The sequence below is a fragment of the Phyllostomus discolor genome, chromosome 3 (genome assembly GCF_004126475.2).
Source record: "Phyllostomus discolor isolate MPI-MPIP mPhyDis1 chromosome 3, mPhyDis1.pri.v3, whole genome shotgun sequence".
NCBI classification, from domain to species: domain Eukaryota; kingdom Metazoa; phylum Chordata; class Mammalia; order Chiroptera; family Phyllostomidae; genus Phyllostomus; species Phyllostomus discolor.
Window position 1 is genome coordinate 127,098,870 of NC_040905.2, and position 72,089 is coordinate 127,170,958.

General features: G+C 38.7%; 2 protein-coding genes across 3 annotated transcripts; one reads left to right on the forward strand and one right to left on the reverse strand.

The window, feature by feature from the left end:
- Positions 1-20,906: 20,906 nt before the first annotated feature.
- On the forward strand, positions 20,907-46,231 carry LOC114507062 (acyl-coenzyme A synthetase ACSM4, mitochondrial). 2 transcript variants are annotated; one of them, XM_028525062.2, is made up of 14 exons: positions 20,918-21,121; positions 26,067-26,318; positions 28,250-28,460; positions 30,581-30,788; positions 36,054-36,197; positions 36,968-37,124; positions 38,865-38,944; positions 40,374-40,497; positions 41,167-41,247; positions 41,377-41,478; positions 42,181-42,308; positions 42,401-42,500; positions 44,564-44,683; positions 45,827-46,231. In XM_028525062.2, the coding sequence occupies exons 2-14, from the start codon at positions 26,118-26,120 to the stop codon at positions 45,911-45,913; spliced, it is 1,743 nt and encodes a 580-aa protein (XP_028380863.1). In that variant the 5' UTR covers positions 20,918-21,121; positions 26,067-26,117; the 3' UTR covers positions 45,914-46,231. The 2 variants fall into 2 exon arrangements, with proteins under 2 accessions (XP_035877307.1, XP_028380863.1); XM_036021414.1 differs by lacking the exons at positions 42,181-42,308; positions 42,401-42,500; positions 44,564-44,683 and having other exon boundaries at positions 20,907-21,121.
- Positions 46,232-47,277: 1,046 nt separating this feature from the next.
- Positions 47,278-57,053, reverse strand: THUMPD1 (THUMP domain containing 1). Its single transcript, XM_028527485.2, has 4 exons — positions 56,740-57,053; positions 55,086-55,260; positions 53,924-54,172; positions 47,278-50,693 (listed from the first exon to the last, which is right to left on the reverse strand). The coding sequence occupies exons 1-4, from the start codon at positions 56,971-56,973 to the stop codon at positions 50,272-50,274; spliced, it is 1,080 nt and encodes a 359-aa protein (XP_028383286.1). The 5' UTR covers positions 56,974-57,053; the 3' UTR covers positions 47,278-50,271.
- Between the last annotated feature and the right edge of the window lie 15,036 nt (positions 57,054-72,089).

Genomic DNA, 72,089 nt, shown 5'->3' on the forward strand with positions numbered 1-72,089 from the left:
GGGGACATGGAAGCAGGGGAGGGAGGTGGGGATGGCTGGGGTGTGGGGAGTGGTGGGAGGTAAATGAAGACAACTATATTTGAACTACAATAAAAGAAAAGAAAAAAGAAATTGAAAAAAAAAAAAACCCAGCTTCTCACTAGTAAAAAAAGGTGTCGCTCTTAATAGCAAATCATCTTAATCATATAGCTACAACCTATATATCTATCTAACAATAGTAGAGGATACATTAGTTTTAGGCACATATAATACACTTATAAAATTAACCCTATTTATTTTGGCCATAAGGCAAACTTAATGTGCTTTGTTTCTCTGGTCCTCTCTGAGCTTCCTAGACTTTCAGGAAGGCTATTTCCTTCGTCACATTGGGGAAGTTCTCCTTCATTATTTTTTAAATAAATTTTCAATTTCTTGCTCTTGTTCTTCTCTTTCTGGAACCCTTATGATTTGGATGTTGGAACATTTACAGTTGTCCTGGAGGTTCCTAAGCCTCTCATTTTTCTGAATTCTTGTTTCTTCATTCTGTTCTGGTTGAACATTTCTTTCTTCCTTCTGGTCCACAACATTGACTTGAGACCCAGTTTCCTTCCCTTCACTTTTGTGTCTCTGTACATTTTCTTTTATTTCACTTTTCATAGCCTTCACTTTTTCCTCTATTTTGTGACCATACTCAACCGTTTCTGTGAGCATCCTGATTACCAGTGTTTTGAACTCTGCATCTGATAGGCTGGCTAGGTCTTAGTCAGTTAGTTTCTTTTTTTTTTTCTGGATCTTTGATCTGGTCTTTCATTTAGGCTATATTTTTTGTCTCATGTGCCTATTAAATAGTAAGGGATGGCGCCTCAGGTGTTCACCAGGGTAGGGTAATCCATATACCTGCAGTTGTGGTGCTCTACATGGGGCGGGGGGGGGGGTCTGCAAGGGAACAATGCCTCTTGCTCACCTCTGGACTGGCTTTCAGTCACTTCTTACACTACCCACAAACAAATTGGGCCCTTCTGGTGCTGATTCCAGGTGGGTGATTTTGTATACATTCTGGGACTCTGTGGGTCTCTCCAATAAACTTTCCTGTGAGGCTGGGAGCTTCTCCTGCCTCCTCAACCCTCACAGATTTTTTTTTCAGTCAGAAGTTTTGAGGCTTTATTTCTCCACGCTGGAACCCTGGGTTATGTGGTCCTTCTCATTCCCCAGTTGTTACCCCTGGTTTTATCTGCATGCAAATGTGGGACTGCCCATTCCATCAGCTGCTGCCTCACCTGGGCCTTGTCTTGAGCTGAGCTTCCTAGAGGTGCATTTCTGCATGACTGACACTGTGTGTCCCCAACTCCTTCAAGCTTGTAGAAGATTAACATTGTTGCTTTAAATCTTAATGCTTGTTATTATTACAGGAATATAGCAAACAGGAAATATTTCATCACTGTTATAGTGGAACATCAGTCTTTAACATTAATAAAAAGAAACCATAAAAAAACAGCAAAACAAAAGCAGGAATAGCAAAAAAGCAAACAAACAAAAAAACCCGCTTAGATGCTGTTGCCTACCTAAAGAACCCCAGAGCTGGGCTGTGCCGGTTATGAAAGGAGAGACAGGTAAAGAATGGGTAGAAGTTAGACTAGCCCAAAAGTGAATGGGAGAAAGACTATCAAGCACTGTGGACTTCCTTGAAGGGTGCCAGAGTACCCCTGACTACAGCTTGAGCAGGGATGAGGGAGACAATGTAGAAGGCAGAGAATATCTGCACTTGATTGATGGGGGCTCTCCTAGAACTTCATCTATAAAAGCAGTGATGTTAGTTTACCAGAATCATAACCATTATCTGTTCAGGTAATCTGTCACAAAAGGCCCCATTCATTTCTAAGCTGCAATCATGTACTATAAACTATGAGAAAGCAGGCATGAAACTTCAAGAGAATTCAAGAAACAGACAGAGGGGTTTGGGAATGGCAGGTAAAAGGAGTACCAGGTTCCCAAGTGGGGCAGAAATTCAATGAACATGGCTGCCCCACACTGATGCTTGGCTGGTGTATGTTTATGGCCAATACAGGGAAGGATGGAGTCAGAGAAACTGTGAAGGAGGTTCATCTCCCAGCCTTATGCATTGTCAAGAGGGACAAAGAAATAGCAAATTCATGTGGCATTTTAATGGTAGGTTCTTTTACTTGCTGAATTTCCATGAAACACAAGGTCAGTTGACCTATAGTTTCTGACTTTATTTTTACAACTCTTTTTTGAGATGGAATTATTAGGATACTCCCTTCATTAATGAGGAAACTGAGGCTTAGAGGTTAAATGGTTTGCTCTTGTAAATAGTTGGGCCAGAACTGAAAAACAAACATTTGACGTCAAGTCTCACACACTTTCTTCTTATTAATGGGCACTAGAGAGAGGAGTTTAAGGAAAAGAAATCTCAGTGTTTTTTTTTTACATTTTTAAATTTTATTGTTGTTCAAGTACAGTTATCTGCATTTTCCCCCTACCACTATGCCCCACCCCAGACATCCCTACCACCCTCCCCTGAGCCTACCCCCCTTGATTTTGTCCATATGTCTTTTATACATGTTCCTGACAACCCTTCTCCTCTCCCCCCCTTTATCCTCCCCCACCTACCCTCTGGTTACTGTCAGATTGTTCTTAATTTCAATGTCTCTGGTTGTATTTTGCTTGCTTATTTGTTTTGTTGATTAGGTTTCACTTATAGGTGAGATCATATAGTATTTGTCTTTCACCACCTGGCTTATTTCACTTAGCATAATGTTCTCTAGTTCTATCCATGCTGTCACAAAATGTAGGAGCTCCTTTCTTTCTGCTGTATAGTATTCCATCGTGCCATAGTTTTTTAATCTCTTCATTTACTGATGGGCACTTAAGTTGCTTCCAGCACTTAGCTATTGTAAATTGTGCTGCTATGAACAATGGGGTGCATAGGTTCTTATGGACTGGTGAGAAATCTCAATGTTTTCAAACCCAAGTAACCATCAGAATGATAGTAAGCAGCAAGAGATAAGAAGATAGTAATTATTCATAATGTGTCCTCTTCTTTTCTCTTACAAAAAATAAACAATATAAACTGTGTAAAGGTGTATGAGAAAATAGAAAGTACAAGGCTCACTTCTAAGAAAGTGATTATTTATTGAATATATCATAAGAATTGATTGTTAAAATGCTGTTATATAGTCATACCAGTGAATGGAAAACAACAATTTCTTCAACAAATGTTTATTAAGTACTCATTATGTGCTAGATAGTGTTATAATACTGAGTATACAATAGTGAACAAATCAGAGCTCATTTTATAGTGGGGAGTTAGGCAGTAAATAAACAAATCACTCAGATAATAGTTCAAATAGCAGTGAGTGTAAGAAAGGAAAGAAAACAGGATAAGTGGTGTTACTTTAGAATGGGACGATTAATTGAAATTTAGAACTGACATTTGAGTTGAGACCTGATGAACAATAATCAATTGTATGAAAATTTGAAGTAATGCACCCCAGACTGGGGGAACAAAAGACAGCTGGAGCATGGTGAACACAGGACAGAAGAGTGGTGGCAGATGAGGCTGGGGAGGTGGGCAAACCATGGAAGAAGCTTTTTAAAAACCCACATGACTGGATTCCCTGTCCCAGAGAAACTGGTTTGAGGTGAGACTCAGATGCAGGTGTTTTGAAGAGCTCCCTGGAGATTCTTAGAGATATCCAAGTTTCAGACTCTATCATATTGAGGCTTCCAGAGAGTCTGGAGTAAGGAGAATATGTGTGAAAGACTGTGTGTAGACACAGAAAATTGATGAAAGCTAAACCCAATAAGCTGAATAATAATTTTAAAAGATTGCACTTTCAAGAACATTCCCCTACAGAGAAATTTGAACAGCATTAATATCCAGACCTCCTGAGGACATAAAAGCATTGCCTGCCAAGAACACTTAGCCAAAGAGGCACACAGTAGTAAAGGGTCAAGACTTTCCATTTTTCAAGCTAGCTGACATTATATTTGTATGGTGTGCCACACTGTGTGCTCAGCACTTTCCTATAGGTACTTGTTTTACCTTCACAGCAATTTCATCCTATCTATGCAGTAGACTGATTTTAAAGACGAAAATACTAATCTTGGAGAAACGAAGTGTCTTACATAATGCCACATAACTATTAAGCAGGACTAACTTGAATTCAGGTCTGTCTGATTGAAAAATGTATGATTTTTACCACTGTGCCGTATGTAAGATCTAGTTTCCTGGGGTCACAAAATGGCCAGGCCAATGTTTCTAAATTTAAAGTACTGCTCCTCTAGGAAAGTTCTCTTGGGTTCTGTTATAAAAGGCTTCCAGACATACAGGAATCTAAGCCATTCTAGTAAATGATAACTGTAGTAGTCATTATCCAGTTCTCCCCAACCCCTCAGTAGTGCTAGTATATGCACTGTGGCCAAGAGACAAGTCTGCCCAGTGAATGGGAATGAGTGGGAATTATGCTCATCTTTTTTACACTAGATAACATAGTTGCTCCCTCTTCCACACAGACTGCCAACCCCTCATGCAATGATTTTTTTGTTGTTGTTTTTTTGTTTGTTAGCCAGGTCACAGAAGACCCACGAGGGACAAGTAGTGAGAGCAAAATATGAGCAAACTCCTGTTGTTTCATACATCACAGACACTGGGGGCGGGGATTGTTATACAGCCTGACAGAGCTTATCATTTATCCTGATATAAACTGGGTCTTTCTGTTCTAAGTTTTCCTAGGGATGACAAATGACCAGTTCTATTTATGCAAAATATATGCCAAAATTGTGTGTGTGTGTGTGTGTGTGTGTGTTTTATTTTGTTGCTAGTAAGTCGATTAAACAGTTAAAACTCTACATTTATAAGTGGAAAAAAATTCTCAAGGTATTTTTTCAGCATAAAGGGTCTGACAAGACAGTTGATGAATGGAAGCCTGAAGAATACTTGCATTCATACTGCAAATACCTCCTCAAGAGGAAGATGCATATGTGAGGCAAGCAGTGGTAAAAGAAAGTTCCCCAAAGAAAAGCCTACACATGTTAATGTTACCATGGAAGCAATATGTAATTCATTAGCAAATATTGAGAAAACTACCATGTTCCAGGCATTACCCAAAGTTCTAAAGACAGAACAGTGAACAGAACAGACAAAAATTCATTTTCTTGTAAGCTTATATTCCAATGGAATGAGAGAAAATAATGACATAGCTCCAAAAGCATTTAACTGTACCAGTATACACTCTCTTCATGATCTTAGCATCTGGCTGAATAAATGAGAAATGTAGAAAGCCAACACCTCCTTTCTGCCTCAATAATTAGTGTAAGGTCTGAAGCAATATGTGTGGTAACCTAACTTACATCATCCAGGTCCTGCAATCCAGGTCAGTAATTTGGCTTAAACTCTTAAACACTAGTTTTTTATTTCCTTTCATAGGAAACAACAGCTCTTTCTTCTGGCTGCACCTGTGATCCTTCTCACTGGCCTAGAGAAAGAAGTGGGGTCATGTTTTGATACGCCTGGTATCTAAGGTTTCCTTATTCTCTTGGGAAACCCTAAAGCTATGACTCTCCCCAGGGTAATTACCCAATCAGGCCAGAAGGCTCAGAGGGTAGAGTCTGAAGTTATTGGTAACACCATCGTTGACTCTAACTTGAATATTCACATAGAAAATACTGCAAGTCTTGGTCAGTTCTCAGCTATTATGCCATCAATTCTAAGAGATACAAAGACAGTGATAGCCCCACCCCATTTGTCTTATCCCCAGTGTCTTACACTGAGCTTCAGTGTATCTATACCTCATGTGTCTCCAAAACATGCACAGCATTTGGTACAATGTATGTTAATTAGTAAATATATGAGGAGTAAATGTACCCTAAGTAATCACAATCTTCACCCAAATACAGACAGATACAGACTCATAATGCTAATTACCAAAAGCAGGAGGTCAGTTAAACTCATTGACTTGCCTTGTGATATGATAAAATGTACTGTTTGAAATAAAACACTATTTTGAACATTAATGTTAGCAGAATGCAACAGCAAGTGATGGTTGATTAACTGGTCATCAAATACCATGTCTCACTAAAAGAAACTACAACTCCTTGGAGAAAAGGCATATTTAAGACACTGGGGAAGAAAAAAAATGTACAAGATGGCTTATTGTGCCAGAAAGCAAACACATTTTCAAAAAACAAGAGGGTCATGTCAAAAGGACACAAGCCAACATGTCCCTTCTAGGAAAAGGTAGCCCACAAAAGAGGCTCCCATGGGTCATTTTGTGACAAACTGAGTGATAAATAAAATGACCTGATTACATACAAACACTGTGTGTGAATACATAAAATTTCTAGGACAGAATCAAGCGTTAAAATGAGACTTGGTGGGAAGATGGTGGCAAGGGAGGTAGGAGTGGTGCCCAATTCTCCTTGTGCCCAGCTAGGACACCTAGCCGATCTTCTGAGGAACAGAGTGAACAGCCAGTGGAAGTCCAGCTTATATGAAGTTTGGAGGCCACAAAATGTAGAGAACATTGAGAAACAGACAGTGAAGAGATTGTGCTGGGACAGTAAGGTCCCTGGGATCTGCTCAGGGACCTAGGCCACTGTGGCCTCTGGCCCAGTGCTTGCTGCAGGATATGGGGAGGAGAGTCAGATCACCAATTCTCTCCCCTATCAGAGCAGGAAAGGCAGCACTGCACCAGGAGGGGCCTGGATGCTGGAAGTCACTGGGGGAAATAGAGACAGAGTGAGAGACACACAGAGGTGGTATATATAAGCTGGTACTGTGGACACTGGCGCCATAGAAATTGGGGTGCCAGGTGACACCTGGAGAAGGGAGGAGTTGGACCATATTGGACACTGACTTGGATAGTCTCCAGACTGGTTGGAAATTTGGGCTGTGTGAAAAGAGATCCCAACTGTCTTTAGGTGCTTATTAAGAATGGCAGGGAGCTGCTTTGTAAGGAATCCTCAAGCAGCAGCTGGCTCTTCCTGAGGGTGATTTGAGCTGCACATGCCCAGAGACTGGGTAGCAAAGTGGAACTGCATGCCCAGAGACTGAGTGGTTGATTTGAGCCTGGCAGCTCACAGAGGACCCAGGCTGGAGGCTGGGCACCTGTGAATATTGCAGCCCAAACCTTGTCCTTATCCTCTCAAAATCATAGGAAGTGAGAAAAGTGAAGCCCAGCATCACCCCTTCTGTGGATCCAGGAAGACCAGCAAAACTCCCTGAACAGTATCAAATGAAGCAGGAGGCTTATTTCTTTTATTTCCTCTCTTTTTTCCTTTTTTCTTTTCCTCCAAGTGAAACAATAAGACATGAAGTTATGAAGGACCCAGAGACAGATCCAAAGGGGGAGCACAAGGCTAACCCCCAAAACTGAGACACTCAGACAAATATCACCTTGCTATCCCATTAAACTAACATTGTATTGTTTACGTGTATTATTTTTTCATTATTTTTATCACTTTTTATTTTTAGTATTTTTTATTCACTTCCACATGTTTAGTTTTCCTCATTTTATTTCTCTGTTTAATTGCATTATTTGACTGGTTTTCCTTATTCTCTCTTTATTGTATTTTAATTTTCCTTCTTTCACTTCACTCGTGTTCCAGTAATACACTGCTCTTGATCGTGAACTTTCTATTCTGGTTATCTAAATCATATATTTCTAGTCATGTTATTGTTGTTCCAGTACTATTGTAAATAATAGTTATTCGATACAACTGTACATACTACACAGAAACCCTCTCTAATCCTAGCCCACTTCACTTTATTCCTGAGTATTATTATTGTTGTGGTTAACTCTCTTCTCTCACACACTATGCCCACTTTCTCTCCTTTACTCTCACTATATCTCATCATTTAACCTTGCACAGGTGTTCTGTTTACTTCATTCATCTCACAACTATCCTCCCCTCTACAAGAGCCTTATCTCTCTTTCACCTTGTATAAAAAGTGGCTAGTTGGGTGAAATATCACAGTTAATGCTATACTTATCCAAAGAATCTCCAATCTCTTCTCTACTTGCTAGTCCTTTAAAACCTGTAAAATATTCTCCTGCTGTTTTAAACCATTCTGACTACACTCTGCGACTGATCACATACAAGGATGTGGGAGCTATGAACATCAGTATACCTGCAGGAGTAGAGAAACCACCAAAAAAGAAACCACCAAAAAAGGAACCACTGAAAGGTAAAAACCCAAGTACAACAAGACAGTCCACACAAACAGAAGAAAGGGCAAACCTAGAGGACCCAGACAAGGAGATCAAAGAGACCACACCAATGGGCCCCACAGAATTCCCACCATAGAAGTTCACCCTAAAAGACAGCTAGCAAAGTGAAACAACAGGAAGTATAGAAACAAAGCAAAAGAGTCACCTTAAATGGGTAAACAAAAAAAAACAACATGCAATCAAAAGGAATGGAAAGCTCCCCACTAGAAGAGCTAAATGAAATAGAGGTAAGCAAACTATCAGATATATAATTCAAAATCATGTTTAGAAATATGCTCAAGGAAATCAGAGACAACTACAATGAACTAAGTGAAAACTGCAACAGTATGAAAAAGGAAATAGAAAACATAAACAAAAACCAGGAAGAAATGAACAATAAAATCTCGGAAATAAGAAACACACTAGAAGGAATTACAAGTAGGCTGGATGAAGCAGAGGATCAATTCAATGAGCTGGAGGATAATGTAGAAAACAACACTCAGAAAGAGCAAGAAAAGGAAAAGAGATTCAGGAAGAATAAAAAGGTGGAAAGAGAACAGCAAGACAATATGAAACATAATAATATCCATATACTAGGGATAGAAGAAGAGGAAGGAGAAGAGGAAGGAAAAGGAGGAGGAAAAGAAGAAGGAGGAGGAAGAGAAAAAGAAGAAGAAGAAGGAGGAGGGGGAGCCCTAGCTGGAGTAGCTCAGTGGATTGAGTGTGAGGTGTGAACCAAAGCATCACAGGTTTGATTCCCAGTCAGGGCACATGCCTGGGTTGCAGGCCAGGTCCCCAGTGGGGGCCATGTGAGAGGCAACCACACATTGATTCTCTCTCTCTCTTTCTCCCTCCCATCCCCTCTCTAAAAATAAATAAAATCTTTTTTAAAAAAAAAGAAGGAGGAGGAGGGAAGAAGAGGAAGAAGGAGGAGGAGGAGGAGGAGGAGAAGGAGAAGAAGAAGAAGAAGAACAAGAACAAGAACAAGAACAAGAATAAGAACAAGAAGAACAAGACGAAGGAGGAGGGGGGAGGAGGGGGAGGAGGGGGAGGAGAAGAAGAAGTAGAACAAGAACAAGAACAAGAACAAGAAGAACAAGACGAAGGGGGAGGGGGGGAGGAGGAGGAGGAGGGGGAGAAGAAGAAGAAGACCACCTGATTAAAAAAGTAAGGGTGGAAAAATTCCCTAATTTGATGAGAGAAAAAGTCCCACAAATCCAGGAAACAAAGAGAGTCCCAATCAAGAGGAACCCAAAGGGGCCCACTTCAAAACATATAATTCAAGTGACAAAATTCCAAGACAAAGAGAATGTCAAATGCAGCAAGGGAGAAACAGGAAGGAACATACAAGGAAGCCCCCATAAGACTTGCAACTGCCTTATCAATGGAGACACTCCATGCCAGAAGACAATGGCAAGAAATATTTGAAGTAATGAAAACCAAAAGCCTGCAAGCAAGACTACTTCATCCAGCAAGGCTCTCAATTAAAATGGAAGGCCAAATAAGGAGTTCCTCAGACAAAACAAGTCCAAAAGAATACACCTCCAAAAAACCAGCTCTGTAAGAGAGGCTAAAGGGACTGCTTTAAGAAAAGGAAGGGGTAGGGGAAACACAGGTATGGAAAAATGGCAATGGATAAGTATCTACCAGTAATAAACTTAAATGTAAATAGATTAAATGTTCCAATAAAAAAGACATGCAATAGCTGAATGGATAAGAAATCAGGACCCGCACATATGCTGCCTACAAGAGACCTACCTCAGGACAAAAGATCTACACAGACTAAAAATGAAAGGCTGGAAACAAATATTCTAAGCAAATGGACATGAATAAAAAAAAAAATCCAGGGTAGCAACACTCATATCAGACAAAATAGACCTCACAAAATGGGCCATAAAGAGATCCAGAAGGTCACTTCATAATACTCAAAAAAAAAAAATCCATCAAGAAGGTATAAACATTGTAAATATATATGCACTTAACATAGGAACACCCAAATACATAAAGAAAATCTTAGAGGACTTCAAGAAAGATATTGACAGAAACACAATTAGAGTAGGGGATTTCAACACCCAACTGTCAAAAATGGATAAACCTTCCAAACAAAATATCAAAAAAGATATTGGGGGATTGGACAATGCCCTAGATGAAATGGACTTAACTGATATATATAGAGAGAGTCTTTCATCCCAAAGAAGCAAAACACACACTTTTTTCAAATACAAAAAGAACATTTTCAAAGATACACCACATGATAGGACAGAAAACAAACCTCACCAAATTCAAGAAAATAGAAATCATATCAAGCATTTTCTCTGACCACAAAGGACTGAAATGGGAAACTAATCTCAAGGAAAATAACTCAAAAACACTCAAACTCATGGAGATTGAACAGCATGATATTAAACAAAGTGTGTATCAAGAATGAGATCAAGGAAGAAATCAAAAAGTTCCTGGAAACAAATGAAAATGAACTCACAGAAATCCAAAACTTATGGGACACAGCAAAGGCAGTCCTGAGAGAGAAGTTCATAGTGATATAGGCCTAACTAAAAAAGATAGAAGCATTTCAAATAAACAATGTAACCCTACACATACAGGAACTTGAAAAACAACAAGAAAGATAGCCAAGAGCAAGTAGAAGGAAGGAAATAACCAAGATCAGAGCAGAATTAAATGACATAGAGACTAAAAGCACAATTCTAAGGATCAATAAATCCAGTAGCTGGTTCTTTGTAAAGATAAACAAAATTGATAAGCCTTTAATAGACTACTCTGGGGAAAAAAAAGAGGACCCAAACAAACACAATCAGAAATGAAAGAGGAGAGATTACAACTGATACAATGGACATAAAGGGGATGGTAAAAAATTACTACAAAGAACCATATGCCAAAAAACTTGGAAATCTAGGTAAAATGGACAAATTTCTAGAAAAATATAATCTTCCAAAACTCAATGAAGACAAAGCAGAAGCCTGAACAGATGAATAACAGCAGACTAAATTGAAGCAGTAATCAAAAAACTCCAAACACACCAAAGCCCTGGACCAGATGGTTCTACAGGGGAATTCTACAAAGCATTTAAGGAAAAGCTATCCCCTATCCTGCACAAACTATTCCAAGAACTCCAAGCAGATGGAAGACACTCAAACTCTTTATGAAGCCAGAGCATCTTAATCCCAAAACCAAATAAAGACACAGCAAAGAAAGAAAACTTCAGGCCAATATTGCTGATGAACATATATGCTAAAATCCTCGACAAAATATTGGCAAACTGCATCCAGCAATACATTTAGAAGATAATACACCATGACCAAGTGGGATTCATGTCAGGGATGCAATAATACAATATTCACAAATCGATAAATGTAATACATCACATAAACAAAACAAACACCAAAATCACATGATCATATCAATAGATACAGAAAAAGCATTTGATAAGGTACAGCACCCATTTATGATAAAAACACTCAGCAAAGTAGGAATAGAGGGAGCATTCCTCAACCTAATAAGAGCCATATATGAGGCCTACAGCCAACATCATACTCAATGGGAAAAAACTAAAAACTTTCTCACTAAGATCAGGAACAAGACAAGGTTATTCACTTTCACCACTTCTATTGAACATAGTATTCTAAGTCCTAGCCACAGCAATCAGACAAGAAAAGGAAATAAAAGGCATCCAAATTGGAAAAGAGGAAACAAAACTGTAATTGTTTGCAGGTGACATGATAGTATACATAGAAAATCCTATAGACGCCACCAAAAAACTGTTCAATCTAATAAATGAATTCGGCAAAACAGCAGGATACAAAGTCAATATGCAGAAATCAAAGGCACTTTTGTACACCAACAATGAAATGTCAGAAACAGAAGTCTGGGATAAAAAGCCCATTTGCTATGGCAACAAGAAAAAGAATGTTCCTAGGAATAAACCTAACCAAGTAGGTAAAAGAACTGTACTTGGAAAAGCTACACAACACCAAAGAAAGAAATTAAGGAAGACACAAGCAAATGGAAGCATGTACCATGTTCATGGATTGGAAGAATTAACATCATCAGAATGTACATACTACCCATAACAATTTATAGATTCAGTGCAATACCTATTAAAGTACCAATGGCATATTTCACAGACATAGAACAAACACTTCAAAAATTTATATAGAACATATAATGAACCCAAATAGCTGCACCAATTTTGAGAAAGAAGTACAAAGTAGGAGGGATCACAATACCCGATATCAAACTGTATCACAAGGCCACTGTAATCAAAACAGACTAGTACTGGCATAAGAACAGATACATGGACCAATGGAACAGAACAGAGAGCCCAGAAATAAACCCAAATCTGTATGGTCAATTAATATTCGACAGAGTGGACAGCAGCATAAAATGGAGCAAAAATAGACTATTCAACAAATAGTGTTGGGAGACCTGGATAGCTACATGCAAAAAAATCAAACTCAACCACCAACTTACACCACATATGACAATAAATTCAAGTTGCACAAGAGACTTAAATATAAGTCATAACACCATAAAAGTCTTTCAGGAGAACATAGGTAGGAAAATCTCAGATATTCCACGCAGCAATATTTTCACTGATATGTCCCCTACAGCAAGGGAAAATAAAGGAAAGAATAAACAAATGGGGTCGCATCAAAATAAAAACCTTCTGCAAGGCTAAAGAAAACAGCATTAAAATGAAAAGAGCCGAACATATGAGAAAACATATTTGCCAATGATACCTCAGATGAGGGTTTGATCTCCAAAATATAGAAAGAACTCACATGACTCCATTCTAAGAAGCCAAGCAACCCAATTAAAAAATGGGCAATGGACTTGAAAAGACACTTCTCCAAGGAGGACATAAGATGCTCAGTATCACTAGCCATCAGAAAGATACAAATTAAAACCACAATGAAATACTACCTTACACTGGTCAGAATGGCCATCATAAACAAATCAACAAACAACAAGTGTTGGAGAGGCTGTGGATAAAAGGGAAACCTAGTGCACTGTTGGTGGGATTGCAGACTGGTGCAGCCACTTTGAAAACAGTATGGAATTTCCTCAGAAAACAAAAAAATGGAACCACCATTTGACATGTCAATTCTACTGCTGGAATTATATCCTAAGAACCCTGAAACACCAATCCAAAAGAATCTATGCACCCCAATGTTAATAGCAGCACAATTTATAGTGGTCAAGTACTGGAAGCGACCTAAATGCCCCTCAATAAATAAATGGATAAAAAAACTATGGTATATTTACACAATGGAATTTTACTCAGCAGAGTGAAAAAAAGAGCTCCTACCCTTTGCAACAGCTTGGATGTAACTGGAGAGCATTATGCTAAGTGCAATTAAGCTAGGGGTGTGAAAGATAAATACCATATAATCTTATGTTTAACTGAAACTGAATCAACAAAACAAACAACCATGCAAAATATAACCAAAGGCATTGAAGTAAGGACAAACTGTCAGTAATCAGAGAGGAGAGAGTAGGGAATAATGTGGGGGAAAGGGTGAATGGCTTACAGGAACAACTATAAAAGACACATGAACAAAAACAAGGAAGGGTGAAAACAGGGGAGGGAGGGAGTGATAGCTGGGACAATAAGGAGGGGTGGGGGGGAAAGGCAGAAAACTGTACTTGAACAAGAATAAAATTCAAAAGTATTTAATAAAAAATAAAATAAATACAGTGAGACTTGGCCTTGGGCAACTACTTAACTGCCCAGAGTTCCAGTTGCTTCGTTTATGAAATGATGATTAGTGCTGCTTACTTTATATTTTTGTGAGGGTTACATGAAATAATAACATACGGGATCTAGTAAATTATTAAGTACTATATGCATATAAAGGATACCTGTAATTATTATTTGTACTGTTTCCAAGCTAAAACAGATCTCCAAGGATTTTTAAACTCCTAGCTTCTGGATCAGTGTGTTTATAAGTCCCTAAGGAGTGATTCAACATTCTTGGCTTCTGATCCAAGCAGCTAATCTAAGGGGTTAAGTGTAGATTCTCTATTCTGATATGATTGGCAATCTCCCCTTTGAAGGTTATGCTGGGTTATATTACTGTAGTTCCTCACTCACCAGGGATGGAGAATGCTCCCTAAAGGCCCAGCTAATGGTCCAAGCTACATGTCCATATACTCTCTGGTGTCTCCTGCATAACAAGGTCCCCGGTGCTTATTATCACTGGAAGAAATCTTGCCTCTTCCAAAAGAACCAATAGAGGGCTTGTGACAATCTAATGGTGGTGATATGTTTTCTTACCTTCCTAGTTTAAGCAAGAGGCTCCCACAGAACACCTATAGAACCAAGTAAGAAAATGTAGAATATGTATTGTTCCTTGGAGAAGGGACTGTTCAGCCCTTACAATCCAAATGAAGCACTTGAAGACCTCAGAGATGCTCAAAGAACCAGATGGATTCCAAGTGACTGTTGCTGGGAGATTCTGCCCCAAATGTTGGATGCAAGCACTAAGGAGAGAGAACTTCTGAGAAGTGTAATTCAGCTTGTCCAGGAATTTGTGGTTTTTCTTTATCACTACCTCCCTGAGAGGGAAGATTGAGTACTGTCTCACATCCTCAGATCCTAAACCTGAGACAGGTGTATAAGAAGCATTTAATAGGTGAAACAGGTATCTAGAAGTGTCTACCCAGAAACCAATGTCTTAGAATAGCCTTTCACCTCAACCAAGGGGCTGTTTCTTCTTGACCCCTGTCCTCACCTTGGCTTCTGTTGATTGATCCTTAACCTAAACCAAAGCTCTTCTCCAGAATTTTTCAAGGTAGAAGTAAAATAGTCTAACTTAAGTACCAGGGGATTTAAAATGAAAAACCTAGGAATTAACAAAGACTCATGTTTTCTACCATGTGGAGAAAGCCAATTCCCAGGGAAAGAAAGTCAACCCATACAGAAAAACAGACCACAATGATCATGTCTGAGACCCTGGTTTTCTAAGGACCAGCTGTACCCTGAACTTCTTATGGTTTGGCTGATCAACACATTTTTTTTATTTTAAAGCAAATTTTATTTACTTATTTTTAGTGTGTTACAGGGTGTGGGAGAAAGTAAAGGAGAAAAAGATTGATGTGCATGTTTGCAGACTGGTGCTCAATCCACTGATCCACACTAACCATGATGAGCCATACCAACCAGAGTGCTCCACACATTCTTTTTTTAAAGATTTTATTTATTTATTTTTAGAGAGAGGGAGAGAAACATCAATGTGCGGTTGCCTCCCACTTGGCCCCCACTGGGGACCTGGCCCACAACCCAGGCATGTGCCCTGACTGGGAATCAAACCGGCAACCCTTTGGTTTGAAGCCTATGCTCAATCCACTGAGTTACACCAGCCAGGGCCAATCCACACATTCTTGATTCAGCAAACTAGTAAGTTCTTTCTCTCCCCTCAAGCTCTATAGATTTGGACTCTGTCATTTACACCCCTAAGAGTCTCAAATAATGTAGTATTGGTTCTTCCAGTTTCATGTGGGCCAGAAACAGACTTCAGTATCCAACCAAACTTTATATTTCTCCTCTGGAACACCTCCAAACTTTTATGTTCACTTAGAATCTTTACTTCCTACACATCCACTAGAACATCACCAGAGTAACTAACCATCCTAAATATTTCTTATTTATAAAACATTTCCTGACTCCTACATCTTTCCCAACACACCCAGGGGATAATCAACCACTCCCTCCTTAAACCTGTTCACATGTTCCATGCAACACTTTAGTGCACTAAATGCTTTACATATATCTCCTCAACCAGAATGTAAAGCCCTCCAGGACATGGACTGTATCTTCCTCATCTGTGATACCCCAGTTCCTAGTGTATGGACTGAAATATTGTAGTTGTATATTGATTTTGTGCTCCCCTAGCCTGTTTCCATGTGATATATGGTCCTTATCAGGGTCCTCAACTGTTTGAAGAAGATATGAATCCAATTCCCACCTCTTATTCTCTGTTCCCAACCCTAGATAGAATTTGTTTTCATCAAATTATATATTAATGAAATGTTCTTGGCTTGGGTACAGAAATGAATTAAAGAAACACTTGCTGCTGAATTTATTGGAGATGATGGTGATGGTACGGTGCAGGAGAAAAGTTTCACTCTGGTCTAAAATACAGAAAAAAGTGGGAATTTTCTAGGCAATAGGTCTATATTCTCCTTATGGACACTGCATGTGTCTGGCCATTTTTTAATTCATCTGCATATTTTTTCATATAATTGGGATCTTATTGTGTCAGACTATTGCCAATCCTGTTACATTAAAACTTAAGGAAGCCCAAAGGCACAGCAAGATATAAAACATAGGTACATGCACTGCAGCATGCCAAGAATTCCTTTTTATGATAAGAAAGGATTCTTAGCAATGATGTGCTCTAGTGGGCTTTTGAAAACTCACCAGAGACACATGTACACATCTCTTCCCAGCTGTTTCCAGTGACATACCCTAATGGGTGAAAATGCCACATGAAATCAACCATTATGGAAATATTTACACAAAAAAATTGGCAAATGCTATAATCAAGGATTTCATTTTCTCAGTAGGTCAGTTGTTAAACATTTACCAGCACTCCACTGCCCTGAGTGCTGACATGTCCTCCACTATCTCATCATCCATTATTCTTGCTGTGATGCACCTCTGTGGGTCCTTGATCTTGGTATATTCTTTGCATTGCTTGTTTCTTGGTTCTATAGCAAAACAAAGTGAAAGTAACTTTAGCTCTATCTGAGTTGTCACTACGATCCAACCTCAACCCTGCAGCCAGCCCAGTCTAGCTCAAGATTGCATATAAAATTCTGTATATAGTGTTTTACTAACTTACTCATTTTAATTTCATTCAGTTTCATCATGTTTTGTTCAGATAGACTAGAAATAAATTAATAAATTATTGTTGTCACCACTATTGATCAAAAGTTCAAAACCATCAGAGTCCCCCTATTAATCACAGAATAAAGTCAGAAATTCTTTGCCTGGCACCTAAGGTCCTCCATAACCTGTCTTTTCAACTTTATCATCCATCATCCCCCAACACAGAGCTCTTCTCTAGAGACTAGGTCATCTATCATCCCTAGCCAAGCCTACTCATTACTACTTTCATGATTTCCTCCATCCTTTGGTCCTTTCTTTTAAAAAAGAAAAGATTTTATTTATTTTTTAAGAGAGGGAAAGGGAGGGAGCAAAATATCAATGTGTGGTTGCCTCTTGTGAGACCTGTACTGGGGACCTGGCCAGCAACCTAGGCATGTGCCCTAGACCGGGAATCGATCCAATGACCCTTTGATTCATAGGCTGGTACTCAGTCCACTGAGCCATACCAGCCAGAGCTCCTTTGGTCCTTTCTGAGTTACCTAATAGCTCTCTTTCCACCTACTCATGGTTGTGCTATCCTCCAAAGCCCAATTCAAATTTCATCTGGTCCAAGAAACCCCCCACCCACACCAGCTTGGCCCACAGTGATCTCTGCTGTTTCTGAGCTCCTTTAGGGGAATGGGCAGGGGTGGAATGATCTCGACTACCATTGGTCAGGCCTGTACTATTTACCAGGTGTTATACAAAGTGCTGCCTTCCTCTTACAAGGACCCTTGTGATTAGGTCAGGCCCACTGAAATAATCTAGGATAATTTCCCCATTCAAGATTCTTGACTTAGACTTCCAATTAAGATGGAGGCATAGGTATGCATGCTTTGCCTCCAAGTGCAACCACACAGAGAATTACAACTATTTCTCAAAACAAAAACAATCAGAACTGTCAGAAAACCAAGCTGTATGGAAGTCTGACAACCAAGGATTTAAAGAAGGCACATTCAACCTGAAGAGTAGGAGGGGTGGAGTCACAGAGATGGGTGGAGTTGCAGAGATGGGTGGAGAGGTGGTGTAGTGCAGAGAGGTAGCAGTGGCAGTGGCAGCAGAATGAGTGGTGTCAGCCACAGGTCAGAACACATAGCCCAAGGCTCCAGCACCAGGAAGATAATTCTCTAAAACTTCTGGCTGTAAAAATCAGTGGCAGTTGGGGTGGTGGAAGAAACTGCTTGATTTTTGGGACAGTTCATTTAAAGGGCCCACATGGACTTAAAATGTATGTAAAGCTACCCATTCTGGAGTTTACAACTGGGGCCGCAGCTGGAAGGATGCCTGTTAAATGGATGAAGTGACTGAAAATGGGGCAAGTGCTGGGCAGGCCTCTAAAAGCTAGGCAGTGGCATTGTCCCCTCTCTGAGCCCTCCCTCCACACAGAGCCACAAAATGGTGAAGTAGGTTATCCCACCCTGGCAATTACCTAAGACTCTGCCCCACCCAATTTACAGGTGCCTTTTACTGGGAGTCAAAGCAGCTCTACTTAATATACAGAAACAAACATAAGGTGGCTGCTGAATTGAGGAGACAAAAAATATGGCCCAAATGAAAGAACAGAATAAAACCCAGAAAAAGAACTAAACAAAATGGAGATAGCCAACCTATCAGATGCAGAGATCAAAACACTGGTTATTAGGATGCTCAGAGAACTCACTGAGTATAGCAAAAACATAAGGGAATAAATGAAGGCTACACCAAGTGAAATAAAGAAAACCCTACAGGGAATCAACAGTGGAGAGGAGGAAGTTGAGAATCAAACCAATGATTTTTAACACGTGGAAGGAAAAAGCATTCAATCAGAACAGCAGGAAGGAAAAAGAATTTAAAAAAAAAACAAAACAAGGATAGACTTAGGAACCTCTGAGACAACTTTAAACATAGCAACATCCAAATCAAAGAGGTGCCAGAAGGAGAAGAGAGACAGCAAGAAATTGAAAACTTATTTGAAAAAATAATGAAAGAAAACTTCCCTAAATTGGTGAAGGAAATAGATATATAAGTCTGGGAAGTACAGAGTCCCATACAAGTTGGACTCAAAGAGGACCACATCAAGACACATCATAATTAAATAATTAAAATGCCAAAGGTTAAGGATAAAAAGATCATCTTAAAAGCAGCAAGAGAAAAGCAGAGAGTTACCTACAAAGGAATTCCCATGAAACCATCAGCTGATTTCTCAAAAGAAAACTTATGGGCAAGAAGGGGCTAGAAATAAGTATTCAAAGTGATGAAAAGCAAGGACCTACAAACTATATTACTCTATCCAGCAAAGCTATCATTTAGAATGGAACAGCAGATAAAGTGCTTCTCTGACAAGGTAAAGCTAAAGGAATTCATCATCCAAGCCATTATGACATGAAATGTTAAAGGGACTTATTTAAGAAAAAGAACATCAAACCTATGAACATTAAAAGTGCAACAAATTCACAACTATCAACAACTGAATCTAAAAACAAACAAACAAACAAACAAAAACAGGGGAAAAAAAACCCCTAAGCAAACAGCCAGAACAGGATCAGAATCACAGAAATGGAGATCATTTGGAGGTTAATCCATTGGGGGGAGGAGGGAGAAGAGAATGGGGGGAAAGGTGGAGGGATTCCAAAGCATAACTGGTAGGTATAAAATAGACAGGGGGATGTCAAGTATAGTATCATAAATGGGGAAGCCAAAGAACTTATATACAGGACCCATGGACACAAACTAAGGAGGGGTATTGCTGGAGGAAAGGGGGTTACTGGGTGTAGGGTGGTGAAGTGAGAAAAATTGGGACAAGTGTAATAGAATAATCCATAAAGTATACTTTAAAAAATATCCTTAATTATATCTGCAAAGTTCCATTTGCTACACAAGGTAACAACATATCACAGATTCTGGGAGTTAGAACATGGACATCTTTGAGGGGCCTTTATTTAGTCTACCTCACTGGGCTTAGTTTTGGACTTCATTTATTTTTGCCCTCTTCATGTCTGAGCACATAAGAGATGCTCTTTTCTGGATCTCATTTGAGGTGACAGTGAACTCTTAAGGTGAACATTGCCACTGTCTGACTTGGATGGTGTTGCTCAGTGGATTGAGTGATGGCCTGTGAACCACATGGTCACTGATTTGATTCCTAGTCCGGACACATGCTGGGTTGTGGGCCAGGCCCCGATGAGGGGTACATGAGAGGCAACCACACAGTGATGTTTCTCTCCCTCTCTTTCTCCCACTCTTCCTCTCTCTCAATAAGTAAAGAAACAAACAAACAGACAGACAAACCTTGCCACTGTCTGACCACTGTCCCCATCACTGTCACCAGCAAGCCATAGTTGGGCACAGACTTCATGAAACTCAATTCCTGTCACCAAAAACTGACATTCACAAGGGCACAGTCAGGGAAAGTTTATGTTCAAACCAGTCAGCAACATTGTCACAAAGTAATAACCAAATAAAATAAAGTTCAGTACAGACACCTAATAGTGGCTGGCACACAGTCAGTGCTTATTAAAAGCCAGGAGTTCAGAGGATTTCTTTTATTCTCCTCTACTCAGTAAATTGAGAATTCAGATATGATTCTTTTAACAAATCTGCCAGGCCAGATCCAGTTTTGCCATCATAACCAAGCCTGCCAATGTCCTGGGCTATTTTTTAATCTTGTCAAGGAGGCTCTGATAACAGGCCACATGAGCAGTATGAACCTTGATATCAACTCCATGGACAACAATAATCCACTAATGTGCTGAGGCTTAGCCATTGTTGGGCACTGAATCATGAGAGGAGGTTGCTCCTGCATTTCCTCTACACTACCCCCTAGAGCTGTGCCTTATAAGTTGCTGTCCCTTTAACCACAGGTTGTCCAGAGAAACAATAGACCTCCCTGGGGATTATTATCCTTCTGACTGCACACCAGAGATGTAGGGCTCTGATGCATAGGTGCTATGAAAAGAATGGAAGAAAGGAACCAACTTCCTGGCAGGTTCACAGCTGAGTCTTTGTGAAGGAGCTGAAGGTCCTTCTGCACCCATAACACCATTTTCTGGTAAGGAAAAAATGCATGTGGTAACATGGAAGTGGTTCTAGTGAATGAGAAGTTGTAAGAGTGTATTTAAACTTACAGGGAAGCAGTAGGAGGAGAGTCACATTGCCTTGCCATAATTGGATAACTGAAGACAACCCTGGACAGATGTCCCTTTGACAGGAAAATGCATTGTTCTATTTTATGAGCATTGGTAGAAATATAGCAAAAACCTGTGATAGTGTTTCCTTGGATTGGCTTTGGACACAACAAATGCAGTCTGGGATTTGTGCCGCTTGCTACATGAATGGCCTTTGGTAAATTACTCACTTCTCAGGGCCTCAGTCACCTTATGTATAAAATAAAATACTGGCCTCAAAGGGCTGCGGAGAGAATTAAACAAGATTTTGCACAAAAATAATGCAGTTCTGAGTGTACACCAATTGTTCAAATGTCTTTTCACTATTAAGATTTCCCTTAAAATTAAATCTGGAAATCACTAAGACTTTAGAAATTACCTAGTTCAACTCTTACTTCTACACATATCTTTGGGAGATATTTTGTTTTATATCTATCTCTATCTCTATCTCTATCTCTGTCTCTATCTCTATCTCTATATCTCTATATCTATCATCTATATCTATCTATATACATATATATAGAGAGAGAGATTTCTATTAAGATAATTTTGTGACCTAAAATGGTTACTGATCATCAGATTTAACCTTAGAATAATATGGACTTCCCACAAAATCCCAAATCAGGAAAGGACTGTTTAAAGCAAAAGGATGACTCTTGAGAGTTTTGTGATCTCCTTTAAAGGCCTATCTGTATGAAGAGGACTTTCAGAAAATCAAAAGTACACCAAAGAGATAAAAAAGAAAGTTACTGGCAAAAAATATATAAGTTAAATTGAAAAATTATACTCTGTGATATTTTGGTTTTTATTTTATTATTAAAGATTACGTTTGCATATGCAAGACCCATTTCACATAACACAGAAAGTGCTAAATATATATTCAGATTATATCAGTTTATAAAATTTTAGTATGTTTTTAGTATAAAAATGTTTTTCTTTATGGAGACTAGAAGTGAACATAGAAACATACACGTGTGACTATACAAACTGTAAAACAGATACTATAATATTTCCCTTTATTTTAATGTTACTTAGCATATTATGAATTTCTTCTTTGTCAAAAACATTTGATACCATAGTATTGTGCATTTGAAAGTAGTGCATTAGCCAATACACAGCCCAGCCCAGGGGCCTACATAGCAAGCAATTTACCAAACTAATTTCATTGCCATGAAAATTATGTGTTATAATTTGCCAACCCAACAAGCTAGTTTTCTTTGCCTTTCTTTTTTTTTCTTCCTTTCCTTTCCTTTCCTTTCCTTTCCTTTCCTTTCCTTTCCTTTCCTTTCCCTTCCCTTTCCCTTTCCCTTTTCCTTTTCCCCTTTCCTTTCCTTTCCTTTCCTTTCCTTTCCTTTCCTTTCCTTTCCTTTCCTTTCCTTTCCTTTCCTTTCCTTTCCTTTCCTTTCCTTTCCTTCCTTCCTTCCTTCCTTCCTCCCTTCCTTCCTTCATTGTTTATGCTATTACAGTTGTTCCTGCTTTTTCTCCCTTTCCTCATCTCCACCCAGCCCCACCCTTTCCTCTCCCTAAGTCAATCCCCACGTCTTTTATGTCCCTGGGTTGTGCATAAAGGTTCTTTGGTTAATCCCTTCACCATCTTTCATTCTTTCCCTCCACCTCTCCCCTGGCAGCTGTCAGTCTGTTCCATGTATCTATGCTTTGTTTCTATTTTGTTAGTTTATTGCGATAATTAGATTCCACATATAAGGGACATAATATGGCATTTGCCTTTCACTGACTGGCTTAATTCAGTTAGCATAATTTTCTCCATGTCCATCCATACTGTTGCAAAATGTAAGAGTTCCTTATTATTTTACTGTTGTATAGTATTCCATTATGTAAATGCACCACAGCTTTTTTATGCACTCTTCTACTGATGGGCACTTAGACTGTTTCCAGATCTTGGCTATTGTAAATAGCACTGCTATGAACATAGAGGTGCATATATATGTTTTGCATTGGTGTTTTGGGATCCTTAGGATATATTCCCAGAAGTGAAATATTTTTCTTTTTACATATTGGGATACTCTAGTTGTTTTCTTTGCAGTACCTGACCCCTACACCTCTGTTTTCTGAGACCTGGCAACCTCTATTATTACATTATGGATTTTTAAATATACAGTTGTGTATGGTTCTGGAAACTGATAAACTTTTATAAATATATAAATAAACATAAAAATACTGTTTATGACAGCACATAGAGTAGTTTTCCCATATCAAAGTTCATTTTTGTATATTCTTTAAAAATATAATTGGGATATGTAGGAATGGGACTATCCATAAGTCTTTATAAACAATGAGTTCGTACAGCTAGAGTGTTTTGTAAACAAAAAATATGACTATATTTTATAATACAGTCATGTAATATACAGAACTATAAGCAGAGAATTTGCAAAGCAAAATAAAGGGCTGCATACTTATTTTTGTAAAACTTTAGTTTTAGATATGTTGTATGTTAATTTGATGATTTATTAAGAGATAAAAAATTTGTCCATGGAGATATGGGAAATAAGAAATATTCACAAAAAAATCTTTTTTTTTTTAATTTGTAGAAGATGGAGAGATTTGTATTCGAAACCATCTGCTGTATTCCCTGCACTATTCTCCTTAGGAAGCAAGAATGTCCCAGGTGCTCCAAGTCTTGATAGTCTTTCCAATTCATTATTAACTGGGACCAAGAAAGGTCAAAATGATGGAGATGGGGGTTAGAATACTTCAGACTGATGAGACCTGAGTTCAGCCCCAAAAGCCTGGAGCACAGTGACAAGACACTGAAAAAGGCAACAATAAGATAAGCCACCAAGATGTTAGTGCCTGCAGTCCAATGCCTTTTCTAGTTTTTGTGTATGTTGAATAACTAAAGCATTCTGCTCTAAAGAGTTTTGAGGATTGATTTTGAATGTGCAGGAATCCTAGACATGTACCAGGCACTGTGCTGAGGTGCCCACTTAAAATCACAATGAGCTAATGAAGAAAGTATTATTACTCTCTTTGCACAGATGAAATGACACTTGGAAATGTTAAGCAGTTTGGCAAAGGTCATCAAGAGCGGCAAGTGTGGATGCAAGATGTTTGTGATATGTGTATATGCATGTGTGTGAATGTGTATGTTTAGGAGGAAGGTGAGATCTCGCTTTCAGGAGTGTGCTAAATTATGGGCATGTGCCTCTACTGACTCTCTCCTCTCCTCCCACTCCTCTTTACTCTTGATGACTCCACCCTAATTCCAGCAAATGTCCCAGATAAGGCATTATCCTTCTTCTTTTTATCTTGATGTAACAGAGGTCAAAGCCAGCAGTATTGCCAAAAACTTGGATTTGCACCAAATGGGCTTCTCCCTTCTCTAGATGTCATCAGAGCAGCAAAGATGGCTTGGCAAAAAAAGAAAAATCATCAGCCTTTGGTCTTCTCTTTATTTGTTCTCACCATGCTGAAGACTCAGACACCCTTTGCACCTGCAGATTTTCCCATTCCACGCAAGGCAGATAAGTAGGACTGCAGGGTGAAAGGCTGAGGGAGTATACCTCCACCAAGAAACATTTATTGAAGAAGACAACACAAGGAGACTGAAAAGCAAAGACCATATATAGGTTCAAACCTTGCCTCTGCCATCATGAGATGGATAACCTTGAGAAAGTTACTTAAATCAACATGGGACTCAGTCTCCCCATCTGTAAAGTGGAGATAACAATACCACTGGACTCACGAGCTTGCCATAATGCAGAATGCTCTCAGGAATGTGCAGTGCCTGGTCCACAACAAGCACTTAGTAAACAATGGCTTTTATTCCTGAGGAAACTCTGTGAGTCATGTTCAATGCTAAGGATGCAGCACATAGCCTCTATCCACACAGTCTAGGTAGGTTAGAGGGACAGGGCACATATGTTAAAAACAATAATTAACAATTCAAGATCGACAATTGTCACATGAGTAGTACTGATGTATGTTATGGGAACTCAAAGGAAGAAACAATCATAAAATTAGAAAAAAATGTTACATTACAGTTGAAGAAAAGTGACTTTGCCAGTGTCACAAAGCTAGTTTTAAAAGAGCTGGGAGTAAAGTTCAGGTCTCCGGCTTTATACTATCAGACTGTTTCATGAAACTATGCCAAATAATACCAATGAAAACAATCTTAACAATAGCATTAGTTAACAACTTAAATGTGCTTTTCACATGGTATGCATTTTACATGCATTATCTTAATAAAGCCTCATGATAATCTTAAGAGAGAGGTATACTTTCCCCATTTTACAGATGAGAAATTGAGGTACAGGAGGGATAAATAATTTTTCCAAAGTCTTACAACATGAAAGAAGCTTAGCCAGGACAAAAACAAGATTTCTAAGTAGTTATAATAAAGGAAGGCAGAGTAGCCAAACACAAGGAGAATGGCAGACTAAATCTCAGTTGTGGAAATGGACATTTATGAAAATTGAATGAGCTGCTTATACTAGAAGAGGAAATTCAGGTAGAAGAGTAAGCAAAAACACTTCAAACAGAGTACAAGGCAGACAGAAGGGAGCCTTGAATGTTAATCCAGGCAGCAAATACTGTGTCTATTCTTTGTTTGGACAGAAGGTAGAGTCAGAAGACAGGCTTGGCAATTCTATAGTTGTAGGGATTTTTTAAGGCTAGTCTGCTCACAGACAGAAAAGAGAGAGCCCAGAGGCAGGGAGGCTGGTCTCTGGCTATCTGCTACAGCTCAAAAGAACGATGGGGTGTTTTTCAGGTATTCCTCAACTTCCCAGGAGCACACAGCCTCATGTCCACTTCCCAATATCACCACAGGCATTGGGAGAGACTAACATCCCCACCCATCTCTTCCCACAGGCTCTGTGGTACTTCCACATCTGTGTTAGCCAACAAACCCCCTTGGGAAACATGAAGATTTTTTCCCTCTACCAAGCATTCAGATTCATCTGGCTCACCAAACCAGCTGGCCGGCATTTCCATAGAGATAACCAGCTTCAGGTGCTGCTGAATCTTGCTGACTGTGAAGCCATCAACCGCTGTGAGAGACCATTGCCTAAGAACTTTAACTTTGCAGGAGATGTGCTGGACCAGTGGTCCCAAAAGGAAAAGGTATAAAATGATTGGCTTCCAGGTGCTTGGTGTACTTTCCCTTTCCTTGTTCTGGGGTCCACTTGTCATTCTTAATTCAATTCTTGATTTCCTTTCTTTTCTGACTGCTCTATTCTCTCCTCAGGGAATATGTTTGAAGCTTAGCTATGCATGGGTGTCTTTCTCCAAAGCCTCCTCAACCCCCTTCAACATGGTTAGTCAGTCATACCTCTTTTCCTTCATTTTTCTCCAAGCTCTTTGCTCTCCACTCATTTGCTTGAGTTTGTCACAGGCTTATCCAAAAAAAAAAAAAAAAAAAAACCCAGTAATCTGAGCTTTGGTTTTATGAATAGTCTTCATTGGAGTAATTAGAAGAGAATTAGAGGTTGAGAAAAACAAAGCAACAATTCTTACAGGGTATCTGCAATGTAGCCTCAGTTCAAGGTCTGTGCTTCCTGACCCCCATGCCATGGCAGACACTGAGCTGAACACTTTACCTAATGGTGCTTACCAGACACACTGCAAGAACCTGTGATTCAGAAAATGGTGTTAAGTACTACATATACAAGGTATGAAACAATGCCAAGTCAGTTCTTCCTTTTAGAAGAAAGATTCTTTCTTTCAATCCATTAAGTTTTAACAGTACTCTAACACTTGCTAAACTCTTTGAACAGAGAGAGTAGGTAAAATATAATAATTTGTAGATAAAATTTAATTGCATACTGTGTTTTCAATGTACTTATTTTACAGTAAACTCTTTTTAGCAGGTGGTAGTGATTTCCAATATGGTGGTGATTAAACACATTTTCTTTTTTAAGTAAATGTACACAAGTAAAAGTGAGTTGATGTAAATAAAAATACAAAGAACAAAGCACAAATGTAAACAAATTTGGCAAACGTTAGTGATGCTCAAATGACTAAAGATTGAGAAATACTGACCTATATTATTTCATCAAATCCCATAACCACACAGGTGTTGCAGATAAGGAACTTGACCTTGCAGAAGTTAAGCTACTTACAAAGGTACCTGAGCAAACCCCTGACCTTATGGAGCTCACATCTGTAGGGAAAGGATGCATCGGTGATACAAGAAAGTAAAGTGGAGTCCCTGGGAATATGAGCATGATGCTGCAGAACACAGAGAAGTCAGTGGGCAAAGAGGAGGCTAAGAAAGGCTTCACAGAGGGTGATGTGGAAGTTGGGCTTTGAAGTCTTTTCCAACCAGGGAAGGTAAAATGAGCATTTCAGATAGCAAAAGGAATAGGGAGTAATCCCCCCCACCCAGGTAATGTATACAGTGGGGGCTTTGCAGCATGTATCACTTGCTTTATAAAATTATGAGTGATAAATTTCCTCCAGAAATCAAGCAATCATGCTGATGCCTATTCCCACCCCCACGGCCCTCCACCCTGCTCCCTGTTATCTATGAAACCCACACTCTCAGCCTTTTGGATATAAATACCCAAAAGTTCCTAATCAACCTAATAAAGTTCCTAGTCAATCTAATAATGTCCTTAATCAACCTTAGACATCAATTAGGGTTATTTGGATGGTGTAAAATTTAACTTAAGCAAGGAAGAAGTTTATTGGAAAGATATGGGAGAGCTCAAAAAATAGGGTTGCAAGCTGGCACTGTCAGTCCCAGCAAGGACAAAAGCTAGGCCAGCTCCCTGAGGATGATGCATAAGCACCAAGAGCTGATAGGTCCAGGAGAGATCTGATTGGCCTGACTTGGGTCACATGCCCACCCACTGGTCAGGGAAGGGAGAGCACTCGGGTGCTATGTTTCACCAAGACTACATTCAGTAGGAGAAGAGTAGTTCCTTCAAAGACAATCTGGGGTGCTGTTACTTGAATCCATAGGCACAGGTAATGAAAGGAAACAATGGTAGATGCCCCATCTACTTGGTGACCATAAGCCTTCTTCTCTCCTTCCATGTGCCTATGGCCAGACAGGAGAAAGACCAGCCAACCCAGCCCTTTGGTGGGTTAATGGCAAAGGGAACGAGGTGAAATGGACCTTTGGAGAACTGGGCACCTTGTCCCGAAAGGCTGCCAATGTGCTCATCGAGCCCTGTGGCCTAAAGAGAGGAGACAGAGTGGCCATCATTCTGCCCCGAATCCCCGAGTGGTGGCTGGTCAACGTGGCTTGTATGCGAACAGGTCAGTGTCCATATTTAACCTTTGTAAGTCAGGCAGAAACAGAGAGAAGCCAAAAGTTGAGGTTCTGACTAGTTAGTTCTGACTAGAAGCTATGCTTACAAATGACAGTAAAATCAGAGTTGAAATTAAGAACAATCATGATGTAATAATAATTTTAAAACTACCTTAAAATGTAGATAGTATTATGATGCTCATTTTTCAAAAGAAGAAACTGAGGTCCAGAGAGGTTAGTAACTTGCCAAAAGTCATACAGCTCAAAAGCTATGCAGTTGGGATTTAAGCACTAAGTTCTGTAAAATCAAGTATGGGTACCAATGCCTCTTTGCAAAGCTAGGTAGTGATGTGTTTATTCAGGTGATGCAGCAGTTACTTCTCTGCATATATTTGGATTCTCCCTTATATGAAAATACAAAAGGAAGAAAAGGCATTTTAGAATGCAAGAACTTATAAAAATATGACTGTGGACCCAGTTGGAAAACTTCCACCTCTTCCCAGACAAAAAGATGAATATACTTACTGACACATTTTCTCCCAAAGTAGTGATTTATAATGTACCCTCAATTTCCAAAGGATTCTTTTCTCCTCTGGCACAGAGGTCAGCAAAAGCCATGACCTACAGATTGGCTATCTATTTTTGAAATAAAGTTTTAAGGTTTTATTGGAATACAATCATGCTTATTCATTTACACACTGCTTATGGCTCTTTTTGTTCTATAAACAGTGGGATTGTTAATTGAGACAGAGATGGTATGACCCACAAAGCCTAAAATATTTACTATCTGGTCCCTTACAGGAAAAGTTGGCCAAACCCTGCTCTAGAATTACAACAAAAATGCTCATAAAATAAAAAAAAATAAGAATATACTTCTGTAGAAAACATAAAGATATCTATTGCAATAGGGTCAAAAATAGAAAAAAATTGGAAACAACTATATAAAGATGATCAAATAAATATAACTTTCCCAAGAATAAACTTTAATGGAGTTGTGTTTATTGCTAATTGAAATTATGATGCTTCAATTTGATGGGTATCATTAAAAGACAATTATAAGGATGTCTCGATGGTGTTAAAAATGCTCTTATGGCCCATGTTAAATCAAAAGAGCAATATATAAAATTATTTCACATTCACTATAGAAAGGAATTTGCTAAGCGAAATAAGCCAGAGAGTGAAAGACAAATACCATATGATCTCACCTTTAACAGGAACCTAAATAACAAAACAAAGAAACAAGCAAAATATAACCAAAGACACTGAAATAGAGGTCAGGCTGACAGTGCCCACAGAAGAGAGTAGAGGGAATTTAAGGGGACAGTGAGAAGGGTTCACGGGAACAAACTTAAAGGACACATGGTCATAAACTAAGGGGAGGGTGGTTGGTAATGGGAGGGAAGTGGGGAGGGGTTGGGGGGGGAACTGGATTGGGAGTAAAAAGGAGAAAACTGTATTTGAACAATGATTAAAATAAAAAAAAAATAAAAGACTTACATTAAAAAAAAGAAAGGAATTTGCAAATGTAAAACCGATTTTGGGTTGGAAGGAGTTAAAGGTAGTTTATTTGTCATAAAAATGTATTTAATACTACTTAACATGATTTATGCAATTTATGAAATGTGAAGATTAAAAATAAACATCCAAGCTGAATAGTCAAAACCATTCAATTAATTAGATGTTAAGCAAGCAGCTGAGGAATGTTTTCTAATTCAAAATTATTAAGGCTTCTGAGTGAATATGGAGATGCTTGTACCATATGGCAAAATATTTTGGTTTTGCTATAAAGTCCATGCAGTCTACAATCCAATAGAAGACAATCTCCTCCTTTACCTACAAGCCAGCTACCTATCCACTGAACCCATTCGTGCCACAAATCTACCAACAGTCCTAATAATTTCTAAGCTGATAAGAACAAGTGGTTTGCAAAATAAATAATCTTATATTTTTATATTGAGTGAACAATCTGAGATCCTCTAAGGTGTTTTCTTAGTTAACTTCCTTATCATCACATATTTATTTGTTTTCTCAAGAAAGGATGATATCTAAGAAATTTAAAATATATTTTATAAACAAAGTCTCCTGGGAACAACAGTTTTGCTACCTCAGGGTACTCTCACCTTTCTAGGGCTTGTCTTCATGCCAGGAACAACACAGCTGACTGCAAAAGACATCCTCTATCGGCTACAAGCATCCAAGGCCAAGTGCCTTGTGGCCAGTGAGGAGGTGGCCCCAGCAGTAGAGTCCATCATGTCAGAGTGTCCTGATTTGAAGACCAAACTCCTGGTGTCTCCACACAGCCGTAAGGGGTGGCTCAGCTTTCAGGAGTTATTTCAGTGAGTATTTCCCCTGCCCCATGTCAGAAGCAGAAATAACATCACAGCTACAATTCAGAGTACCCTTGCCTCCATGGACTCAGCAATTCTGGGGTGATCTGGGATCCTTCCCAGAAAAGTATCACCTAATGAAAAGTTTTAAGAACAGAAGGAAGGAATGCAGCTCTGCTTCCATTGCCCTATGTCCCACCTCGGCCTGTGGTGAGCACCCTGCATGATAGTTTCTCTCTAACTTGTGGACCACTCTCCTTGCCTTTACTCCCTCTGGCCATCCACTTATTCCTCAGAGCCTTTGTACCTGCTGTTTCTCTGCCTAGAATGCTCTTCCCTAATCCTTTCCTTCAGATTTCAGCTTGAATGTTTTCCCTCAGTGAGGCTGTCTATGGCCACCACATCTAGAGCATAATTCCAAGCCACTCTGGACTTTGTGTGCTGTTGTTTTATTCATAGCCCTCAACACTATCTGAATATCATGCCCAGTCACTTGTTCCTTATTTATTGGTTTTCTCCTGTACCACAGGGATTGGAAAATTAGGGCCCATGGGCCAATTCTGGCAAGGCACCTGCTTTGTGAGTAAAGTTTTATTGGAACACAGTCACACCCATTTGTTTAAATGTTGTCTATGGCTGCTTTCATCTTACAAGAGCTGGGTTGAGTAGATGCAACAGAGATCACAAGGCCCACAAAGTCTATGATATTGACTCTCTGGTCCATTACAGAAAAAGTTTGCTAGTCCTTGTCCTAGACTGTAAGCTCCAAAAAAGCAGAGGCCCTGCTTATTTAGTAGATCACTCTCTCCCAGTTTCTACCATAAATTTGGTGCTTTAAAAATATTTACCCAATGAATCAACAAAACAGATCACTTAACCTCAGTATTCTTTGTATGTAAAATGGGGATGATTATTCTGTGTATATCAAGGAGTAATGCAGTATAAAATCAGCTAATATGTGAGAAAGTGCTTCCTAAATTATAAGAAAGCAAAATGTTACTAAATGGTATGATCCTTCAAATAGCTGTTAAATAGCTTATGTTTTAAAAAAAATCTCCTGCAGAAGTTTATAGAAAAAAGACATGAAATCCCTATTGAATAGTAGAGCAATTTCCTTTGTGGGGATGAAATTTTATCCTACTAATTAATATAAACCAAATCCTACTAGCCAATATCAAAATTCTTTCCCAAGGGTCATGCCAGTGAATCCTGTTTGTGTCTTTTATAAACTATGTAACTTTGCATACGTCAAGTAGCATCTCTGAGACTCTGTATCTTCTCCATAAAATGGCGATAAAGACAGCATCTCCCTCATGGGGTACAAAAGACCCACATGTGATAACGCATGGGAAGGGCTTAGCATGATGCCTGGCACAGAGTGTTCTGAGTAATTATAATTACTACCTCTATTATTTTAAAGTTAATAAAGTCCTTTAGCAGTGCAGTGGTTCCCTAAGGTAGTGATATCCAGATTATTTGAGTATCCATCTAGATTAGTAAAATATTTTTAACATTCTCCCCTGACACATGTATATTTACTGATTTATAAATTATATGCATGTACATTTGTGTATTGTATTGATATAGAAAATAAATATTTTAAAGGATTAACAAAAGAATACATATAGCTTGCAATTTTGTTTTCCTCCCTGTCCCAGTTGTACTGCATACCCCATGGGCAGCAAGCATCCCTTGTCAGAGACTGCTCCTCCATCCTAAATAACTCTCCAACATTCTGCTGAGTCCCCAAGAAACCTTAAAGGTGCCACAAAATTGACAAAAGAAAAGGGTCTTTGAACTCATGTGAATTTAAAATTAAAATTTACAAATGTGTGTGGGGGGGTATTTTCAGGATAAACAGAATCCTCACTTCAAAAGAACTTTGGAGTATCATAATTCCAAAAGTGCCATGGACTTTCTCTAAAAACCAAGGAAAGGAGAGCTGTCATTGTCAACAGTTGGCCAGTCTTTCAGAAATTCACACACAGCAAAAATCAGATCTAATTTCACATTGTTGGAGTTAATCTTCTATTCAAGGAGTTCATTTTAAGACCTCTCACCCTCCTTCTGCCTCCCAAGGATAGAAGTCCATGGACACTTTTCAGAATATTTATAATAGGATGCAGAGAATGACAAAATTATGGGCCAGACTGATGTTTCTCCCTTCCTATCCTAGTAAAAATGGCCCTTCCCTGTGGATCTAGAACCTTGAATTCTGGTCTTGAGTGGACTGGAATAGCTTGAGCAAAGATATGGGAGCAAAGATACAGAAGCAAAAACATCCTAAGGTGTGCATGGGATGGGCAGTTATGAAGTCACAGTGGAAGCCAGAATATAGCCTCTCATATAAAGACCCCACATACATGCTAAATCTTTAACTTACACTACAATCAAAGAAAGTCATGATGAATTTTAAGAAGAGGAATGTCAAGGTCAGTTCTGAATTTTAAATAGATTTCTCTGAAAGCTGTATAGGAAATTAAGAAGAGCCAAATTGGAATCAGGGAGACCATCTTGGAGTCTAATGTAGGGCAGAAACAATGAGGGTCTAAATCCAGGCTCTGATGAATTGGGTGGAGGGTAGGAGGCACACTAAAGAAGTGGCAAGACTCAGAGTTTGGACACTGAGGATGAAGAAAGGAGTTGAGCTGCTTTTTAACTTGGGTGACTGAGTGGGTGGCTACTATTAGCTGGAGAAAGAGTACAAAGTTGGACATATTGAGACTGAAGGGGTCTGTGAATACCCAAATATCTAGCAAGTGGTAGATATGAGTCTCAGACTCAAGTTGATAAAGACAATTCTGGAAGTCATAAACACTTAATCAATTCTGAAAAATCCATAAAGACATAGCTCAAATATTCCATGAAAAAGAGACAAGTCAGATAATGGAACCACTGCTTCAAAATCTTGTCACTTACAGATGGTAGTATCTGTTCTTTTAGTAAAAGAAAAATGAAAAAGCCTTATAACTAAAGGCTTCTGTACAGGTTTGAGAAGCATCCAAATAGGAGGTATTTTTTTGTTTTCACAGGTATCAGACACTGTGAAGAAATTCTCTTTCCTACCACCTAATACATACTATCTTCACTCTATTCATATATTGAATCAATACAATGGAAGAGGCAAGTTAGCAAGAAAAACAACATTAATATTTCATGAAACTACTTTTGACAATATAGCATATGTTTATATAATTAATCCTCACTGTTTTACAGTTTCAACGATAATTTTATTTGTCATCAAGATGAACTAAAATGGTGTCCTTTACCTTATTTCCTACATCCCAGGAAATTAAAACTATTACATAAGAGTCTCAAAAATTTGGGAGCATTTTATCAGTTATCCACTGAGTAACAAAACATCCCAAAACTTAGTGGTGTAAAACAACAATCATTTTATTTGCTCATGACTCTGTGGGTTAGAAGTTTGTGCAGGCCTTGACAGAGGCAATTTGTCTCTGTTCCACATCTGCTTGGCTGGGAATGGAGGACCCAAGTGTGTTCACTCACAAGTGTGAGGCTTTGGTGTTGGCTGCAGTACCTCACTTCTCCTGTACATGGCCTCTATCTCTAGCAGGACAGTCTGAACATTTTATGTAACTGCTATGTGTTCCTCTCAGTGAAAGCGGGGGAAAAAAAAAAAAAAAAAACAACTCTTGAAGCCTAGGCTGAAGAGTCACAGAACTTCTGCCACACTCTACTGGTCCAACCAACTCATAAAGCCAGCCCAGTTTTTAAGAACAGAGGACATGCTTGTACAAGGATGGAAGGAATTGTTGGAGGTCTCTATGCAGACAGTGTTACACAGTGCTAACAGTCAGAATGCTCTTGAATTTAGCAATAGGAGACACAAGCAAAAGTGGCTTAAGCAATACAAAAATTTTATTATACCACAAATAAGAAGTACAGAGGTAGAATGAGAGTTGGTTAATATAGTGGCTTGATGAAGCAAGAATCCAGTCACTCATCTTTCTACCATGCCACCTTAGGTGTGTCTGCTAATTCCTCTCATGATCCTAGTATGGCTGGGTAGTTCCAGACACCATACACTTTCACAACAATATCTAAAATCCAGAGAACAAAATGGATGGGATAGAGGAAGGCAACATCCTTCCCTCCTGACTCTTTTTAGAACAAGGAAATATTTCCCATTCTCGCTGACCGTAAGTGCATCATGTGGCCATCCATAAACCAGATTGGCTTAGATTAATGAAAATTAACTTTTGACCTCCCACTCCCAACCTCCCAGAGCTGTATAGGGAAGTTTCCTCACCTGAAGCACATGGCTACAAGACACCTGAACAAAATTAGAAGTTTACTGATGCAAGGAAGAAGGAAGGGATGCTATTTGGTAAGCAACTAACTGTGTCTGCCAGTGATATTGAAGATACTAAATAAAAAGTATTAAAAAGATTGATTCAAATGCCAAAAGATCTTCCTTTAAATCATAAAAGCTCCTGAAATGTAATAATAATTTACAAAGATTCAAAACTGATTTTTTTAAAGATTTAATTTTATTTACTTTTAGAGAGGGAAGGGAGGGAGAAAGAGAGAGAGAGAGAGAAACATTAATGTGTGGTTGCTGGGGTCATGGCCTGCAACCCAGAAATGTACCCTGACTGGGAATCAAACCTGCGACACTTTGGTTCACAGCCCACGCTCAATCCACTGAGCTATGCCAGCCAGGGCAAAACCGATTTTAAAAAATTCATAGATTAAAAAGGCACTTAGAAAAAATGTTTAAATAAGTAAAATATACCTCTTTTTTTAATTGAAAGTGATCTCAGCTATCCCTTTGGCCTATGAGGAGATACACCCTAAAAAGAGAGAGGTGAGTCCTGACTAGTGTGGCTAGGTTGGTTGGGCATCATCCCACAAAGTGAAAGGTCATCAGTTTGATTCCTGGTCAGGGCATAAGTCTGGGTTGTGGGTGCTGTCTCCAGTCAGGGTGTATATGAGAGGCAATGCCGTTTCTCTCTCACACTGATGTTTTTCTTCCTCTCTTTCTCCTGCCTTTTCCCTCTCTCTAAAAAATAAATAAATAAAAATCTTTTGAGAGAAAGAGAGAAGAGAGGTGAGCTGTTAAGCCTTAGTACTGATGTGCAAAGTCCCTCTAAGATTTCATGAGGAAATTCCTCTTAGGGAGGCTTTGGATTAGGTTCTGTTCTCATAACTATCTTTGGTGTCAAGAGGGCATAAGCAGCAGAACAAAAGAAACACCAGTTGAACTGATCTACCATCTTCAGCCCCCATTTGGCGATCCATATTTTATAGGTCTGCCTCTGCAGAGCACACCTGTGTGGAGACAGAAAGTCAAGAGCCGATGGCCATTTATTTCACCAGTGGGACCACAGGTTCTCCTAAGATGGCCCAGCACTCTCAGAGCAGCCTTGGAATTGGGTATACCCTCTGTGGAAGGTAGGGAACAAAACTGTGTTTTGGCTAAATTCTTTCCTCAGCTGTTAACATCTGTATCTAGCCATCTAAATGACGCCTCTACTTGCATCACTACCAGACATCTCCCATGCAACATCTAGAAAACAAAACTCTTGATGTCCTCACCCAGCCTTAGCACAGCACATGGCACAAGCTCACTAACTGATCAAGCAAGAACTTAGGAATCAACCTTGAATAAATCCCCACAAGAGCATGTCTGGCTCCTTCTCTTCACTACCAGGTAGATTCACGTACCCTGAAAGGTCTTCCTGGATATCCCCAAACTATCATATTACCTTGTTTTATTTTCCTCATAGCAGTTATCACTATTTAAAATTACAACATCAATTTACATATTAATTCACTTTATTATGTTCTTATTCACTATCTAGCTCCCTAAAATAAGAGAATGGATCTGGTCTATGTTGCTCACTATCCTAGGTAGAACAGTGCCTAGCATATAATATTTGCTGAATAAATATTTGTTGCATCAATGGACAAACTCAGAAAATTATGCCAAATCCAGCCTCCCACTCCACTCTCAGACTACCTAGGATTTTGAAAAAGTTTTCTAACAAAAGTTGGAAATAGAGTCACTCATGCTGCCTTGAGGCTTCCTTTGACCCTGTTCTATAGCCATTGAGGTTCCAGCCAGTCCTCAAAGGCACCAGTTTGATTGCTTTCCTGGGTGTTATGTTTTGTTTTGTTTTGTTTTGTTTTTGTCTGTCTGTTGCTTCCTCCATATCATTTAGGTATTGGCTAGATCTGAAGTCATCAGATATCATATGGAACATGTCCGACACTGGCTGGGTCAAGGCCGCCATTGGCAGTGTGTTTTCTTCCTGGCTTCATGGAGCCTGTGTCTTTGTGCATCAGATGGCCCAGTTTGACACTAATACCTTCCTAGATGTAAGTCATAACTTCTGGCTACATTTCTCCCTTGTTTCCCCACAAACCACAGAGAGATGAATCCTTAGAACAAAGGACTTCTTGGACTTATGGAAATCATCCCTTTTTAAGACCTAGATTCTTCAGGGCTTTTGAATGTACCTCTGCTTCAAATTGTTAAGGATTTGCTAATGTCGCTATATCTGTACCGACTGAGGAATCTAATTCTAAATAACAAATTAGAAGTCTCCAGTCTAAACAAATCCGATTAGTGAAACAAGACAATATCTGGTAAATCTGAAACCCTGTGTGGAGGAAACTGAAGGTGGATTCACCTTTCTGCCAGAGCAGCTCATTCTCCCCATGAGAAGCTCTGTTAATTCTCAGAACTCAACATTATTCTTGAAACCAAGCATGTTCCCCCTTCTCAGCCAAAGACAGCTAGATATCAAATGGCTCCAATTTCTTTAGCTTTTAGAAAAACGGGATTCAGCCCAATTATTTTCAACCATGCAACATCAATTAAGTTTAACAAAATACATATCATTAAATAAATACTACCTTGTCTGTCCATAAAAGCTATCCTTATCCTGTTATTTTGCTAAGTGGCCTGACAAGATAGCTTGACATCTTAATAGAAATGTCAGGTAACATAAGAACTGGAATCTCTACATCAGGCTTACAAAGTTCCCTAAAGTAGATGAGTTAACACTGTAGCTTCAAAATGTACATTTGTAAAATAAGTATCCTTTTATAAAATATGTAATATTTTATACTTAATTTTTTTATTTTAAGGTACCTCTTAATATTGAATTTACTATTACATTAGGTAAGAGATATTAACATTATATTGTTAATATCAATTAATATATAAATGTAATGATATATTCTTATATTATTAATCTTATTTAGTATAATATATATTAAAATAAGAATACAATTTTATAAACATAATGCATATTTTAATTACTATAAAATGTTTATGGATTCACACTATTCTTAGTTATAGACACTACACTAATTGAAAATAGTTGGAATCTAGGGAGCAAGTACACACAGTAGAAATGCTTGTTTACAGATCAAGAGTTAACTTGGCCTATGATAATCCAGACAACCTAGACATGTAGTCTTAGAATGATCTCTCATATGCTTAAATTTAACACAACTGTTGATTCATTATGTAATATAGTAGAATCTGTCTAGAAAAAGAGCTCTAAAACATTATTTCTCCAGATTTAAGATGCCTTTGATTTTAAAGAGTTAGAAGTATGAGTCCTGCAAATCTTAATTAATAAAAGGCCTGAAAAGTGCCTTATTTATGCATTTCATCAATCTACTCAAAAGGACTAAAATTTTTTATAGAAACAGTGTTTGAAAGGTTTTGGTAGAGTAGCATATATAGATCTAGAGTCAGTACTATCCAGTAGTCAGTACTTCAAAATTCCACCATGATAGGTCATTTGCAGCCCCAAAGTAGAATAAGCTAGTTGAAACTTTAGGGTAGCTCTCAAATTCAACAATTCACTTTTTGTTAATTTTGACTGTGTATGCCTAATACTGTAACATATACATATTCCTTCTAATATATTGAAAATTCCCAATAGGCAAACAGTCATGGATGACAACTAATAAGTATTTGCTTTCTTATCCCTATGAGATGGGTACATGTTAAAATAAAAGAGAATCTGGGGTTGTAGACATCAGCTCTAGTCATGGCCTTTAATGAGCTACTTTTGACACCTGTGTCTTTCTATTACACAGACGCTTACCACTTACCCCATCACAATCCTGTGCAGTGCTCCCACTGTGTACCGGATGCTTGTGCAAAAAGACCTAAAGAGGTACATGAGCAGAAATCTTCATTTGAACTATAAACAAAAGCTATACTGGGAGCAAATAATTCTGTGCCCTGGGGGGCCATCCTGTGCATTGTATGATGCTGAGCAGCAATATACCTATTAGATGCCAGTAGCACCTCCCTCTCCACCAGGTGTGATGATCAAAAATGTCTCCAGATATTTCCTAAAGTCTCCAGGGGTGGGGAAGGAAGCAAAATTGCTCCCCAGTTTAAGAATAACAGAGATAGCCTCTGAACATTTTCCAGGGAAAACCTGAGTCCTATAGTCCCACAACTCCTACCATCTCCCACTCCACAAAAAACAAGCATAATGCATTTATACTGCCTTGAAGAGAAACTAATGAAATCTTATCATTTGAAGATTCTACTCAATTTGGCTAAGTCACCTGAATATCCAGTGGAGTTGCAATGTATTTTGAGTCATATACACTGAATACATGAGAGAAAGAAGAAGCAGTTTAAATAGTGAATGCAGGCTCACCCACTCTCTGTTCCCCCAAAGTGTGGAGACCCAACAGGGAGAGCACTGTGAGAGACAGAATAAAGCAGCTATGAATCTTCTCTCATCCTAGTCAGTGTCAATTCCTTTGTAGCCCTCAAATGTGAGCACCCTGGTTGCATTTCAAGAGTAATTCAAGGGCTACTCAAAGGCTATTTTGAATAGGCAGTATTCATGCCCTACCACACCCTCTGATCCAGTTAGGACCTTACTGTATCAGAGTAAGGCTGTACCAACCTTTCTCACCTGAGGCCTGTGGTTAAAAACTCAAGCTCCAAAGTCAAAAATGCAAGACTCTGCTACTTACTAACAGTGTGACTTTGGACACTCATGATGACCTTGATAAGCTTCCCTGAATTCCATCCATAGAGGATTAAGAGCACCTCATGGGGTTATGGTGAGAATTCAGTGTAAGCAGAATGCTTGGTGAGGCACCTCACAAGTGTTAAATGTACACACAGCACAGAGTATCCAGCTCAGCCCTTTACTGTGAGGCCTTGCAGAAGTTCTTTAACTTCTCTCAGCTTCAGTTTCCTCACCTGTAAAGTGAGGAAAGTGAGAATTATGAGAATGCTCCTAAAGCCCTTACAACATAGTAAATGCTCAACTAACGTTAGCTATTAAAATACCACTTGTAAGTGCTTAATATCATTATCATCATTTTCTCCTACCTTTTCTCCTTTTTAATAACCTGCTAAAATGTAAGCTCTGTCAGAAAACTCTGTTTTAATCACTAGCATGCCGGGAACAATGTCTGACAAGATTGGGCATGCTCAACAAGTATTTCTTAAGTAGCCCTCCTGAGACTTTCCTCTCCTAGCTCATTTGCTTGTTGCTGCAACATCCCAATTATCTTGTAATGAAAGCTACTCAGATTTCTCCCCTAAAGACCCACACAACTCTGTCTCTCAAGATATAAATTCAAGAAGCTGCGGCACTGCTTGACAGGAGGGGAGCCGCTCAACCCAGAGGTGCGGGAACAGTGGAAGGGGCAGACTGGGCTGGAACTGTACGAGGGCTATGGACAGACGGAAGTGGTATGTTTAATGGGCAAAGCCTTTTAACCCCAGGACTGTCAACTGAGCCCCCCAAGTGTCTCCATCATGCTCTAAATTTTTAGGGAGCTTCTCAGGATACTTTTCCTTGCCAGTGGTTACCAAAACCTCTGAATTACCTAATTAGGTTTTGCTGGAGGGGAATTATGACTATTCCTTAGTCTTTCTGTTTCCTCCCCACAAAGGAGGAGTTACAGAGAGAGGTTTGGGATTGGAGAGGTTCAGAATTGTGCAGCTCATCTTTCCATTACACTGGGAAGGACCCCAGAGAGCCCCAGTAAGGAATGTATTCCAAGGTGCACTTAATGGCACCCTTGGCCTACAAGAGTGATCTTCAAACTGTGGGTCTCAAGCCAGCAGTATTAGCAGCCTGTGAGAATTTGGTAGGGATACAGATTTTCAGAACCTCCCTCCCCAGGCCTACTGAGTTAGAAACTCTGGGATAGGGCCCAGTAATCTATTTTAACAAGGTTATTCTGATAAACATTCAAGTTTGAGAACCACTGGTCTAAAATATTTCAGAATATGAGCATATGAGCTTACATACTGAGAAAATTGGTCAAAACTGAATCCCAAGTTTCATTGTCATAATATAAGTTGCTATTGAATATAAATGTTTATATATTTATGTTAAACCTGCCCTCCCAATAGGGAATAATCTGTGCCAATCAGAAAGGACAAGAAATTAAACCAGGCTCGATGGGGAAGGGAGTACCACCCTACAATGTCCAGGTGGGTAACATATGCCTGGCTCAATAAAGAATGCTTTATATAGTTTTCTGCTATTCATTTTATAACTATTCATAACCCATTTTCATTTTGTGAAAACTTAAGGAACCTGCATTGATTCTTTCATATTAGGTTATAGATGAAAATGGCAACATCCTACCACCTGGAAAAGAAGGAGAAATTGCCCTCAGACTACAGTCTACACGGCCCTTCTGTTTCTTCTCAGAATATGTGGTACAAGAATGTCGAATGTGCTATTTATACTTTAATGAAAAAAGTGGTATAGGAAGCCACACAGATTTGGGTCCAAATTTCATACCCATCATGTTTTGCTCTGTAACCTTGGGCAAGTCACAACATCCAAGTTTATCTCCTCAACTGTAAAAAAGGGATAATATCTTCTATCTCCTAAGAGTTTTGTAAAGATTAAATTCTATGTTAGAAACAGGTTGCAGTGGTTGTCCTCACACATGAGCAGGCTCCTGGGGAGATGGTGTTATATAGGGCACTAAAAGTGAAAGATTTACTTTTTATTATACTCTCAGGTCTTTTGTCTTCTGTACTATGAATTACCTTTTTAAAAAAATCAATTTCTTTTAGAAATAGAATGTGCAGTGTACTAGTAGTCACTTTATGGGTGCCATACCTCTTTCCTTTTTTAAAAATCCTCACCTGAGGATATATTTATTGATTTTTTTTTTGAGAGAGAGAGAGAGGAAGGGAGAAACATTGATGTGAGAAACATCAATTGGTTGCTTCCCTCCCATATGCACCCTGACCAGGGATCAAACCCACCTTGGTATGTGCCCTGACTGGGAATCAAACCCATAAACTTTTGGTATATGGATGACACTCCAACCAAACCACCCAGCAAAGGCCATACCCCTTTTTACATTCAGGTCAAATTAATTCCCAATGTCATCTTTTGATTTCTAGGACAACCCAGATAAAACTACAGCAACAATAAGAGGGAATTTTTATGTGACCGGAGACAGAGGTGTGATGGACAGCGATGGGTATTTCTGGTTTGTTGGCAGAGCTGATGATGTCATCATATCCTCTGGGTTTGTACATTAACCACTGTTAGAAAGTAACAGCTTGCCAGAAGAGATTTCTGACTTGGTGGTGTAGTGATCTAATCCCTCTTTTCTTCTAGTTACCGTATTGGGCCATTTGAAGTTGAGAGTGCACTGATTGAGCACCCAGCAGTTGTTGAATCGGCTGTTGTCAGCAGTCCAGACCCAATCAGAGGAGAGGTAGCTTGAATGTCACTAATTAAAGTAGCCATTTTATATTTTCAAGTTCTGTCCATGTGGCCACTCTGAAGAGTGAATCAAGAGTAATTATGTAATTCTTATTATGAAGCATACATGTGGCAAAAATGTACACTGGCAATCAACTTTACACACGAATTATGTAAAAAACATAGTATCCCAAAGGAGATGTACTATGATTGTTTTGGTGGCAAGTGACAAAAATTCAACTCAAACTGACTTAAGTTTACAAAAAAAAGGAATGTATCATTTCACCCATTAGTGAGGTCTACAGGTACAGCTACATTCAAGGGTTCACTCAAAGTTGGCAAAACTTAGTCTCCATTTACTAGCTCTTCTGTTATGTTCTCTCCATTTGGAAGGTTATTCCTACTTCACAGCAACCAACTCCAGATGTGCAAGCTTCACAACCTCAGAGAGACAGCTTTCTTTCCAAGTTTCAAGCAATTCCCAGAATAGCATTTGCCTATCTTGGATCACATCTCTAACCAATGTGATCTGGGGAATGCTATATGCTGACTGGCCAGAACTGGATCATATGCTGGTCATTGGAAGTAGGAGTCAATGTCAATTCTGCCAGGAAGAACTTAGGGTAATCCTCCACAGGAAAGTCAGGGTACTGTTACAAAAGAAAAAAAAAAAGATAACATATACTGCATAAACAAAAGCTGCAGGTATTACTGTATGTACTATTGCCATGAACTAAGAATACATTTTCTCACAGAAACAATGCAAACAGGAGACTGACCATGTTGCCAAACAAGTCCCATAAGCCTCCTCAGGACTGATGAAATGAAATTTGGGGAATGAGCCCTGGCTGGCGTAGCGCAGTCGATTGAGCGCGGGCTGCGAACCAAAGTGTCGCAGGTTGGATTCCCAGTACAGGCACGTGCCTGGGTTGCAGGCCAGGGCCCCCAGCAACTGCACATTGATGTTTCTCTCTCTTTCTCTTTCTCTCTCCCTTCCCTCTCTAAAAATAAATAAATAAAATCTTTAAAAAATAGTGTAAAAGAAAACTGAGATTAAAAAAACTATCTTTAAAAAAAAGGAAGAAATTTGGGGAATGAGAGCAATACTTTAGCTCTAGGAGGAAGCTATATAGCATGGAGGGAAAAGATCCCTTTCCTCATGGAAGTCCCTACAGACTCAGCAAGTGGAAAATTTTCAAAAACAATTGCCTATCAGTATCTTCCCACATCTCTCTCCCCCCGCCTCTCATGCACCAGTGACCCTCTGCAGTGACCCCATGGATCCCACACTCAAATGTTCTGTACTACTTCCCTGTTTAATAGAGTCCATTCTCCAAAATACTTTTCTCCTGCCACCACCTTTTCAATATAACTGATTTCAGCTGAACATCAAAAGTAAACACAAAATCAACATATGAATAATTTAAACTATACTTGCTAACCTCAGGAATTATCTAACTAATGGGTTTTAAATAGCATTACAAAGAGAAGCAAAAAATATCAGGCAAGATGTTTCTTTTCTCTCTCTCTGTCAAATCAATAAACATATCCTTAGGTGAAGATTAAAAAGAAAAAAGAAAGACCTTTCAAAGGTACATCAATCTTTCCTGAGATTCCATCTCCCATCATACACAATCCTCCTTTAGGCCTCCCCAAGCCCTTTTCAAACCACACATTCTCTAGCACCTCCATTTGTCACCCTATTACATGCTCCTAACAGTACAAGTTTGATGGAGTAAGTGGTCATCTGCAAGCCAAGGACAGCCTGTGTAATAAAAAGGATGAGTCAGACTGAAATGTTAAATATATATGCAACATATAAATAAAACTCAACCTTCAGCTTTATTGAACCACTACACTCCTCACACTTACAAGCCACCATCTGCAAATTAGATCTCAAAATCTCACTTGTACCCACCCAAGTTTTGTTCAGAGATTCAGAGATGATCACTGGTCATTTGCATTCATCATTTAAGTTATTAACAAATCATGAGTACCTGTGTTCAGCATTGGTTCCCAACTCTTAATGTGTCTGAAAAACAAATGCATTAATATAAGTTCACTCTTCTCTTATAGGTAGTGAAAGCTTTTGTTGTCTTATCTGCACCCTTTAAATCATCCAACCCAGAGAAATTAACTCTTGAACTTCAGAATCATGTGAAAAAATCAACTGCACCTTACAAATATCCAAGAAAGGCAAGTATTTTGCCCAAAAATAAGTGTATGTGACCAAACCAGGGTCTAAGCTAGTAAGTACAATATATAGATTTTACTAGCTTTTGAATTTAGGGTGGCTCATTCTATACAGATTACATATTTCAACTTGTTTAGCCATACGAATTTTGCTTTAAAATATTTTATATTAGGATATTACAAATGCTTGATAAACTAGAAGTTTTGATCAACTCTGCAAAACTGAGTAACTACTAAGAGGCCTCACAGGACTAAATCAGACCACCTGAGAAAAATAATGGTGGCAAACTGTTTTTAAAGACAGTACATGATTCATCTACCATAGTACTCTTAGGCCATAATGTGCTTATAACTTCAAAGTGCAGGCCTTTAAGTTTCACGTGACCAAATTTAAGGCTCAGGACAAAATATCCAAACTGTGATATCTTTCCTGGAACATGCTTCAAAACGGGATTTAAGAATAACTCTATACACAGAGATGGCACTGTTAATGTCCTTGCAGTCCTAGAATCCTACTGGTTGATAATGATGAAATCACCATTTCAACTGGCATCATTTCAGTGAACAGATAGTCAATATCAACCTATGAACTAGTTACATTTTCTCCATTAAATTCACTCAGTGACCAGCTGATTTTCAGAAAAGTGTAAGGATATTCTAAAATATAGTTAAGTCTTATCTCAAGGGAGTATAAGTCAAAGCAAAGCACAAGGAGAAAATAGTGTGTACTTAAAATTACCTCTAAATCTCCTGCAGGACCTTCAGAACTCAGCTTTTAAAAGAGAGCTCAAAACCCTAGAATTAACTATTACTCTGTGCATTTAGATGTGGCTTCTATTTGCCTGGGGCAATAGAGGCCTAGGTCTAGTCTGAACTGGAAGAAAGCAATGGAGTAAAAGATTACATTCTTTTAGAAAAGCATGAGTGAATGGTCACTTAAAAAAAACATAATGAAGCACCATTGTCATCTTTACTATACAAACAAGTTTCTGGTGCCTCCCAAATTCAATCAGCTTAGGCTTAGACAATCCCCATAACTCTAAGTAAAACTAATGACAGGGTTTTATGACTGCTTTCCCCTATTGTACTGACAGTGGAATAAGTCAAAATGAATCAAGTGTCTCATAATATGTTTTTGTTAATTAGGTGGAATTTGTTGAAAACCTCCCAAAGACAATCACTGGGAAAATCAAACGCAACATTCTGAGAGATCATGAATGGGGAAGAACATAGCCTAATAGGAAACTGAGTCATGAAGAACTTATGGAGTTACTTTCTTTTAGTCTGTTTCCTGACAACTCTTAAAATGTTTCAGATTTTTCCTGGTTGAAAACTCAACTGATTTTGTGTTTTGTAGTTAGTCAAAAAAAATAAAAAAAAATAATAAAAATACTTGGGAAGATAATTGTTATAATGACTAAACTGACAAAGGCAATGATTGTCTTGTAGGGTTTAAAATTGCAAGGGTCAAATGATTGCTTGTAAAAACAGTGGACAATGAATTTGTTTTGTGCCTGATTAATTCAAAATAAAGATCAGAAATATTCTACTAGAAATGTTCAAAACAGAATTCTGCTTAATATGTTTATATATTACTAATTCATGTTTTAAAACATTTTATTTTATTTTTTTTTTAATTTTAGAGGGGAAGGGAGGAGGAAGGGAGAGAGAAAGAGGAGAGAAATATCAATGTGTGGTTGCCTCTCGTGCACCCCCTTACTGGGGACCTGGCCTGCAACCCAGGCATGTGCCCTGACTGAGAATAGAAATGGCGACCCTTTTGGTTCATAGGTTGGCACGCAATCCACTCAGTCACCCCAGCCAGGGCTATTATTACTAATTCTTTAAGATGGGTTAAAATATTAATGTTAAAATGAGAAATATATATAATTCAGAAACCAGTAAATATAATTAAGTACTACATTACTATAACTCATTTTGAAGCATATTCACTATAAAATATCTGAAACTTGGATGAACTAAAAGTAATTATTCAAGAGCAATTAATAATTTTTTTGTATCTTTACTATTTAGTACAATATGACTTTTATTGATATATAATTTGGCATAGAAACATCTTTTAAGATATATCTACTTATTATAGTGCAAGAGATTTACTAAGAGACAGAAAGAAAGAAAAGTACAGGACACCAATCTTTATGGAATATTTATTTTGATTTTTTTCTAAAAATACCAGGAACTATTAAAAAGAAGCTCAATATTTTGCCATACCAAAAACAATACAGGTAAAAATAACATTTAGAAATCATGATTAACCTTAGAGAAACAGGGGTTTTAAGATTTTATTTATTTATTTTTAGAGAGGGAAGGGAGGGAGATAGAAAGAGATAGAGAAACATCAATGTGCAGTTGCTGGGGGTCATGGCCTGCAACCCAGGAATGTACCCTGACTGGGAATCGAACCTGCGACACTTTGGTTCGCACCCCGCCCTCAATCCACTGAGCTACGCCAGTCAGGGCGAGAAACATGTTTCAAATTAGTAAGTTTAACACTCTTCCCTCCATAGAGTAAAACAAGTTTACTGAACCAAAACACTGAGGTGGACTTTTTAAAACTGACAAAATTTTTTTAAAGAAAAAGAAAAACAAAAGCATTCAATTCTAACCAGGAAACTCACCATTTATAAGAAAACATGCTCAAATGTCAGTGAAAATAAACAGTTGGTAAACTTGAAAACAAATCTTTCACCGAATAATTTGATTCCAACAAAATATAGCACTTGATAGCTGAGGAAGCACTGCTCATCACACTCAGGTCTCACAGAATACAAATGAATACAAAAAGGGATTAAAACAAACTACTACGCCAAAGTGGCAGCTTTCTCACAGTAAAAGGAATCCAGTTGTGCAGAGCTGTTATGTTCTGTGTGCATTAAACCCATTTTACTTCCAGAGACCAAGAGTTTTGTGCTACTTAAATAAAAGTAATCTTTAACTTGGAGCAAGTGTGTAAGGCATCAAAATCCTCTTCTGTGTTCCCCAAAATGATACTTAGAATGCTCTTATCATCCTTTCAAGATGACTTCAACCTATTAAGAGTTAACATTCTAAGTACAAGGTCTGTCCAGAAAAAGTCTAGCCATTATTATGAGAATAGTTTGCATGACACCATTGTAACCTAGCAGCTAAGGACAGTGAACTGGAATGCACATGCTAAACAATGATGATTTCACTGTACTAGTCAGGAAGGCGGTAGACACCATTGAGTGAGCATGTGTTCTGTGTGGCTGTGACATTCAAAATGACTGAGCAAACAGAGCAACGAATCTGCATCAAATTTTGCATTAAGCTTGAACATTCCTCCATAGAAAGTATTCGGATAAATCAGAAAGCCATAGCTATGGGTAGCTGGTGACTGGCAGCTTCATCATGACAATGTGACCACTCCTGCACCACGTCTCATACAGAGTATTTTGGCAAAACATCAAATCACCCAGGTGACTGGGCTCCCCTACAACCCCACCCAGTCATACACAAGTGTTAGGAAAAGAAAGGAAATGCTATTTAACTTGGTGTTGCACTTCTTCAAGGAGAGTTTTAATGGCTTGAGACTTGTTACTTTCTTCATTCTCAGGAACAAGTGGCTGTGGAAACATTTCAAGAGTTCTTTTGGTAAGGTGATTGTTACAAACTTCATTTCTTTTTAATCTAAGAATCTTGTCACTTCTAAGAAAAAAACATTTTCTCAGGAACTTGTTCATTTATTCATGTAATGAGAAATGTCTGCTAAGTAGACTAGTATCTATAGCCATTCTTCATCTTCATAGCATTCAGCAAAATCTGGCCCAGTATTTTCTTGTAAGTACTCTGGTAATTCACCTTTCAACTCAAGTATCCCCATCTAATAAGCTACTGGGGTCTGTATGTAAAAGAGATTATGTGCTGTTTGTTCAGGTTTTATTTTTTGGATTTTTTAAAAAATTCTTGAATAAATGGATCTGTAACAGAGATAACCATCTCTGTAGCATCATCTAACACTTTCATTTCATCCATTTTTTATACCAGCACCTCTCTGTGAAGAAAGCAGTGTACTAAAACATCAACATTAGGATTTCCTTTTAAAATGAGGCAAAACTGGTCATGAGGCCAACCACTGATGGGTCACTAAGAGTACAGATGACAGACCTTTAGTTTTCAGATATAAAGACCCATTAAATGTATATTTGTCTTTGTTTTGGAGGTTCCTAGTAGCTGAAAAATTTTCTTGAATGTCATCATCATTGACAAATCTTGCAAATGCTACACCATTTCAAATATTCATAAATTATATATATGTCTAACCACTATACCGTATGCCTAAAACTAATATAATATTGAATATCAACTGTTATTGAAAAGTTAAAAAATAAATTAAATATTCATGAAATCTGTTGACTCTCAACCCAGATAGAGAAGCTGCTTCTTTGCAGTTAATGACAAAAAAAACACAACTTTTTAGCATCATATGACATATATCAATTTCTTAAATTAGAGTAAAGTATTTTCAAATTTTTAACTTCTTGTCCTAGCATTCAATGTTGGTATTGTTAGATACTTACGAACTATGAGAAATTTTATTTTGTGGAGTAAGTTCTGCTACTAAATATTTCGCTTTCTAAATTAATTGTAATTTTTTTAACAAAAGCTTTACTGTTTTGAAATTCCAAAAAGCATTTAAAATAATCAACATCTTTACTTACCAAATGGCTATGAGTTATAGTTACAACCACTGGACCAAATGCTAGGTTTACAAGTTGCATTCCACAGACAATATACAATGGAACAGGACAGCCTGGATTATAAGTCCATATAACCATTGAGAAGTAGATTTCATTGTAAAGTAAGAATCTCTCTCTGTCCCTTGTTGTACCAATGTCTTCAAGTAACTCAGAAGACTGTAATTCTTCATCACTAACCATATCAGGAATGTCTATTCTATGCCTACCATCGTCCTCTTCTATGTCAGACTTGCCTTCAAAAACTGTAGCACAGGACCACCAGATTTGTTTGCAACAAATGTTAATAAAATATAACAAAGAGTATAACAGCTAAACAAGAAACCACAAAAAGTATTAAAATGTCACAAAACAATTCACTTCTAGCCTGCATGACCCATGTTTTTGCAAAGCTTACAATAAAGTGGCAGGAGACAACTGAGTTGAGATACACAAAAATTCCTTCATTAGAATGAAAATTTCCTCAAAGTTTATATATTTTACAGAGCTGGTTTACTCCCATTAGTGAGTTGGCAGTGCAAGGGAGGGTAGAGAAGGTTATCATGAGGAAGAGGCCAATGTCATCCTCCTACCACACTCCCCTACGTATAAGAGTGTTCCCCAATTATCCAGCTTCCACTGGCTCACCCAAATGCACATGGGTTGAGTGTACACTGCCAGACAGGGCTGAAACAACCTAAGAAAACTGTCAGTAGGGCTGTTCAGTCACTGTTCAGCACTGTGAGCACAGCATTATGTAGCACTAGAAGTTCAAAACCAAAATTTTCAGCAACAATTTTATATGGAACCTCACCCAACAGTTCACAGAATCCCAGTTGAAAAACTCACCTCCAACACCAAACAATTTTTTTTTTCCTATGAGAGGTCATTTTCACTTGACTCAGATGCTTCTGTGATTTGACTTGCAAGTTCAGGTTTAGCTCCTCCCTCATTTGCCATTGATACCTCAGATATTGGTTTTGTCTGCCCCAGTTCCTCACTACTCTTTGGTACCACCTTCTGGTTATTTTTTTCTTCTGCTGGGTCATTTTGATTTGATCTGTCACTAGTTTCCAATTTAGCTTCTTTTCCATTTCCTGCTTGTGCAGTCTGCTTGGAGTTAAGTTGTGGCGGGTCCTTAGCACTCTTCACCACCTCTTGGAGATTATACTTTCTAAACAACACGTAATCTTTCACAACACTCAGACAACAGACAGCTTTAATGATTTCTACTACCACTGTGTACTGTGGATTGGTAAGATCCACTTTGTTTTCCGAATTGAGACTTCCAACTATTCCTGTAACAAAAAGAACAGGAAAACACCTAGGCTGAGAAGGATATCTTGAAGTTTGATGGATATAAACCAATCTTTCATCTCTTTTGGTCTGGCACTTGTTAAACCAAAACAAATACAAGTCCACTCTTCTACACAGACCTCAGTCAAATACCCTGAACTCTCTCAGAAAATAAATACAATGAAATCCTAAGACATTTAATAACAGTACTTTTTTTCAAATAAAAATTTCATCTTGATTTGGAAAACAATATCTAACTACCAGAAAACTCTCATACCCAACATATTAAAACCAGTTAGGTTTGATGATATTTTAAAAATGCAAATATATTTGCTCTAACTTAAAATTGTAAGACCTACACCTTTAAAAAACAACTTTTTAAAAATTTTATTTTAGTACAGTGCAGAGAGAAAGGGAGTGGGTAGACACAGAAGAGGGTAAAGGGGGGGGATAAATAGTGATAGAAGGAGACTTGACTTGGGGTGGTGAACACACAATACAATATTCAGATGATGTATTACAGAATTGTACACCTGAAATCAATATAATTTTATTAACCAATGTCATCCCAATAAGTTAAATTAAAAAATAAATCACACTATCACAGTGAAAAAATAAAGGATAGTTATATTTAAAAATAAAGTAAAAGAAAAATTCTATTTTATTTTTCAATTACAGTTTATGTGCAATATTATTCCATATTAGTTTCAGGTGTACTGCATAGTAGTTAGACAATCACATACTTTACAGAGTGGTCCCCTCAAATATTTCAAGTATTCACCTGCTCCCATTCACAGTTATTACAATATTATTGACCACATTCCCTATGTGGTACTTTACATCTCTATGACTGTTCTTTAACTACCAATTTGTATTTCTTAATGCCTTCATCTTTTCACCTAGTTCTCCAAATTCCCTCACCTCCATCAATCTGTTCTCTGTACCTATGAGTCTATTTCAATTTTGTTTATTTTGTTCTTTATATTGACATATAAGTTAGATTGCCTTTCTCTTGCTTGACTTATTTCACCTAGCACAATATGCTCTAGATCCATCCATGCTATCTGTCACAAGTACTCCACTGGTATATACATACCACAGCGTTTTTATATACTTGTCTACTGATGGGCACTTCGGTTACTTCCATATCTGGGCTATAGTAAAAATGCTACAATGAACATAGTGATACATACATTCTTTTAATTTATATTTTAGGTTTCTCTGGATATATTGCCAGAAGTGGAATTGCTGGGTCATGGGGCAATTCTTTATATCAATAAATGCAGAAAAAGCACATGACAAAATCCAGTACTCATTTATGATAAGAACTCTCAGCAAAGTGGAAATAGAGGGAACATACCACAACATAACAAAGTCCATATATGAAAAACCCACAGCCAACAACATACTCAATGGAGAAAAACTAAGTGGTTCCCTTAAGATTAGGAACAAGACAGGGATGTTGGCTTTCTCCACTCTTATTCAACATAGTACTAGAAGTCCTAGCTATAGCAATCAGATAAGAAAAAAATAAAAGGCATCCAAATTGGAAAGCAAGAAGTAAAACTGTTGTTATTTGCAGATATTATGTATAGAGAACCCTCAAGAGTCCACCAAAAAAACTACTGGAACTGATAAATAAATTCAGTAAAGTAGCTGGATACAAAATATAAACACCCAGAAATCAGCTGCATTTTTATATACCAATAAAGAACTTTCCAGAAAGAGACACTAAGAAAATGCTACCTTTTACAATTGCATTAAAATCAATACACAGGAATAAATTAAACCAAGGAGGTAAAAGATATGTACTCAGTAAAATTATAAGAACAGAAGAAAGAAATCAAAGAAGATACTAATAAATAAAGCATACACCATACTTGTGGATAGGAAGAATTAGTATCATTAAAATGTCCATACAACTCAAAGCAATCTGTAGAGTTAACACAATTCCTATAAAAATACCAATGGCGTATTTCACAGAACTAGAACAAATGATCCAAAAATTCGAATGGAAATACAAAAGTCCCCAAATAGCAACACAAATCTTGAGAAATAAGGACAAAATGGGAGGTGTGTCACACTACCTGATATCAAACTACACTATTAGTACAAGGCCACAGTAATCAAAACAGCATGGTACAAGCATAAAAACAGACATACAGATCAATGGAACCAGAGAACCCAGAAATGAACCCACACCTATATGATCAAATCAGCCTATGACAAAGAAAGCAAGAACATATAATGGGACAAAGACAGTCTGTCTATTCAATGAATGTTGCTGTGAAAACTGGACAAAATATATACAAAAAAAGTTAAACAAGACCACCTTCTTATACTATATACAAGCATAAAGTCAAACTGGATTAAAGACTTAAATTTAAGACTTGAAACCATAAAACTACTAGAAGAAAACATAGGCAGTAAAATCTTGGACATTTCTCTTAGCAACATTTTTTCTGGTATGTCTCCTCAGGCAACGGAAACAAAATAAAAAATACACAAATAGGGGTACAGTAAACTAAAAAAGCTTTTGTACAGTAAGAGAAGCCATCAAAAAATGAAGAGGCAACCTACTGAAAGGGAAAACATTTGCCAATGACACATCTGATAAGGAGTTAATATCTAAAATTTATGAAGAACTCAGACAACTCAATACCCAAAAAATGAACAATCCAATTAAAAAGTGGGCAGAGGACCTGAATAGACATTTCTTCAAAGAGGACATACAGATGGCCAATAGCCACATGAAAAGATGCTCAATGTCACTAACCATCTGAGAAATGCAAAGTCACAGCCACAATGAGATACCACCTCACACCTGTCAGAATGCCTATCATCAATAAATCAACAAACACCTGGCTGGTGTAGCTCAGTGGAATGAGCACCAGCCTGTGAACCAAATGGTCACCAGTTCAATTCCTACATGCCTGGGTTGTGGGCCATGTCCCCAGTAGGGGGCATGTAAGAGGCAACCACACATTGATGTTTTTCTCCCTCCTTCCCCCTCTCTCCTCTCTGTCTAAAAATAAATAAATAAAATTTTTAATAAATTAATTAATTAACAAACAACAAGTGCTGGGGAGGACATGGAGAAAAGGCAACCCTAGTGCACTGTTGGTGGGAATGCAGACTGGTGCAATCTCTTTGGAAAAGTGTGGAAGTTTCTTAAAAATAAGAACAAGTATTTATTACTGATACCAATGTAAAATCACTAAGAGAAACATACCTGCCAATTCTTTGATAACTTCTTCTCTATTCACATGACTGTTATTTCGAGCTTTGTATACAATCTGAAATGTCCCTTTATTCGGAGCTTTAAACCAGGGTTCCAAAAAAGTTTCTGCATATTTTTTCATATCTTCTAAGAAAGCCTTGCATGTGCCTGAGATCGGTAACATTCGCAGAATAGCCCGAGTCTTCTTCTTCTTGGTTTTGTACATATCCTGGAGAATATGATGCACCAATTTCTCAGGTTCTAAAAACAAACAAACAAACAAAACAGGGCAGGACAAACAAGTTGAGAGTATAAGTTCTCAAACAATTTAAAGCTTCTCCAACCTCTCTAAAATGAATTTTCATTGGCAGTGACCTAAACTGACAATAGAGAAGAAATTATCACAATGAATTTTAAATAAGTCTAACCAACCATGTTTTCCAACTAACATTTCTTCAGTGCCTAAGATATATTAATACTCTATCGAATATTGTAACTCTTTAGCTTATTACTGCTTTCACTAAAAAACAACTGTTCATGAAGACAGTGGAGTTACATTTTTGTGATGTCTGATTTTGCCAATGACAAAACCATACTGTTGTTTTCCTTTAAAAATGGCAACTAACAAAAGTGTGTGTTTTTTAATAAAAACAAACAAGAATTTGCAGGAGCCTCAAATCATGGAGTACACAAGGTTATTGTATAGTCCTTAGGCCACATCCTGATAACATGCAAATCTGTCTGGGGTTGCACAATGCTTTCAATACTTTTAAATTAGTTAACTGCATTTAAACCTAGAAACTTCTACAGATTTCCAACTTCTTTTGAAAAATCAGAAAAGTCAGCCCTACCAGGACATTCCCTAAAGTCTGAAGCCATTCCAAGTCAGCTTGGAGCTGACTACCAGCTTCTCCTTTTAGACAGAAATTGTTTTAACAGAAGTTGCATATAAACAAAGTAGCAAAACCAAGTTTCCACTCCTAAGTCATTGTTATGTCTACCACCCCATTCTACCTCTCCGTATGCCTACTGATAAGACAGTGTAGTGAAGATGCTATCAAATAATAAACTGAACCATAACCATGAAGCCATTTTGTAGGTAATGTTCTTTGTGATAGGGAAATGTCTGGATATTACAGGATCAATAATGTTAAAGTGTATTAGTCAGACACACCTATCCCAAGTGTCCTGATGAAGACTACATTATTCGCTCCACTCTCCATTGACTGGAATCTTCTTAGCCTCATCTCCGTAGATGCCTTAATGTCACCAACTTCTTTCTTCAAGGCAGCTTCCAAATCATCATCTCCGCATTCACTTCCAGAAGGCTGCTGATCCTTGTCTATAAACTGTTTGCATAAAATAAGCAAAAACACCATAACAGCTCATATGAAAAGCTACAATTAATTACTTATGTGAAACCCCCAGTGGAAAATAGCTCAATATTGACAACAAAGCTTTTTATTAAGAGACTGAGACTACACTTCCTCTAAAATGAGGATGAAGGAGGGTGTTCTCTCAGACTCTGGAGCATATAATTTCAAAACGTTTTCAAAGGCACTTTGACAGTCTGGGACAGAGGGAAATGTGTTCGCCAGATAAATCATTCCAGGATGGACCTCAGTCCCCATCACTACATACCTTTGTGCTTAATAACACTCCCATTTTGAACAGATTAGACCAATAATTATTGAATTAAAAACCCTTACTTCTGTTCCACTTAGGAACAGGGAACAGAAATAGTTCAAGAATTTCCTCAAAACACCACTGTAGAAAGGACAAGCACTTGCTGTCCAGTTCTCCACCCCATCTCAATCAGGCACTAAAAACTGTACATATTTTTGGAGGCTTTATTATATACAAGGATGTATTTCATGTATACAAGCAACTTTCTAGGCAACCTTAAAAAGTACTATCATGCCCTGGCTGATGTGGCTCTGTGGACCCAGGGCTGGCCTGGGATCCAAAAGGTTGCCAGTTAGATTCCCAGTCAGGGCACATGCCTGGGTTGTGGGCCAGGCCCCTAGTAGGGGAGACATGACAGACAACCACACATTGATATTTTCCTCACTCTCTTTCTCCCTCCTTAAACCTCTCTATAAAAAAGTAAAATCTTAAAGAAAAAAGTACTATTGTTATTTTCTTTTTTATCTAGCTTAGCAAAAGCAAATAACGTGCCCAAGCCCCAGGGCCAGTAAATGATAGTGCCTAAATTCAAATCCCTTCTGCACTAACCCTCCTTCTTGGGGTGCCATACACGTGTTAGTCCAGATCCCAAACCAAGAATACACAGATTTGCAGACTGCGATGGGGCCATGCAATTTGACATGGTACAAAAGTTTTTACTTTGAAAATATATTTTTACTATTTCAGAGATACTGCTTAGGACAAACACATTATTCCAGCCATGACGTTCAGATACTGGTACAATTTGGCAAAAACCGTGAGGACCAATGATGTTTACTTCTTTTGAATCTGGACCATCCACTTAATCTACTCAACCCTCATGTCCTCCTGAATGTTACTTCACAAGTAATAAGTAAACGTTTCTGAAAAAGGCTCAGAAACACAATGCCTGGACCACATGAAGCAACCAATAGATGGAAAACACCGCGATTAACAATCGGAAAGAGTTCAAAGTCTTAGCTTTCTCAGACTAAGCAAGAGGGGGGTGGCGGGCCTGTGGCTACCAGACTACGCGAGGGCGGGGAAGGCAAGGCCACACCCTCTTCGCGTTCGGGGTCAACTCGCGCATGCGCCTAAGGGTGGGCAGCCTTTCCTCCACCCTCAAAAACCTCTAGCAGGCCTCCCTGCCCCAGGGCCGGTACCTTTTCCGGGCCATATAAGTCGTCCCCATATTCGTTGAGCAGGATATAGGCTTCCTCTACGCACTTGCGTTCGTTCATGTTGCAGGTGATGAGAATGCCCTTCAGCCCAGGTTCCAACTGCCGGGGCCCACCGCCGCCCTCGCAACGCCGAACACGCTTGGCCTGCAAGTACTGAGCCTTGCCCTTGCGCTTCCCGCCGCCAGACTGGGGGTGCTGCTGGACTGGGCTGGCCATGGTGCGTGGCAGCTGTGGATAAAACGTGCTTCGCCCCTACTCCTGCTGGCGCGGGCTGGTTACGTCAGGGGGTGCGCGAAGGTCTGCCGGAGTCCGGTCTCCAAGCTTCATTCCGTGCCTCGCCGGGTCCTAAAGCCCGTCTTTCTCCATCTTGGCAGGTGGCGCAAGGCCTGCTGCACCTACCTGGTCCTCACGAGGATTGACAGACACTTCTCACCACTGGAAGGAGTGGTTTCCCTGAAGTGGTCTGTGGAAGGAACCAGCCAGTAAACTTAGATGCTGGTGCTTAGTTGGATCTAGACCGTGCTTGCGAAGAACCGTTTCACTTATTCATAATCATTGATTTATTAAATTAATATTAATTTATTAAGCACCTATGTGCTAGTAATTGCCCTATAATGAGGTTGAGACTGTTAGCAAAGCAAGACACACTTTGTACTCTCATAGCTCTTAGAAGTCAATATTTCCTAGAAGTCAGTGGAGCCTTCCAAATCATCCTACATATTTTTTTGCTCTTATTGAAATGTATGTATTCAATGCACTTCCTTCAATACTCTTGTTGCAGGACCCCAGAGGTACAAAGAAAAGCAGAACACGAAGTACATGGAACTCATTGAGATCAAAAACCGGATTATTACAATGAGAAACAATACAAGGAAACATAGTTAAACTTCATTACATTACATTATCTCTAAGGGAAGATTTTAACTTGTAAAATGTATGTATATTAATACCAAAATATCATATTAAATTCTTCATGCATTTTTGTCTGACACTGATGTTATAACAAGTGATTAACATTTTGGTGAATTATTGTTCCAAGTTCACTTGATTTGGACAGGAAGTCATGTTCTTCGGTTTGGGTTCCAACCCGAGATCTACCAGTCTTAAGAAAAGTATGTCTGCACTAATTTCTTCCTTCTACCTATATATTGAGCACAGCCTTTACTTTTCAGAACGTCAGTGGAGATGGATAGCACAGAATTCTGGAGGTCCTCGGTGATGAAGAACAGTCTTGTTATGCCAGCATTGCTGTGGTGTCAGGAAGCATGGGAAGAGCTAGCTGAAATTCATTTTACTTTTCCTTTCATCCTGAGTGCCTAGTATAGTGCCTAGTCCATATTAAGTGATCAAAAATGTTTTTGAATTATACTAACATATAAAATCATGACAAAGGAAAAGATTAAGAAGAGTCCTACTCCCACTAAACCACATCAGGGAAGCTAGAAAATGGCATTGATCTCTGAAAGGATCTCTTCAGTTGCTCATGCACTGCCCTCTGGAACCAGAATTCTAGAGGTTAGCATACACATAAAAGTAAAAATATATAGTTTGAACCCCAAGTATAATTTTTATTTTATTTTACAATTATGATTTACTTTCAGTATTATTTGGCATTAGTTTCAGGTATACATTGTAACTGTTAGACAATTATATACTTTAAGAAATGATCCCCACAACATTTACAGCACTTGTAACAGGGTGCAGCCAAGAGTGGGAGGGGGCCCAAATAGGGATTTGAAATGGGGTCCAGAACTCAAGGTGTCCAGGAAATATTAGGATGTCCTCACCCCCCACCCCCACAAGTGTGGGTTGGGGGAAGGGACACATAGAGTAGGGCCATTGAAAGCTGTTTTGCATGGCAACAGCTTTGCAAAATGTTGCAACACACCTCTGGTGTGTTCATTTAACATATTTATAACCTTTAACTGGTTACACAGATATGTTAAATAGCTGTGGCTATGCTCTGAGCCAGGGGAATGGAAGTAACTTCCACACCAAGATGTAACTGGAGGCAGGTCCCCTGAATTACAGCGCCTGCGTGGGAGCTTGGAGATGATTGGCTTCATGACATGTGGCCACGCCTGCCCAGACTCACAATGGCAGCCCTGTAAAGCTGGAAGGATATGAGAGTGCTGGCAAGTGTAACCAATTGTGGTAGGATTCGGGAAAGGGCCTGCAGAGGAAGATTGACACGGGGATTTAAGCCTCGACACGGCAGCCATTGTCCCGGAGAGCCACGTGGTTTTGCCTGAGTGGAGACTCCTGAGGCCACTGTGCCGAGAGGACAACACGGCTGTGGCAGTGGGGGGAGAACCATGAGGCTTTGCCAGAGTGGGGACCACTGCAGCTTTAGAAGGGGGAACCACCACCTAGCTTTAGCAGAGATCTGGCGACACAGCTGATGATGCTGGGAACTCAGAGAGGCCTACCAGCTGAGATGGATTGCTGGGAAGAACTGGGGGCTGCCTGAGCCTCGGACTTCTATTTCTTTTCCTGAGATATGGTACCCCAGACTGGGTAAAAGGGGAAGGGAGGACTGTGTGTGTTTGTGGGTGTTTTAAGGGACTTTGGGATTTTGATGAAGACATTAGGTCACTACTTTAAGTCTGTATAGCATTAAATAAACATTTCCTTTTCACGAATCTCTGTCATTGAGAGATGTCTTTCCTATACGGCAGCAGACATAACGAAGCTGGGGGCTCCTTTCGGTAATAGTATATCGTCCCAGGCCCCCCACCCTTGGCCCCTTGTGTTTAGTAACAGTTACACTTTTAGTTTTCTGAGGAAATTCCATACTATTTTCCACAGTGGCTACACCAGTCTACATTCCCACTGACAGTGCAGTAGGGTTCTTTTTTCTCCACAGCCTTGCTGTAGGAGACTGTTCTGCATGGCATGGGCCCAGCTCCCCGTCAGAGATGCACAGGACCCACACCCACGGATAGGTTCTCCCATGGGGAACCAGGCCTGCAATGTGCCTAGGCTGCTCTGAGTCTTGGTTTTGCTAAAAAAACTCCCTTACCCTGAATTGAGGACATTTACTGCAAAGTAACTTCCTAAAATCCATGCTAAACCTTCCAAGGATGAGTGTAATGGGTTCAACCACTTTTGCCTTTTCATTTGCAAATATCCCTTTTCTGTGATGTGATTAGCAGCATTGGCTCCTTCGTTTTCTGTAAAAAGGTAACCACCTAAGGCCAACCAGGATATAGTAAATGAGGACCATCAGGCAATGTGCCCAGAGGTAGAAATAAAGGCCTGTGATGGCAGAGGCCACAGCTTTTGGCTCCCCTTGAGAGCAATGCTGCCCACTATTTTCCTCCACAGGACTCAGTAGTCCGTGTGAATGTCTTTTCCCCATCCACAATGTCACAGACTCCAAGAGCCGGGGTCTGCATCACCTCACCAGAATTTATTGTTTGTTGATTTGTATATGATGGCCATTCTGACTGGTGTGAAGTGGTATCTCATTGTGGTTTTAATTTTCATCTCTCTGATGGCTAGTGTTGCTGAGCATTTTTTTCATATGTTTCTGGGCCTTCTGCACATCCTCCTTGCAGAAGTGTCTGTTCAGGTACTTTGCCCATTTTTCTTTAATTGGATTGGTTGTTTTTCTGGAGTGGAGTTGTGTGAGTTCTTTATATATTTTGGAGATCAAACCCTTTTGTACAAGGTATCATTTGTAAATATATTTTCCCAGATGGTTGGTTCCCTTTTCACTTTGCTGATGCAAATAAAGTTTATTTTTGTATATGATGTAAGAAGGTGGTCTAGTTCAATTTTTTGGCATATATCTGTTGAATTTCCCCAACCCCACGTAATGAATATACTGCCTTTACCCCACTGTGTGTTCTCGTCTCCTTTGTCTATATAGGCATGGATTTACTTCTGTGCTCTCTATTTGGCTCCTTCAATTTGTATGTCTGTTTTCATGCCAGTACCATGCTGTTTTGATTACTTGTAGTATAGATTGATATCAGGTAGCATGATACTCCAACTTTGTTCTTTTTCCTTAAGATTGCTGAGGCTATCTGTTGTGTGGTTACATATAAATTTTTGGATTACTTGCTCTAGTAATGCAAAAAGCACAATTGGTATTTTCCTAGGAATTGCATTTAATCTATAAATTACTTTGGTAGTATGGACATTTTAATGTGTTAATTCTTCCTATCCACAAGCATGATTTATGCTTCCATTTATTTCTAGTGTGTCATTTAATGTCACTATATCCTTGCTAATCTTTTGTCTGGACAATCTATCCATTGATGACAGTGGTGTGTTAAAGCCCCCTATTATGACAGTATTATTGTTGATATCTTCGTTGAAGTCCACCAAGATTTTTAAAATATATTTAGGTGCTCCTGTATTGGGTGTATATATGTTTATAAGAGTATGTCCTCTTGTCAGATTGATCCCTTTAGTATTATGTAGTGACCTTTGTCTCTTTTACACCTTTTGTTTTGAAGTCTATTTTGTTCAATATAAGTATTGCTACCCCAGCTTTATTTTTTTTTCCATATTCATGGTAGATTTTTCCCCATCCCTTTACTCTCAGCTTATGGAAACTTTTTGTTCTGATGTAGGTCGCTTGTAGACAGCATATATACGGGTCATGCTTTCTTAACCATTTGGCTACTCTATGTCTTTTGATTGGAGCATTTAATCTATTTACATTTAAGGTTATTAGAGATAGGTATTTACTTATTGCTATTTTTTATTCTACCTATGTTTTTCTATTTCTTCATATTATAAAAGAAGGTCCTTTAACATTTCTGCTGGTTTGGTGGTAATGAAATCCTTTAACCTTTTGTCACCTGGGAAGCTCTTTGTCTGGCCTTCAATTTTAAATGATAGGCTTTTTTGGTAGATCAATCTAGGTTGCATGACCTTAGCTTTCCTCGCTTTGAATACTTTGCACCAGTGCCTTCTGGCCTCAGTGTTCCTGTTGAGAAATCAGCTGAACTTCTAATGGGAATTCCCTTGTGAGTAACTGTCTCTTGCTGCCTTTAAAATTCTATGTCTTTAAACTTTGCCATTTTAATTATGATATGTCTTGGTGTGGGTCTCTTTGGGTTCATCTTGATTGGGACTCTCTGTGTTCCCTGAACATGAGTTGAGCCTCAGGTGTCCTACTTTGTTGGTCATACAGTCTGCAGGGTGCTGAGTGAGGGGAGTGTAGCCCCTGCTCAAAGCCAACTCCTTCAATCTCTACCAGAGACTCCAGCACTTGCTTCTTCAGGGTGGCTTGCTGCTTATTCAGGGTGGGTACATTCAACTTTCCTTTATGTAGGAGTGAACTCAGAAGCTCTGGACTTCAGGGAATAAATTAAAAGAGTTTCCCATTGGGGCTGGAGTTGGACCAGCCCATGGGTAGAGGCTAAGATCTCTGTCTCATTCTAAGCTATTAGGAGTTGTAGCTCTCTGTCTGATTACCAGACAATATTCTCCAAGGATCTCACATTTTGAAAGTCTCCATTATCATCTTCTCTTTCTCTCCCTATGGTAATGCACCCAACTGGGGAATCTGGGACCTAGCAGGGCTGATCTGCAGAGTTTCCTCCATTAAATGTTGTTCCTGCAAACCTGTATAAAAACGGCAAGGCAGCTCTTTACCCTTCCCAAGACAGTGTGACCTGAGGCTGGGTTTACCTCCCTGGGAAGTATCAAAACAACTCAACCCTCGCCCGCCTAACTCCCTAATAGAAGCCTCCTCAGGGGACACAGTCTGAAACTTTATGCTTGGTGCAGCACTCAGTTTTCCTACAAACTGACCTGGGCTAAGCCCCAAAATACCTTGTTGTGCAATTTTCTTATCTCTTCACACAGCTGGTTTTAGTGGTAAAGGACCCAAAGACCCAGCATGGCTTGATGTGGCTGCAAAAAGTTCAGAACAGGCCAAAAAAATTTTCACCTCTGCCCACAATACTCAGGAGTGACCAACAGTGAGGGTCAAAGCACTGCCCACATACTCAAGAAGGGGGAAACCAGTCCTCTTTCCAACCCACTTAGTAAAGTTCTCTGTTTGGGTCTCTACCCTGTGCCTCAGAGGCACTATTGCAGCAGTATGGTTTCTCCCATAGTCTGAGGTCATACAAGTCCTGTCCAGAAAGTATCCAGCCATGCAATATGGGAAAAAAAAAAGGTATTTATTTAAGAAAATATAAGAAACATTGTACATAGGACAATGACACTTCAAACCCCTTCAAAGTAGGACCTCACACAGTTCTCCCAATCACTATCAGGTGTCATGTCATATTTTCCTGAATCTCATTTACCATATGAAATATCTTCTCCTTCAACAGTTATTTTAGTTTGGGGAAAAGCCAGAAGTCACAGGGTGCCAAATCTGGGCCGTAGGGCAGCTGACTCACCTTGGTGATATGACATTTCACTAAAAAACTTGGAACAAGACATGATGCACGAGTGAGCATGCTGTCATGATGAAACTACCAATCACCAGTTGCCCATAGCTGTGCCCTTCTAAATCATCTGCATAGTTTCTGTGGAGAAATGTTCAAGCTTAACACAAGAAGTGATGCAGATTCATTGCTCTGCTCACTCAATAATTTTGAACGAAATAGCTACACATAACACATGCCCACTCAATGGTATCTACCACCCCCACTGACAAGTACCGTGCAGTCATCATTGTTCATTCATGCACATTCCAGTTCATTCTCCTTGGCTACCTAGTTACCTCAGTGTTGTGAAAACTGTTCTCATGATACTATCAATGGCTAAACTTTTTCCAGACAGACCTTGTATAATGAATTCTCTGATGCTGAAACATCAGAGGAGCTTCAAGATGAATGTTTGCTCTCTGCTTCTCACAGGTATAGTGCAACCACAGTGTTTCTCCCACCAGAGACCCCACAGTCTCCTCTTCACATTTTTATTGCTGTGGGTTGGTAATTGCTGGCCTCACAATTTTAAGAAGAAGAAGCTCTGTAGCTGCAATTTCTATCCGGTCTCTCAGCTGGTACAGTTACTGTGCACAGGATCTTTCTCCACCCATGTTTTAGTTCCTGTTATCAGCCTCTGCGCAGTACCCACAGCACACAACTGAGTCACTGTCTGGATCTCTGCTAATACCTCCTCCCAAAACAGAATACCCCTCAGAGTTACACCTGGCTACAGTTTACAGGTTTCTCTGCAAAACCCAGGTGGAACAGCCTGGTCTCTTCAGCAGTCTCAGCCCCTATCCTGAGCTCTCCTGGTTGACACTGAAACAACGGAAGTGATGCATGCTGAAAGTATGCAACCTGAGTCTCACAGGCTCAGTGGATTCCCACAAATTTCCTCCAAACAGACAAAATACAGTCCCTTCTCCCCATCTCTGTTGTATGTTAGGGATCCTTTGTTGATGTGCGTGGAATAAAGGCCCCTGGCTCCTGGGGGGAGGAAGCTCTGGAGTTGCAATTTCCATCCAGTCTTTCAGCTGCAACAGAAGCCATGAACAGGGTCTTTCCCCTTATGCTTATAAACCCCTTTTACCAGTCTCTACAAAGCATCTTCTGTACTCCTCAACTTTAAACCTTCATATCAGCTAAGTTTCAGTTGACTATTCATATTGGTTTTTGGAAGTTCAGCTACAAATCCAGATTGGGGCAGTAGCAAGTGGACTCAGTTTCCACCTATTCTGCCACCATCTTTCAGTGTCATAAAATGTATTTCTTAATTTTTGAAAGTCAAAATTGATCTATAGGCTGCAGAATTGGTATTGTGTTAGCAGGTATGAAAACAATACTTACCTCATTGTACATCTCCTTTGAGCTCTTAAGTAACCAGGTGCCTTGAAAGTGTGATACTTCTCATATAAGTAATATATAAGAAGGATCTTTTTTTAACAAGAGTTCTCAAGACTGAGCTTAAAATATTCAGTAAACCTAGTTGTAAACAGATTTGCTTTATTGTTCCATTTATAGAGCACAGGCAGAGTAGATTTATCATAACTCATTTTTTTATTTTTCTAATTTTTCAGTTAAAATTTACATGCAGAATTATTTTGTATTAGTTTTAAGTGTATGGCATAGTGGTTAAACAAATACTTTACAAGGTATTTGCTTTGATATTTCAAGTACCTACCTGGCTCTAGACATAGTTATTCCAGTATTTTAAAATTATTATTTTTATTTTCTTCTTTTCAATTACAGTTTACTTATAATTTTATATTAGTTTCAAGTGTATAGCATAGTGGTTAGACAATCATATACTTTACAAAGTGTTCCCTTTGATATTTCCAGTACCCACTTGGCACTATACAGAGCTATTACAACATTATTGACTATGATATTCCCTGTGCTGTCCTTTACATCTCTGGGACTATTTTGTAACTGCCAATTTGTTCTTCTTAATTCTTTGACCCCTTTCACTCATCCCCTAACTCCTTTCCCCTATGGCAACCATTAGTCCACACTCTGTATCTATGAGTCTACTTTATTTGTTCATATATTTTGTTCTTTAGATCCCACATATAAGTGAAATGATATGATATTTATCATTTTCTGTTTGACTTGTTTCACTTAGCATATCTTCTATATCCACCCATGCAGTTACTAATGGTAAGATATCATTCATTTTTATGGCCAAGTAATATTCCATCATATCTACAACTTTTTCTTTTTTCCCTTGTGTATCATGATGGTTAATTTTTATGTTTTGATTTTTTTCTATAGTTGTTCAACTACAATTGTCCCCATATTTCTCCCACCACTCTCCCCAGCCACACCCATCCCCAGCTCCCACACTTAATCCTACCACTCTATTTTTGTCCATGAGTCCTTTATACATGTAACTTGTTGATCTTTCCCCTTCTTTCTCCCTCCTTCCTCTCACCTAGTTACTGTCAGTTTGTGTTTTATTTCAATGTCTCTGGTTACATTTTTCTAGCTTGTTTGGTGTGTTGATTAGATCCCACTTATGGGAGAGATCATATGGTATTTATCTTTTACCATGGGGCTAATTTCACTTAGAATAATAATCTCCAGTTCCATACATGCTGTTGCAAAGGGTAGTAGGTCCTCCTTTGTTTCTGCTGTGTAGTAATCCATCCTGTCAATGTACCACATTTTTTGATTCAATCATTTATTGATGGGCACTTAGGCTGGTTCCAGCACTTGGCTATTGTAAATTGTGGTGCCATGAACATTGGGGTGCCTAGGTTTTTTTGAATTGGTGTTTCAGGATTCTTTGTGTATAATGCCAGCAGTGGTATTGCCAGGCCAAAAGGCAGTTTCATTTTTAGTTTTCTGAAGAAAGTCCATAATGTTTCCCAGAGTGGCTACACTAGTCTGCATTCCCACCAGCAGTGTACTAGAGTTCCCTTATCTCCACAACCTTGTCAGCACTTATTGTTTATTGATTTGTTTATGATCGCCATTCTGACTGGTGTGAAGTGGTATTTCATTGTGGTTTTTATTTGCATCTCTCTGATGGCTAGTGGTGCTGAGCATTCTTTCATGTCTCTGGGTCCTCTCTCTATGCTCCTTGCAGAAGTGCCTCCTCAGGTACTTTGCCCATTTTTTAATTGGATTTTTTGTCTTCCTGGAGTGACGTCATGTGAATTCTTTATATATTCTGGAGGTATTATTTGCCTTGTCTCAGGTATTATTTGCAAATATATTTTCCCATATGGTTCCCATCTTTTCATTTTGACCATGTTTTCTTTTGTCATGCAGAAGCATTTTAATTTGAAGAAATCCCATTTGTTTATTTTTTTTTCCTTCATGTCCCATGTTCTAGGGAACATATTGATGACAATATTGCTGCATGGAATATCTGAAATTTTCCTGCTTATGTTTTACTCTAGGACTTGTATGGTGTCATAACTTATATTTAATTCTTTTATCTATCTTGAATTTATTTTGTGTATGATGTAAGTTGGTGGTCAAGTTTCATTGTTTTGCATGTAACTGTCCAGGTGCCCCAAAACCATTTTTGAAGAGGCTGTTGTTACTCCATTTTATGCCTCTGCACCCTTGTCAAATATTAACTGACCATACAGACATGGGTTTGTTTCTGAGCTTTCTGTTCTGTTCCATTGATCTATGTCTCTGTTTTATCTGTTTTTATTACTGTGGCCTTGTAATATAGTTTTCAGGCATTGTGATCCCTATTACTTAGTTCTTTCTCAAACTTGCTACAACTATTCAGGGTCATTTATGGTTTCACATAAATTTTTGAAATATTCTATATCTGAGAAATATGTCATTGGTATTTTAATAGGGATTGCATTGAATCTATAAATTGCTTTGAGTAGTATGAACATCTCAGTGAAGCTAATTCTTTCAATCCATGAACACAGTATATACTTCTATTTATTTGTATCTTTCTTTTTTTCCTCTGATATTTCCCTTTCTGATATATGCTTGTTGGTGTACAAAAATGCCTTCAATTTCTTAATATTGACTTTGTATCCTGCTGTTTTGCCAAATTCACTTATTAGGTAGAGTAGTTTTTTGATGAACTTTATAGGGTTTTCTATGTACACTATCATGTCATCTGCAAACAATGACAGTTTTACTTCCTCCTTTTCAATTTGGATGCCATTATTTCTTTTTCTTCTCTGATTGGTGTGGCTACTACTTCCAATACTATGTTGAATAGATGTAGTAAAGTGGACAACCTTGTCTTATGCCTGATCTTAGTGGGAAAGGTTTAGTTTTTGACCATTGAATATGATGTTGGCTGTAGGCCTCTGATATATGGCCTTCATTATGTTGAGGTATGCTCCCTCTAATCCAACTTGCTGAGTGTTGTTGTCATAAATGGGTACTGTACTTTATCAAATGCTTTTCCCTCATTTATTGATATAATCATGTGATTTTTGTCTTTCTTTTTTTATGTGATGTATTACATATATTAATTTGTATATTGAACCATCCTTGCACTCCTGGGTTGAATCCCACTTGATCCTTGTTTATGATCTTTTTAATGTATTGCTGAGTGTGGCTTGCCAATATTTTGTTGAGGATTTTAGCATCTATTTGCATCAACAATATTGGTCTGTAGTTTTCTTTCTTTGTCGTGTCTTTATCTGGTTTTAGGATTAGGATGATGCTGGCTTCATAATAAGAAATTGAGAGTCTTGCCTATTCCTAAACTTTTTTGGAATAATCTGAGGATAGGGGTTAGCTCTTCCTTAAATGTTTTGTGAAGTTCTCCTGTGAAATCAATTGGTCCAGAGCTTTTGTATGCTGGGAGTTTTTCATTACTGCTTCAATATCACTATCTGTTATTGGAATTTCTTCTTCTTCTTCTTTTTCATTGAGTTTTAGAAGATTATATTTTTCAAGAATTTTGTCCATTTCATGCTGGTTTTTAAATTTCTCAGCATATAGGTTTTTTTTTTTTTTTTTTTTAGGAATTTTCTTACAGTCCTTTGTATTTCCGTGGTATCAGTTGTAATCTCTTTCATTTCTGATTTTATGTATTTGGGTCCTCTTTCTTTTTTCTTGATGAATCTGATTAAAGGCTTTTTTATTTTGTTTATCTTTTCAAAGAACCAGCTCCTGGATTTATTGATCCTTTGAATTATTCTTTTAGTCTCTAAGTCATTTAATTCTGCTCTGACCTTGGTAATATCCTTCCTTCTACTATCTCTGGGCTTTGTTTGTTGTTGTTCCTCCAATTCTTGTAGGCATAGGGTTAGGTTGTTTATTTGAAATATTTCTATCTTTTAGGTGGGGCTATACTGCTATGAACTTCCTTCTTAGGACTGCCTTTGCTGTGCACCATAGGTTTTGGACTGCTGTGTGTTCATTTTCATCTGTTTCCAGAATTTTTTTTTCTTCCTTATTCTCATTATTAACTCATTTGTCATTTAATAGCTTGGTATTCAATCTTGAATTTGATTTTTTTTTACTTTTTTCCTTAAGGTTGGTTTCAAGTTTCAGGTCCTTATGGTCCAAGAAAGTGCTTGATATATTTTCAGGTATCTTGAATTTGTTGAGACTTGTTGTGCTCTAATGTTGGTCTATCTTTGAAAATGTACCATGTTCATTCGAAAAGAATGTGCACTTTGCTTCTTTGGAATGAAGGGTTCTCTCTCTCTCTCTCTCTCTCTCTCTCTCTCTCTCTCTCTATATATATATATATATATAGTCCATTTGATTTAGAGTATTGTTCAATGCTGGAATTTTCTTGTTGATATTTTGTATGTGTGGAAGATGTATCCATTGTTGACTATGCAGTGTTTAGTACCCCTAGTATAAGAGTGTTCCTGTTTATATCTTTCTGAAGCCCTCCAAGATTTTCCTTACATATTTGGGTGCTCTTCTGTTGGGCACATATATGTTTATAATGTTTATGTCTTCTTAATGGATTCTTCCCCTGGAGTATTATGAATTATCCTGGGTCTCTTTTTATGGCCCTTGTTTTGAAGTCTATTTTGTCTGATATAAGTATTTCTACCCTGGCCTTTTCTTTTTTTTTTTTTTTTTGGCCATTTGCTTGGAATATTTTTCCAACACTTCACTTTCAGTTTATATATGTCTATTTTCTGAGGTGGGTTTCTTGTAGGCAGCATTATGTTCTGGTCATACTTTCTTATCCATTCAGCTACCCTATGCCTTTTGATTAGAGCATGTGATCCATTTTATGTAACATTATTATTCATTGGTACTTACTCATTTTCCCCCTTTGTACCTTTGTTCCTCTCTGTCACACTTTTTTTCTTCATCTTAAAGCAGTTTCTTTAAAATCTACTGCAGTGCTGGTTTGGTGGAGGCATATTCTTTTGTCTGGGAAACTTCTTATTTCACCTTCCATTTTAATTGAGAGCCTTGATGGGTAGAGTGGTCTTGATTGCAGGCCTTTGATATTCATGACTTGGAATATTTCTTGACATTGTCCTCTGTCTTGGAGTGTTTCTGTTGAGAAGTCAGCTGCTAGTGTTATTGGAACTCCCTTGTATGTTTCTGCCTGTTTCTCCTTTTCTGCCTTTAAAATTCTCTGTTTGTCTATTAAAAATTTTTTTTTATTATGATGTGTCTTGGTGTAGGCATCTTTGGATTCATCTTGATTGGGACCCTCTGTGCTTCCTAAACTTGCATGGCTTTTTCAATCTCCAGGTTTGAGACATTTTCTGTCATTATTTGTCAAACATTTTTTTCTATTCCTTCCCCCTTTTCTTCTCCTTCTGGAATTCGTATGATTCAAATGTTAGTTTCATGTTGCCCTGTAGTTTCCTTAAGCTATCTTCATATTTTTTTTTTAGTATTTTTTCATGCAGCTGCTCTACCTGGGTATTTCTTTCTGCCTTGTCTTCCAGCCCACTAATTTAGTCCTCTGCTTCATGCAGCCTGCTTGTAATTCCTTCTAGTATATTTTTTTACTACAGATACTGTATTCTTAATTTATTCCTGGTTCTTGTTTATAGTTTCTATTTCTTTTTCATAGTGTTGCTGTTTCCACTCAGTTCTTTGTAGTTATCACTGAGTTCCTTGAGCATCCTATAATTATTCTTTTGAATTCTTTGTTTGATAGTTTGTTTGCCTCCATTTAATTTAACTCTTTCATTGGGGAATCTTCCATTCCTTTTGACTGCTGGTTCTTTCTTTGTCTCCCCATTTTAGTTGACTATGTTTTTTTGTTTGTTTGTTTCTGTGATTCGAGATGCTGTGCTATGCCAGCTGATATCATGGGATAAACATATGCAGTAAGGGTCTGTCAACTCAGTGGTGCAGTCTCTTTGATCTCCTTTTCTGGATGTTCTAGGGTTGCCCTTTCTTCCATTTTTGTGGGCTTTCTTGTTGTATTTGGACTTTACCTGTTGGTGGCGCCTTTGTTGTTGGGTTCTCCCCTCCAGCGGGTTAACTGATATGCACAACTCCCACCTTGTCTTCTATATTGCTGTACAGGTGTTGGTTAACAAAGCAGGGTTACCAGACAACCAAACCTATGCCAGTGAAAAGACTCCCCCTCCCCCACATTGGGAACCACCCTGCCTGGTTTCAGGAGCTATAATCTCCCCCATGGCTAAGGCTGAGTGAGTGACCTTCAGATCATAAGCCACTAAGGAGACAAAGCTTATCTCCCTGGCAGGAGCACCACTTCTACTCCTCTTTTTAAAACTGGCCCCCAATGCTTGATCAGTTAGCCAATTATGGGTAATATTCCCCAAGGGGGGAACAATCATAGGCATGATTACACAGAGGCCTGAGGGAAGGACTTGGGGGGGGCTATGGAGAAAGGGGGTGATGGACCCTCGCCCCTCGGTTTTGACAAAGCCTAAGTCCTCATTCTGCCTGAGATAAGTCTCCTCTCTCTTGGCTGCCTTGCTTCCCCCGCCTGACTTAATCCTAAAACAATGGCAGAGGGTGATGCAGCCCTGTGCTGGAAAGGGCTGGTTTCCCCATGTGAGCAGGCCTGAGAAAGAATACCTATACTCCTCTATGACCTGCTTCACTAAGAATGCTCTTAATCAAATGATAAAGGTCCGAGCAGGAAATGAGTTTGCTTCCCAGAGTTCTATAGCCTGTTAGCTAACATACCCTCACTCAGAAAGGCCCTCAGAGTTCTTTGCATGTTATCTATTGTTTGATCCTTACTGCCTGACAATGATTAATGAACTTTACCTATATTCCTGGGCAAATTAAAAGCCAATAAAAACCCTGTGAAGGAAGGATCGGGGCGGCCTCCCCTTGAGAAGGCAGCCATGCCATCCCTTTTCCTACACACAGGACTCGGTAGTCCCTGTGAATGTCTCATGTCTCATCCATAACTTCGAGGACACTGCAGGCCAGTGTCTGCGTCACCCCACCACCACATCAGCCATCTACCTCAATTGAACTAAGATTAATAAAGATGAAGAGAGATTGTGGATATTAAAAGATATGAGAAAAGGAATAGGAGATGACTAAAGGAGGAGAAAATGTTGTTGAGTAGGAAGAGGGAGGAGAACTGATAAGAGTAGGGATAGTACTGAGGCAAAGAAAGGGAGAGAACAAAATTTACAACATAAGTAAAAGACAAAATGGTGATATAACAATGGGGTTAGAAGAAGGAAGAGTATACTACGAAGTTTGAAGTGAAATTGAAAAGGCACTGGATCATTGGAAACAAAATTGCAGAAAAACCATAGCAGAGTTGATAGCAAGGACAGTTGAAGGAAGTTTAATAAAGATAGAAAGGGAATAATAATATTGTAGAGAAGTGAAAAATGAATATGAGATGTCTATAGTAAAGAAAAATGATTCTGAGAGGATGGGGGAAGCAAAGTAATAAGAGTAAGGAGTAAAGCCCAGGTTGAGAGAAGGGGAAAAAGAAAAAAAAAACAGAGAGAAAGAAAAAGCAATTACATAAAATTCCTCATTCAACCAATCAAGGTCAAG

Bases quoted from the DNA above. Each gene is read 5' to 3' on its own strand.
- LOC114507062 (XM_028525062.2), top strand. From the start codon at position 26,118: ATGAAGATTTTTTCCCTCTACCAAGCATTCAGATTCATCTGGCTCACC. The intron at 41,479-42,180 runs GTACAAGAATGT...TTTGATTTCTAG, and splicing joins GTTTCTTCTCAGAATATGTG to GACAACCCAGATAAAACTAC. The intron at 42,309-42,400 runs GTTTGTACATTA...CTTTTCTTCTAG, and splicing joins GATGTCATCATATCCTCTGG to TTACCGTATTGGGCCATTTG.
- THUMPD1 (XM_028527485.2), bottom strand. From the start codon at position 56,973: ATGGCCAGCCCAGTCCAGCAGCACCCCCAGTCTGGCGGCGGGAAGCGC. The intron at 55,261-56,739 runs GTACCGGCCCTG...TTATGCAAACAG, and splicing joins ACTTATATGGCCCGGAAAAG to TTTATAGACAAGGATCAGCA. The intron at 50,694-53,923 runs GTATGTTTCTCT...TTTTTGTTACAG, and splicing joins AGTTATCAAAGAATTGGCAG to GAATAGTTGGAAGTCTCAAT.